We start from the raw sequence: 72089 nt of genomic DNA, 5'->3' as shown, positions 1-72089 counted from the left end.
GAACCAAATTAGAAAATAGCCCACATTGCCAAGACAATCCTAAGCAAAAAGAACAAAGCTGGAGGCATCATGCTACCTGACTTCAAAATATACTACAAGGCTACAGTAACCAAAACAGCATGGTACTGGTACCAAAACAGAGATCTAGGCCAATGGAAAAGAACAGAGGCCTCAGAAATAACAGCACACATCTACAACCATCTGATCTTTGACAAACCTGACAAAAACAAGAAATGGGGAAAGGATTCCTTATTTAATAAATGGTGCTGGGAAAACTGGCTAGCCATATGCAGAAAGCTGAAACTGGATCCCTTCCTTACACCTTATACAAAAATTAGTTCAAGATGGATGAAAGACTTAAATGTTAGACCTAAGACCATAAAAACCCTAGAAGAAACCCTAGGCAATACCATTCAGGACATAAGCATGGGCAAGGACTTTTCATGTTTAAAACACCAAAAGCAATGGCAACAAAAGCCAAAAGAGACAAATGGGATCTAATTAAAGTAAAGAGCTTCTACACCGCAAAGGAAATGACCATCAGAGTGAAGAGGCAACCTACAGAATGGGAGAAAATTTTTGCAATGTACCCATCTGACAAAGGGCTAATATCCAGAATCTACAAAGAACTTAAACAAATTTACAAGAAAAAAACAAACAACCCCATCAAAAAGTGGGCAAAGGATACAAACAGACACTTCTCAAAAGAAGATATTTATGCAGCCAACAGATACATGAAAAAATGCTCATCATCACCAGTCATCAGAGAAATGCAAATCAAAACCACAATGAGATACCATCTCACACCAGTTAGAATGGGGATCATTAAAAAGTCAGGAGACAACAGATGCTGGAGAGGATGTGGAGAAATAGGAATGCTTTTACACTGTTGGGGAGTTTAAACTAGTTCAACCATTGTGGAAGGCAGTGTGGTGATTCCTCAAGGATCTAGAACTAGAAATACCGTTTGACCCAGCAATCCCATTACCGAGTATATACCCAAAGGATTATAAATCATGCTACTATAAAGACACATGCACACGTATGTTTATTGTGGCACTATTCACAATAGCAAAGACTTGGAACCAACCCAAATGTCTGTCAATGATAGACTGGATTAAGAAAATGTGGCACATATACACCATGGAATACTACGCAGCCATAAAAAAGGATGCATTCATGTCCTTTGCAAGGACATGGATGAAGCTGGAAACCACCATTCTGAGCAAACTGTCACAAGGACAGAATACCAAACACTGCATGTTCTCACTCATAGGTGGGAATTGAACAATGAGGACGCTTGAACACAGGGTGGGGAACATCACACCCTGGGACCTGTCGTGGGGTGGGAGACAGGGGGAGGGATGGCATTAGGAGTAATACCTAATGTAAGTGACGAGTTAATGGATGCAGCAAACCAACATGGCATATGTATACCTATGTAACAAAACTGCACGTTGTGAACATGTACCCTATAACTTAAAGTATAATAACAATAAAAAAATCAATACAAGTTTAAAAAAAAAAAGACAATGAAAAGATGGTGTCCAGTTTCCAGATACATTCAATCCAGTGGCTGGGATAGTCACACATACAAGTCATTCTAATGCAAGTCTGTCTGAAGGGGGTATGAATAGAACATTTATTGAGCACTTTGTGCTAGGCTGTGTACTGCCTGTGCATTTAAACATATTGATGTATTAAACATAGTAAATATATTTAACATATTAAACATAATATATAATTTCAATCCTATAGAAATTTCAAGGAATAGATGCAAGTATCCCCCTTTCACAGGTTGGGAAACTGAATCTTAAAATTCAGTAACTTTCCTCAGGCCACAAAGTTCTGGATATTAAAGAAGATAGATTCAGATTCCTCTGACTCTTCTCTTAGACTTGTTTCCTTTTCTGCTCCATCCAGTTTCTTCCTTTCCTTCCTTTCCTTCCCTTCCTTCTCATTCCTCTTCCCTTCCCCTTCCCCTTCCCTTCCCCTTCCCCTTCCCTTCCCCTTCCCCTCCCTTCCCCTTCCCCTCCCTTCCCTTCCCTTCCCCTTCCCCTCCCTTCCCCTTCCCCTTCCCCTCCCTTCCCCTTCCCCTCCCTTCCCCTTCCCCTCCCTTCCCCTTCCCTTCCTTTCCCCTTACCCTCCCTTACCCTCCCCTTCCCCTCCCTTCCCCTTCCTGTCCCTTCCCCTTCCCTTCCCCTTCCCCTCCCTTCCCCTTCCCCTCCCTTCCCTTCCCTTCCCCTTCCCCTCCCTTCCCCTTCCCCTTCCCCTCCCTTCCCTTCCCCTTCCCCTCCCTTCCCCTTCCCCTTCCCCTCCCTTCCCCTTCCCCTTCCCCTCCCTTCCCCTTCTCCTTCCCCTCCCTTCCCCTTCCCTTCCCTTCCCTTCCCTTCCCCTTCCCCTCCCTTCCCCTTCCCTCCCTTCCCCTTCCCCTTCCCCTCCCTTCCCCTTCCCCTTCCCCTCCCTTCCCCTTCCCCTTCCCCTCCCTTCCCCTTCTCCTTCCCCTCCCTTCCCCTTCCCTTCCCTTCCCTTCCCTTCCCCTTCCCCTCCCTTCCCCTTCCCCTCCCTTCCCCTTCCCTTCCCCTCCCTTCCCCTTCCCTTCCCCTCCCTTCCCCTTCCCCTCCCTTCCCTTCCCCTTCCCCTCCCTTCCCTTCCCCTTCCCCTCCCTTCCCCTTCCCCTCCCTTCCCCTTCCCCTTCCCCTCCCTTCCCCTTCCCCTTCCCCTCCCTTCCCCTTCCCCTTCCCCTCCCTTCCCCTTCCCCTTCCCCTCCCTTCCCCTTCCCTTCCCTTCCCTTCCCTTCCCCTTCCCCTCCCTTCCCCTTCCCCTCCCTTCCCCTTCGCCTTCCCCTCCCTTCCCCTTCCCTTCCCCTCCCTTCCCCTTCCCCTCCCTTTCCCTTCCCTTCCCTTCCCTTCCCCTTCCCCTCCCTTCCCCTTCCCCTCCCTTCCCCTTCCCCTCCCTTCCCCTTCCCATCTCCTCCCTTCCCCTTCCCCTCCCTTCCCCTTCCCCTCCCTTCCCCTTCCCCTTCCGTTCCCTTCCCTTCTCTTCCCTTCCCTTCCCTTCCCTTCCCTTTCCTTCCCTTCCCTTCCCTTCCCTTCCCTTCCCTTTCTTTTTCATAGTCTCCCTCTGTTGCCCAGGCTGGAGTGCAGTGTTGTGATCTCGGCTCACTGCAACCATTGACTCCCGGGTTCAAGAGATTCTCATGACTCGGCTTCCCAAGTAACTGAGATTACAGGCATGCTACACTTCACCTGGCTAATTATTATTATTATCATTTTTAGACAAAGTCTCACTCTGTCGCCGGCTGGAGTGCAGTGGCGTGATCTCGACTCACTGCAACCTCTGTCTCCTGGGTTTAAGCGATTCTCCCGCCTCAGCCTCCCGGGTAGCTGGGATTACAGGCATAAGCCACCACATATTTTTAGTAGAGACGAGATTTCACCACGTTGGCCAGGCTGGTCTCGAACTCCTGACCCCAAGTGATCGCCAACCTGGGCCTCCCAAAGTGCTGGGATTACAGGCATGAGCCACTGCAGCCTGGTCCCCAGTTGATTTCTGAAAGTCGATTTTATTTGTTTCATGCTCAACAAGAGTCAAAGCATTTATTTCTAAGACCCTCATAAGCTGGGCACTGCCTAGCAGAGTAAAGGAGATTGGAGGGTGGAGCAAGAATAGATTAAGAGGAGAAGATCTACTTGGAGGTTGGAAACCTTTTCGTTATCCCAGAGAATGAATATGTAGAATGGAGCTCGCTTCTGAATTTAGCATTTTGACCTTTTAAACTCTCATGCCCATGTATTACCAAAGCAACTAATAGTCTTTGAGGTAGCCCTGTTTTAAAATATTTCTCCATGACCGTGAAGTTGGTTCTAGTCAAAGGACTGAAGCACAGATCAGAAGAGCTACAAATAATCACCAGTATGTGCAAAATATCTTTATCTTTTCTGAATTTCCTTAACCTAGGCCCATATTTCATAGGTCTTCCTAACTTTATACATATTACGGTATTAAGACTATTGAACTGGTTTAACAAGGCGGTGTCTCCTTGAAGCGCTTCTATTTTGGAAAGATGCATTTGAGAAACATTTAACAAGATTAGATTTATTGTTTACATGTCTAGGAGGAGCAAGTGTCACTGAGGAGACAATGCTAGTCCACAGTGAATGCATTTTCACCATTCTTCACCTCAAAAGAAAATTGCACAACTACAGAGGTTTCATAAAACTCTGCGCATTCACGTGGCTTTTGGTCTGTATTTGCACATGGTTTGTTTCTTAATCTTAACCTATCCCTGAAGAAGCCCATTATGAAATGTTCCTCCCCACATCCCCAAAGGTTCCACATTTAAGTAAAAATCATTGTTTGAACAGATGTTGGAAATTGTTTGAACAGATGCCTAAATGCTACCTAATAATTGGAAGAGCATATTATGAGTATGCTATAAAGGTGGAATCCCTAAAACAAAGTTTTTTCAGAAAATCTTATTGTTCTAGCTTAATAGTAGCCCATCTGAGAACCTTTCTGTTCTTAATAGGATGAATGGTTTGTGGCACGGTGCCTGATATACAGACACTAGGTTCAGTAAAATGTCGAGGACTTTGGAATTAACCTTAAATGCCATTTGCAGTTGTTTGAGATCATTTCTATTCTTCTTCTTTTTCTTATTTTGTTTATCTTTTTTCCCTTAATTCACCCATTAATTTTTATCACTGAGATGGAATATTCTATGCTTCTGCTTTTATCTTGCCTTCAATACTTTGAAGGAGAGGTAAGATAATTAGTTGAATAAACAGACAGTACATGGCAGAGTAAATCTCCCTTGATAATTCAGTCTGATTTTTCCTCCTTTAATGCACTCCATACTTGAGGAAATTAACCAGTTCTTTATGTATTCTAGGTTTCTGTGAATTTCAAGATGGATATTAAGTATTTGAACAGAAAGGCAAATTGGATTGAAAATCATTGCCCAGGTTTGTGTTAGTGTTTAGGGGACACCATGGAGCAATCTGTGAATTTGCCTGTTCCTAAGGTTTGTCCCTCATAGACACCTGTATTTGTAGACTATGGGAAGTAGGCTCTATTTAGTTAAGGGGTATATTTCTGTGAACTGGCTTGCCTGCTGACTGGAGATGCTGTGCCCAATGTTACTGCAGGCAAAGAATGGCGCTCTGGCTGCTCCCACTCTCAGTGGATGCTGTGCTTGGTGCAGATCCTTGTTTGTTGCAGGGATCAGGAGTGGGTGCTGATGCAGTATTTGCCCCAGCTATAGATTTGTTCATCCAACAAATATGTTGGATGCCCACTATGTGCTGAACATTGCAGTATGCTCCAGGGATTCATCAGTGAAGGGACAGCAGCGGTCCTTTCTAAAGTGTTGCTCTATGCTTTCTGAGTGAGGCAGTGGCACCTTTTCAAATTCAGTGTCTTGGGGTTTTCCATTTCTGGGCACCAAAATGTCTGCCGTCAGTGAGAATCTATGACTCCATTGGCCTACTTATGTTTTGCCATTTCTTTCTGTAATTTGAGTCAGAATTTGCAGGTAGAAGAATTTGTTCATTTATTCACTAAACAATTATATATTTAGTACTGCCACAGGCCAGACTCTATGCCAAGCATTGAGTAAACAGCAGTGATCAAAAAGAGAAGTTCCTTACTTTCACAGAGTGTATTTGGATGGGAAGACCAACATTACAAAACAAAGAAACAAACACATTTATGATTAAAAATTGTGATAAGAATTATGAGCTTAAAAAACAGGGTGCTTTGCTGGGAGGGGTGGCTCATGCTTGTAATCCCAACACTTTAAGAGGCTGAGGCAGGAGGATTGCTTGAGCACAGGAGTTTTAGACACCCCAGGCAACATAGTGAGATCCCATCTCCAAAAAGAAAAAAAAAAATAGCTAAGTGTGCTATAGGTATGTACCTGTAGTGAGACAGCAAGTGAGACTACAGGTACATACCTGATAGGGAGGCTGAGGCAGGAGAGTCACTTCAGCCCAGGAGTTTGGGGCTGCAGTGAGCTATGGTCATGCTCTTGGACTCCAACCTGGGTGACAGAGTGAGACTCTGCCTCTAAAAACAAGCAATCAAACAGGGTGCTTTGAGAGTGAATAATACAAGGAACCTCCTTATGATTGGATGATCTTTTTTAGAAGGTGATATGAGATTTTGTCATGGTGGTTTACACAATTCCAAAGTTATGGGAGGTGGTCACTGGAGTTGGGCAACCTGGCAATGTGGTGACATTGAAACCTGAAGGGAAGAAAGAGCCAGCCATGTGACAATCCAGAGGGAAAAGTCTCTATGTAGAGAGAACATGTATGATGGCCCCAAAATGAGTATCAAAACTAGGTGTATTGGCAACCTCAAAAAAGGCCAGTGAGAATAGGGTAGCAGACAGCAAGAAGCCAATAAGAGAAGAGAATGGAAAGGTAGGCAAAGACCACCATTATGGGCCCTGTAAGTCATGGTAAAGTTTTTGAGTTTGCTGCAAATCTAATGAGACACAATGGAGAGTCTTAAATAAGAGAGTGACATGGTCTTAGATTTTCAAAAGCTCTCTCAGTTGTAGAGGGAGTGATAGGTTGAAAGAGACAGAATTGAGACAAATTAGAGGTTTATAGCCCTAATCTTGACAAAAGATGATAAGGATTGAATTTAGGAGATGGGTTAAAGGAATCTAATTGGGAGACTTTACTGATGGGTTGCATATAGTAGGTGAAAAAGATTAAGATCTCATAATATGACTTCATTATTGAAATTTTAAATTTAAAATCTTAATAAACCAAATCTTTGATAACTAGCATTTTAAATAATTTTAAGGTTGAACAATGACAAAATTACTTCCAAATACAAGTCTCAAATTACACTAAGCATGACATACTCTGGTACTCAGTAAATGAGCAAATATAGATTTAACAAATAACTTGGTAAAGTAGATAGCATTTTGCCTATTCTAACAACTTATGAAAGTAAATTAACAATATATTATTTTTATAATTTTTCCTGATTTCTCAAATATTAGTGAAATAATAAATATTATGACTGAAAAGGTTTACCTGAAGTGCCTTGGCAGACCAGTTACTGGCAAACCCAGAACATTTTTATTGCTATTGGACAAGAGGGACTCTTTCTGCTGGACTGGGTAGTTGGTGAGATGGGAGCCTGAGCTGCCGCTGCTCCCTTTGTCACTACATGGGGAAAGACAAATAGACAGTTCTTCATGACATTTTTGAAGCCATGGGTACAGTTCCACGAGCTCTTCAACTTTCCGATGATGTGATGTGATAAATTTACTTTTTGAATTTTAAACTAGTGTGATAGTATTTCTGTCGTTTTTTTACAGAATGTATTCTGAGCAAGCAAGGATCTTAGTCTTAAACTAGAGGCTATAACTTAAGGAGAAGGGAAAGAATTAAGCCAACAATAAGAAAGATATATGTGTATGTAGAAGAATCAGGACACTTGACATCTAATTATGACTCTTCTACTCAGGTTTTCTGACTTTAGTTTTCTTATTTGGAAAACTAGTATTCATTCTAGCCCTGAAATTCTATATTTCTAAGGACCTATTCTATGTCTATATTTTAGTATCTTACTTAAATCGTACATCTTTTTTTTTTTTTTTTTTTTTTTTGTCTCTTTGGAAATTTCCAGATAGAGCTGTAAGGAAATAAAGACGTGTTTCTTAGGAGGCTAAATTGAATAAGAAAACCAAGGAGTATTCAGCTTAATGACTAAAGTTGTCAGATCAAGATATGACCATAAAAGTAGATTGATTTACTGTAGAAAAATTAATGAGTCATACATGTATGTAAATTTATTTATGGAGATATTATGTTGACATTTAGCTTTAATTTTTTTTGTAAGATGAAGACCTAGCTATAGATAATGTAGAGAATGCTAATCTCTTAGCAACATACAAAACAAATTGTGCTGACCAGGTGTTTTGAGGTCCATAAAAGGTATCATAAAAATATAAAAATGGGCTCTCGTAGTATTGGCTTGTATCTCTTTGGAGAAACCATGCATTATTCATCTGTTCTCTGGCTTGGTTAAAACTGTTCCCTTTATTTTCCCCATCACTGAGTGCATACAAAATGATAACAGAGACTTGGTACGGTGGCCCAAACCTGTAATCCCAGCACTTTGGGAGGCCAAGGCAGGAGGATTGTTTGAGGCCAGGATCTCAAGACAAACAAAGCAAGACCCTCTCTCTACCATAAATTATATATATATATATATATATATATATATATATATATATATATATAAAATTAGCCAGGCATGGTGCATCTGTAGTCCTAGCTACTAAGGAGGCTGAGGTGGGAGGATTATCTGAGCCCAGGAGTTCAAGGCTGCAGTGAGCTATGATCACACCACTACACTCCAGCCTGGGGGACAGAGTGAGACTCTGTCTCTAAAATAAATAGGTAGATAGACAGATAGATAGATAGATAGATATTAAACAAAAATTAAAAAAAAAAAGAAAGGCCAGGCGCGGTGGCTCACGCCTATAATCCCAGCACTTCGGGAGGCCGAGGTGGGTGGATCATGAGGTCAGGTGATCGAGACCATCCTGGCTAACACGATGAAACCCCGTCTCTACTAAAAATACAAAAATTAGCCAGGCGTGGTGGCGGGTGCCTATAGTCCCAGCTACTTGGGGGGTTGAGGCAGGAGAATGGTGTGAACCCGGGAGGCAGAGCTTGCAGTGAGCCAAGATAGCTCGTGCCACTGCACTCCAGCCTGGGTGACAGAGTGAGACTCTGTCTCAAAAAAAAAAAAAAAAAAAGAAAGAAAACAGTTGTATGCTTCCCTTTGGAAGAGAAAACTGATGTTGGTCCAAGAATACTGGAAGCCACAGACATTCTGAGACTGTGGGAATGAATGTTTGTACAGCCTTGTAATTTACACGAGGAGCATGTGTGCTTTGACATACTGGCTGAGAAACTCTGGCTTAAAAAAGTAAAAGTGACATAGATGTTCCCATTAATTTTTTTTTTTTCTCCAAATGAATGCTCAAAAACTCCTTTCCTGGCCAGGCGCGGTGGCTTATGTTTGTAATCCCAACACTTTGGGAGGTCGAGGCGGGCGGATCACGAGGTCAGGAGTTTGAGACCAGCCTGGCCAACATAGTGAAACCCCGTCACTACTAAAAATACAAAAATTAGCTGGACGTGGGGGTGGATGCCTATAATCCTGGCTACTTGGAAGGCTGAGGCAGGAGAATCGTTTGAACCCAGGAGGCGGAGTTTGCAATGAGCCGAGATTGTGCCACTGCATTCCAGCCTAGGCAACAGAGTGAGACTCCATCTCAAAAAACAAACAAAGAAAAAAACAAACAAAATCTCCCTTCCTTAAATTGTGGCCTTGGATTTACATCAGTTGGCAGTGTCATTTAGTCCCTAAAACTTACTATAACAAGGGTGCTAGCCCTTTTATAAGCTTGAAAAGAAAGACTATCGATCTACATAAACTTTATACAATAAGCAGACTACTTTATAATTCCTATTTAATAAAAAGGGAGGTTTTCCTTTGTATCTGCAACAACCACATTTACAGAATGCCTGAGATGAGGGATCACTCTCTATTAAGCATTTGTTGAATTTGAGACGAGCCTTCTTAAAATACACATAGAGCACTTTGGTAGCTGTGCAGGTGGGTCCTTTTGCTGATCAGCAAAATCTGCCCTACTGCCTTCTCTTGGTCTGTGAGAAGTTAAACACTTTGCTTCCATAGTGTCTATGAGTTTAGAGCTAGCATTTGTTTTCTTGTTCTGAGTCTATTCTTTATAAATTTAGTGTTTACAATAGTTAAAGTTGGTCAAATACATAGGGAAAACCTAAAGAACTTAGGTGGAAAAATGTTAAAGCATTAGCTTGACCTGGAAAGAATATGCTTCTCATTCATATGCTTTTACTTCATTTTCCTCAGGTAAGTTATCTCTCAAAGCAGGTTACTCTCACGGCTCCAACCGAGAGTGAATTTTGAAAAAAGTCCTACTCCCTGTTGAGGTTTCTTCTGCATTGACTGCTGATTTCGGCTTTATTATTATTATTATTATTTATTTTTTTTTTTTTACAGAGGCATTCCATTTCTCCTTGCTGCTGCCTTCCCATATTTTAAAATTACTCCTGTCTTAAGTCAATTTATGTTTTCCATGTGGCTTTGGAGGGGTGAGCAGTGTGCCTGGCTGTTTTTGATTTATACACACTCACTCTTTCCATAGTCTTGCCTGAAAATGGCCTCGTCAATGCAGGATAGCAGAGGCTACTTCCTGAACATAAAGATATATGCTTCCCCCTGGGAAATATACTGATTTAAATTTCCACCTGCTCTTCTCGGATTTATAGTATTTACTGAGGAGGTTATGCGTCTGTCCTGCTCACTCTTTACTCTTCCACTTGGCTTACTTTTATTTGACTTCAAGCAATAAAAGTTGACTAAAAAGATAGAAATGATTCATTTCTAGGTGACGTGAGGAAATGTGAGAGTGCAATTTCCTTCTATTTCACCAAAGGTAAAGGCTTAAAAGTAATTTTTTTCCATTTGATCATTCAATCCTGGAGTGTGCTTCAAGAAACATCAGCTGGTCAGCATTTGCTTTTATTTTATTTTATTTTTTATTTTCCTACAACATCATCTCTGCACAATTATTTTTTTTAAAAACAATCCACAAATTTTCACCTACTGTTCTTGCAAAAACCAGTAGCATTGGGTAATGCATTTAATGGATAGGAACATTAATATTTTTAAGAAGTAGAATGTGGATGCTTTGGATTATAATTTCAGTTTGTTATGTAAGCAAACTACTTGTGACCTTGGTCTGTTCACCATCTCCGTGATTGACATGATTGACTTGGTTGGGCAGGTAGGGAGCCCTTCTCCACCTAAAAGGTTGCCTCCATCCTGAAGCTACTTGCTCAGCACAACAGGATGTCCTTTTAAGATATGGGAAAGGTATATGTATACATATATTTCATTTTTCAAATTAAAATTCTTTTCCATTTATTGCTGTCTAACCTGTCATTTCTTCCTCAGCTTATGCAATGGAGGTGTCTAACCTGGAGCGTATAGACCTCTAGGTTGCTCAATGGATTTTAGAGCATCCATAGTCCTTTCATGCATTATGCAAAATTTTGGGAGGATGTGCAAATGTCTATTATTCTGAAGAAAGATATCCATGGATTAAACTCACTGTTAAGGACTCATATTCAATTCTATAGCTAAAATAATCCTCATGTTTCATGGAGTTACATCCAGTATAAGACACAGTTAAACTGTGAAGTGTTAATTCCCTATGACATAATTTACGTTTGCTTATTTATTTGCATATCTGGACCCTGCAGAACTTTCTTACGATCCACCTTCTGAAAAGCATTTGAGGCTCTGAAGGATTTAATCAGCATATACAACTATCATTGTACAACCATGGTGAATCCTTGTGTACAAATAAATGATCTGGACACTGGGAGCTGGGATTCCTGGCCACCCACCCATCCAAGCTGATCTTAACAAATATATTACTGAATTTTTAAAAATCAAATCATGAAGATATTAAATCTGAGTTCTAAGTTTGTTTTTTATTTTCAAAATAATTTTTTAATTTAAAAAAATTCCTGATATTATAGAAATAACCTGAAGTATATTGGTATCCCCTCTTACATCTATATGAAAAACAAAATTGTTTAAAACCCAAGTTGAAATAAATCCAAAATTTGAAACAGTGAGCATCTTACACAATGAAATGTACATCTCAGCATTAACAACTGAGTAGCTAAATAGATGCTTTAATTTTTTAAAACCTACAAAAGTAGAATCGGAAAATGTATAGATTATTTAAAATCTAGAATTTCTATTTGTTTAAAAGATAACGGTAATAATGACATTCACCACTGAAGAGCTTGACTGAGTGTCAGCGAATCTGGTGCTGCTATCTGACCATCAATAAGAAATCTGTCCCACTAGCAAGTACTGCCAGTCTCAGGGATTACAGGCATGTGCCACCATGACTGGCTAATTTTTGTATTTTTAGTAGAAACGGGGTTTTGTCATGTTGGCCAGGCTGGTCTCAAATTCCTGACCTCAAGTGATCTGCCCGCCTCAGCCTCCCAAAGTGCTGGGAGTACAGGAGTCTGCTATTGCAATAAAGCTACTGATGTACCTTTATACTTTGTCAGTAAGCCTAGCTTTGGAATGACATTTGTAGATCTAGTTAGAATGGTAATTCTCTGGGGACAATTCCTTTCTAATATATTGATATTCACAGTGGTCTCTATGTGCATCTTCTTTCCTTATTCTGCTTTCATTCCAAAGATAACTCTAATCTGGCCTCCCTTACATAACAGCCAGATGTCATCGATGTTGAGTAGGGCTGTGATGAGTTGGATTTCAATTACTGGCCAAACGTTCAGCAAGTTGTGGAAGCTGAAAACTGCAGCACAGATGACAGGAAAAAGGGGGAGTCCCTGGAAAAGCCACGAATGGAAGGCCAGATGGAATAATGAAGATGCCGGAGAGAGGGATTACTTAGGGAAAGTAGTTTGGGCATTATTATAGTTTCCATATCCTATGTTTGTGTATGTATAAAACTTATAATCTTATGACTATGTAGTCATCCAAGATGACATCAAAACTCTTGGGCTCAGCTATTGTGAGACATAAGGGATGAAATCGCTGAAAATGATGCCCTCTGATAATGCCACATATATTTCCCAGCAATTCTTATTCAGTATATGTAAGTACTAGTGCTTCCATTTGCTGAAGTGAAGACAAAATGACTCAAAATGAATAAAATGAATCATACAACAGGGAGAATTTTATCTGCTCCTGAGAGTAACTAAGACAAAACAGAGTGAAACTGTAATTGCATCTTTCCTGTGTCTTGTCTGTGAGATCTAAGACATTATTAACAGCATTTTTAAGTGGTAGACTTAAAAATTACTATTAATGAAGCCCCTCAGATCTGATTATCACCAAGACTTTCTTCACTCTACAATTTTTTTGTTGATGTTGTTTTTGAGTTGGAGTCTTGCTCTGTCACCCAGGCTGGAGTGCAATGCCATGCAATGGCTCACTGCAACCTCCACCCCTGGGTTCAAGCGGTTCTCCTGCCTCAACCTCCTGAGTAGCTGGGACTACAGGCATGTGCCACCAGGCCTGGTTAATTTTTGTATTTTTAGTAGAAATGGGGTTTTGCCATGTTGGCCAGGCTGGTCTCAAATTCCTGACCTCAGGTGATCTTCCTGTCTCAGCCTCCCAAAGTGCTGGGAGTACAGGTGTGAGCCAGGCCTACAAATATTTCTTTTAGCCTCCCAATGCCCTATTACACTGTTACCATGTTGTGGAGGGGGTGGGGGGCTCTCCAGGGTACTTAACAGAATTCTGTCAATGTTCAGTAATACTTAGCTTTTGGGCCAAACTCAAATTCAGTATCTCCACCAGCCTTCAGTCAGTGTTCCTCTTTCCTAAAGGATCTGAACAACCGAAATGACTGCATTTCTTCTGAAATGTTCTCCAAATATCCTGAGAATTGCAGCTGCTGCATTTGTATCCCATAGAGCAACACAATTCTGCAACTGCAAAATCTCATTAGAGGACTAACAAATTCTGCCCACAGATAGGCTGATAGAGGACCTGTGAACCCTTGAGAACAATGGATGGGAGCAGAAGGCTGGAGACCCTCAGAGTACAGGCAGGACTGGCGGCAGGCCACCAAGGATTCTGTCTAGAGTTTAATTGGAATATAATGTTCTGACACCAACTGCAGCAGATAGAGGAGGGAATCTGAGGGACTGATGAAACGTTCAGGAGGAGGGTGGAGAAGGGATGGCGAGGAGCCTCAGTTTCAGTTACTTAGAACAAGAAATTAATTTTTTATTTTTTTTTTGAGATGGAGTCTTGCTGTGTGGCCCGGGCTGGACTATAGTGGTCCAATCTTGACTTACTGAAACCTCCGCCTCCCAGCTCAAGCAATCCTCCCACCTCAGCCTCCCGAGTAGTTGGGACTACAGGCCTGTGTCACCACACCTGGCTAATTTTTGTGGTTTTAGCAGAGACGGGGTTTTACCATATTGGCCAGGCTGGTCTCAAATGCCTGACCTCAAGTGATTCATCTGCTTTGGCCTCCCAAAATGCTGGGATTACAGGTGTGAGCCACTGCATCCTGCCCAAGAAATTAGTTTTTGCCTGACTGTTTCTTGTGTTCCATATATAGTATCTGAACTTTTGGGCCTCATTTTGTAAGGTGTTTTTCAAAGGTTCATGTTTTCCATTGCAGCCCAGTTCCCTGAGGCATTATGAAGCAGTCAGATCCCTGCTCAGCCACTGAAAAGCTATGAAACTTCAAGGCAGATTCTTCAAATCGCAATGTATATATCCTTATCCATGCTAGGTGCACTTTCTACTTGCCTCAAGGGATTAGGGAAGTTCTTCTCTTCTATATTCACATAATGGTTGGACTCTTGGATGGCTGAGGAAGGGGTTGGAAGGATTGGAATCTTCTGTTTATATCCAGGGAAAGGGAATTTAACTTCAGCCTGCAGCCTTATGGCACATTAAGGGCCCTCCCATATCATGTAGAGGTGGGGTGGGAAGGGGGTAGTCTGAGAATCACCTTGGTGCCTTTCTTTAAGCTATCCCTTTCCCATCAGTGTCTTTTCCTCCCAACCTTTAAGGGAGCCCTAAGCCTTAAACCCATCACCAGAAACCACAAATTAAAATGTACAATAGAGGCATCTCTGGCTCCAACCCCCCACCCCCCCGTGAAGGACAGCATCCTGAGCAAGGCAGGGAAGATGCTTTCCAGACCAGGGGCCACACTTGGTCAGTGGCTGCTTTGGTTCCAGCTGATGGGTCTGCACTGGAGCCCTCCAGGGGGCACCTCAGATACTATCAGGACCCCGGTGTGGACTGGGCCTCCTGCATAGATGCGAGGCTAGGCACTTGGCTTTCTTCCTGGTTCTATGAGCCACTATTTTACTGTATGCTTAAAAGTTCCTCTCGGCTGGGCGTTGTGGCTGTAATCCTAGCACTTTGGGAAGTCAAGGTGGGACGATTGCCTGAGTTTCAGATCAGCCTGGGCAACATGTAGAGACACTGTCTCTACCTTAAAAAAGAAAAAAAATTAGCCAGTTATGGTGGCACACACCTCTAGTACCAGCTACTTGGGAGGCTGAGAGGCAGGAGGATCACTTGAGCCTGAGAGGTGGAGGCTCCAGTGAGCTGTGATCCCACCACTGCATTCCAGACTGGGAGATGGAGCAAGACCCTGTTTCAACAACAACAAAAAAGTTCCTATCACTAAAATTACTAAAATATTTAACTAAAAAAGCTGGATTTTTGCAGAAAGTTTGATTTACTCCTTGGTCTATGCATCTAATTCTAGATATCAATATTTGTATACTCTCTGTAAATATTCTGCTTTGAAGAATTTTCAAATATATATGGGTTTATTTTTTAAAACATGGCAAATATAGATTTTACATTTAGGAATATCTTTTATGTTTAAAGGAAGGACTTGAGCAGTGCTTTGTTGCCTTTTTCTTCCTGGTAGCTCTATGCACCATTTCTACTGAGATTTTAATAGAGAATCCATACCTTGCAAACTGAACCTGCGATTTTTGAATGAGTAAACTACAATTAAGGAGGTCATTTTCTTCTCATGTAAAGAAGGAAGAAACCACAAGAAAGACAGATATACCTTTTATTTAAAGAAAGGTGTGAAAAGCAAATTTATTAACAAATTGAACACTGCTTGCATCTAGAAGATAGGGTTTGGAATTGTGTTGCTTTCTCAAGCTGATTAGATCAAAGTATATTAGAAAACAACAACAAAATAAGGGGCCAGGTGCAGTGACTGAACAAAGGGCCTGTAATCCCAGCACTTTGGGAGGCCGAGGAGGGTGGATCATGAGGTCAGGAGTTCAAGATCAGCCTGGCCAAGATGGTGAAACCCCGGCTCTACTAAAAATACAAAAAATTAGCTGGGTGTGGTGGTGGGTGCATGTAATCCCAGCTACTCGGGAGGCTGAGGCAGAGAGTTGCTTGAGTCCGGGAGGCAGAGGGTGCAGTGAGCCGAGATTGCGCCACTGCACTCCAGCCTGGGCAACAGAGCGAAACTCTGTCTCAAAAAAAAAAAAAAAAAGGCAAAACAAAACAAAAAACACATTTTCCAACAATTGTGAACCATGTCGACTACATACAGCTTTGGATCTCTGTGAATCTAGGCAAGGAACAGACCGTTAAAATGTAAATGAAGCCCAGAACAGTGGCTCATGCATGTAATCCCAACACTTTGGGAGGCCAAGGGGGATCGTGAATCCCTTGAGCCCAGGAATTCAACACCAGCCTGGATAATATGTTGAAACCCTGTCTCTACAAAAAATACAAAACTTAGCCTTGTGTGGGGGTGTGCACTTGTAGTCCCAGCTACTTTGGAGGCTGAGAGCTGGGAGGATCACTTGAGCCTGGGAAGTCGAGGCTGCAGTGAGCTGTGATCACACCGCTGCACTGTGGCCTAGGTGACAGAGTGAGACCCTGTCTAGAAAAAAATTTAAAAGAGAAAAAGTAAAGGAGTCATTCAGTATTTGGACCTGTAGAGAAGCATGGAAAAGCAAGAATAAAATACTTTTACTATTTTTAACATGATCAAACAAGAATAAGAAAAATACCATAGAGTTAATTAAAAGTAACCTGTAAGGCCCAGTGAAGAATGAGACAGACATGTGGAAACAAGATCTAATACCACTGAAAACAAGGAAATGCTTTGTTTCAGGGCTGGTTTACTGTGTTTCCATGGATTTGCAACTCATGAAGATATAGTGTGGCTTACTTTTGTGTAGTCTAGATAATATAACATAATTTCTTTTATTTTCTTCAATAACTTCCTTTTAACATTTATAATTTTCTTCATTTGAGAACCTCACTTGGGTTATAAAATTGGAATGTAACTGTTGATTTTAGTTCGATGCCTCTGTGAAATACATTCTGCTATCCACACAATATTTCTAATTTCCTGTTCCTTCAGCTTTACATATGCGTAAAACACACCGTAGTGGAACTGTCTGTTGAATGCCAGCACATTCATTTGTACCTGAGGAAACAAAAAAATAACACAGATCATCAACTTATTTGGAACATTATGGAATAATATTAAGCTACCGACTGGCTTGTACTTGTGCAGTGCTTATTTGTGTTTAAACAGGCAATCTCTAAATTGGGCCAAACAGAGGAGTATGGTGACAACTCAGAAAGTTCTAAAGGGCGAGTGTCACTCTGCAGATAAATGTAGACAATGGAAGTTATTAAAGTAAGTTTGTAGAATCACAAGAAAAGCTCCAAATTGAAATAGGAACACTTTCACACTGTTAGTGAGAGTGTAAATTAGTTCAACCATTGTGGAAGACAGTGTGGCAATTCTTCAAGGATCTAGAACCAGAAATAACATTTGACCCAGTGATCCCATTACTGGGTATATACCCAAAGGATTATAAATCATTCTACTGTAAAGACACCTGCACACATATGTTTATTGCAGCACTGTTCCCAATAGCAAAGACTTGGAACCAACCCAAATGCCCATCAGTGATAGACTGGATAAAGAAAATGTGGCACATATATACCATGGAATACTATGCAGCCATAAAAAAGGATGAGTTTATGTCCTTTGCAGGGACATGGATAAAGCTGGAGACCATCATTCTCAGCAAACTGATACAGGAACAGAAAAACCAAACACCACATGTTCTCACTCATAAGGGGGAGTTGAACAATGAGAACATATGAGCACAGGGAGGGGAACATCACACACTGGGGCCTGTTGGTGGGGGGCATAGGGGAGGGATAGCATTAGGAGAAATACCTAAAGTAGATGATGGGTCGAGGGGTGCAGCAAACCACCATGGCACATGTATACCTACATAACAAAACCTGCACATTCTGCACATGTATCTCAGAACTTAAAGTATAATACAATTTTTTTTTAAAAAAAGAAACATTATCTCATATGATTAACCAAAATTTTACACTAAAATTTGTAGCATTTGTAACAATGTTCTTAAGCAAATTCCATGAGGAATGGAATGTACTTCCATTACCTCTCGCAGTTTTTAAGTAAACTCTTTTAGAAGGGTAAAAAAAAAAAACAAAAAAAAGAAAAGCTCCGAACTTTAGCAGCACTGCTAGCACAAAGATTCCTAGGTCTGTGTGTAACTTTGTAGTAATAATACACCACTGACTATCAAGCTATGAATGTTCCTAATCAATTGGCATGATCAGCTGTAAAAAGAAAACCCAAAGTAAGAAAATATATAAAATCCACAGTAAGAGAAAAATAAGCTAATAGTATTTCCACTTATATCATACCTCACGCTCGTAAAACACGTCCTCCAATGTCTTTCCCCCACTGCCACCTACAGCTTCAAATAAAGGTTTGTATACCTTAAAAACAAAGACATTAATTTTAAAGACATTTTCATTTCTTATAAACGTATATAAATATATTTTTCCTAGCATTATAGAAATTGTGTACCTATTTTAAAAAAAAAATACCAGGAGGACTGAATTTTTTTTATAGGATTTTGGCCTCCCGAAGAAACAATAAAAAAATCCAAATAACAAGAGTGTGGATGAAATTCTAGCCTATTGGCTTGTTCAGGGCTACAAGGCAATTCAACTCTCAGTATACAGTGTTTGAGCTCATTTTCTCACTCAGGGTCTTAGGGCTAGCTAGGTACATTATAGAAGCTCAGTGAATGTTCATGATTTGATCAGTATGGGTTCATAGGTTCTTTGAGATGAAAATTGATAAAATTCATATGTAATTTCCAGTGTGGAAGGGGTGGAATTTGGGAGAAATTCAAATTTTAATATTGTGCTAAAGAGTCTCAGGCAATTACATATGAGATGTCACAAGGTTTACGCATTTGCTGACTTTCATCTTTCCTGGAGTGCTTCAGAAATCCACAGGAAAAGATGAGTGTCATTCTAGCCCTGGAAAAGTTACCTGGAGGTTATGTAACTGTGTGCAAGTCAGAGGGAATGGAAGCTGAGCCGAGGTGTACAACCTTAAGCTGAGGAGCTTCAGGTGCTCTAAGAGCAACTGGATGCTGGAGTGGGGGAAGGACACAAGCAGCTATGTTTCCTCTCCTGATTTCTGGCCACTCAGCAAGGTGAGTGGAAAAACTAATACATCCATATTCTTCCTTGCAGTCCGCCTAGACGTTCTGTGCCTAACCTTGTTTCCCTAGTGGGTACCTGAAAGGGCTGCTGGGTCAGACTGTTTTACATAACGTTGATATGAGCTCACATTTCCAGAACACTGAACCAGTCTCCTGGGGGAACTTGCTTTATCAAACACTTCAAAAGGAGTGCTCAGATGACCATTCCTTGGGGATTTAAACAAGTACTTGCTTGGCAGGAACTTTAAAAATTAGCAGCTTGGGCTAGAAACTTAACGTGTTTCTTAGGGAGAGATTGCTTCAGCAAGAAACACTGCTTGCTACCTTACAAATATTATTACTTCTTTTGAGTATAAGTGGAAATTTGATGTGTGAGCTTCTAAAGCACATGGAAATGAATGAACACAAGGGACTTAGGGAAGCCAGTGTCATCACATACTCCGTAATGATCCGCTACGTTCTTCATCTGATCAAAGTCTTCTGCTTGAGCCAACAGCCGCAACCCCTCAGGATAGAGTTTGCCGAAGGTTGGATAGAGGGTCTCTCGGTCTTCTTTGCTCAGTTCAGTACCAAAGGAGTTAAGAGTGATGATAAAAGCACGTCTGTCGGCCTCAAACTGAATTTGCAAGACAAAACCAGTAAAATCTAATAAACTGCTAAATGCTATAAACAGACTCTTAAGTACATACATTCATTTCTGAAATGATTCGCTTTCCTTTCTGGATCTATGTCTAATTATACTCCAGACCTGTGATATTAGTGTTCCCTTAGTCTTTTCTTGTAATGGAGTAACTCTGCTTGCCAGAGAAGGATCACACAGCAGCAACGATGACCTATGACTCCTGAAACCCCAGTAAGCTTTATTTCCCGGGCACCCTGCGATGAATTCCTCATGTGTCTCTGTCACATTAGGCCACTAGCGTTACAAGTGTCTCTTCTATAAAGAGGAGAATAATACCTATTTCTTAGGGTTCATTCAGGGGCAGAACCAGGTAACATAAGTGGAAGTGCTTAGCGTGATGTTTGGAACAAAAAGTGCATGCCATACATGTTAACATCCCTTCCTAGTTCTCAGTGTCACCATAACTTTTTACGTAGTGAAATGTTGTGCTACCTACCATTTGTTTACACTTTCATGGCTTTGGTTTTCTTTGTTAGTGTCCTAGGTGAGGTATCAATAAATCTAAGACTGTAGCTAAGAACTATGTGAGTTGGGGCAAGTCATCTTTCTCGCAAGAAGTTTTCTTCTTTGTAAGATGCTGGAGTGTGGCTACATGATCTTCAAGGTAGGTCAACACATACTCACGGCCTGTCTTCTCTGTGCTGAACACCACTAGGCACCTGGGCTCACATCCCTTCATCATTCCTGTTTCATCTGACCACTGAAGTCTTTCTTGAAATTTCGTTTCTATTCCTTTGAACTCCATGTTTCTACCGTCTCTTGGTTCTCCTCCTACCGACTCTGGCCATTCCATCTCAGTCTCTCCTTTAGGGGCTCATCTGCCTATTGCGGGGGCTTGTCATGGTTTCCTTGGGCTACACAGCTCTTCTCTAGGTACTCCAAATGCCCAGTACTTACCACTTCATTTTGAAATCTGTGCCTGCATTTCTCCCCACTACACTGTAAAATCTTTGAAGAACCATGTCTTTCTTGTTCATTGTTCTTTTTTTTTTTTTCCTTTGGGGATTGGGTCTCACTCTGTTATCCAGGCTGGAGTGCAGTGGTGGGGTCAGGACTCACTGCAGCCTCAACCTCCCACCTCAGCTTCCCAAGTGGCAGGGACTACAGGCATGTGACACCATGCCCGGGTAATTTTTCTTGTAGAGATGGGATTTCGCCATAATGCCCAGGCTGGTCTTGAACTCCTAGGCTCAAGAAAGCCTCTGTCCTGGGCCTTCTAAGGATTAGGATTACAGGCATGAGCCACCACGCCCAGCCTTTTGTTCATTTTTGAATAGCCAGTGCCTGACACATAAGAAAGTCTTAAGTACTTACTGAATCCAACAGAGTGGTGTGTGATCCTACTACTTTGAAATTCTCCAACATTCTCCATAATGTTGCTATTCAAAGCAATATTTTATGGCTCAGTAGCCTTGACATCACCTGGAAACTCATTAGAAGTGCAGAGTCTCAGGCCACAGTCCAGCCCTACTCAACCAGAATCTGCATTTTCATAGGATTCCCAGGCTATCTGTATGCATTTGAAAGCTGAAAAGAATTGCTGTATACTGTCTTCTAATCAGCTTTTGACTGGTTAACCAATAACAAAACCCAACTTGCAACAGATTTCACTGGAAATCTTATGTAAGAACAGGTGTTTTCTATCAGGAGAGTGAGAGTTAGTTCCACCTGATCCTTTTGATTGCTCTCATGGAGATTATGATTGCTCTCATGGAGATTATGGGTGAGCTGAAAAGTAGGGAGTGGCTTTATTTGGAAGCAAGGGCAGCTGTCTCTGGCTACTGAATATAACCAGTCCTGTCAGTAATTTTAGACCTTCTAGGGATAAGAGAAGAAATGCAAGAAGATTTCACGGCAATAAGAAAACTTAAAACAAAAATTAGGGCAGCTAGAGCAACAATGGAGGTAATTGTCACAGATGTTCTTTAATGTGCTCTCTGATTCTAAAATGTTATGATCTTAGGAAGAGAATTAGGGCAACGTAGGCAGCATTGCAGACATGTAAACAGCACAGTCCAGGCCAGAAGAGGGAGCTGCAGGAGATAAAGCAGGATGATTTGGAGGAATTGTCATGGCTCAATCATTGGGAAAGCAATTGGAGAAGTGGGAAGGACAGCTGGCTAGGGAGAGAATATGAATATAAGAAGAAAGGGCTTTGGCTGATACAGTAGGTTATGTGAGCCCTCCATCTTCTCGCTACCTCCTTGTCCTTGTTACCACTTCTTCCCTTAACCTACTGTGCATGTGCTGTGTTCCATAACTCTGCATGCTGAAATCCTCCCTGCGTTCGCACCCCATCAAATGTCATCTTTTTCATAACAAGCCCTTCCCTTTCTTCTCTAATTGGATATGATTCCCTTTGAACCCTGATTACATTCCATTTTCCTTTTATCATAACTGACTATATATCTACCTTACTCTTCTAGTCTAGAGGCTCTTTTGGGTAAGTGTGTGTATTATCCTATGAGTGAAAACACCCATCGTTTTAGAATTGGAAAAGGACTGTTCTTTGACCATCCCTAAGCAGAGTTTGACATGCATTTGATTAGAGGAGACTGAATGGGCTGGTGTTAGTGTGACTCAGTTCCTGTTTCTTGCAGAGAGTTGGCATGCTGTGTAGTATGGTGTATGTTGGCAGTCCCGTGCCTTTCCTTTTACTCTTCCCTATAAAAACTTACTCATGTTAAAACTAGACCTTATTTTTTTGTTATTTCAAGAGATAGCAATGTACTGTTTACTTGCTCAAAATCACTATCAATTGCACATTGTAAACTCAGACCGATGGGGTCACACATTCTCTCCAGTTCCTCATGGGAAGAAGGGTGCACCTGGCGGTAGGCAGTGGGCGGAGGTGTCAGTGGCAATGGAAAAGAGTGAAGTGAACTGGAATGGAGCCCAGCCTTATCAGCACATGCACTGACCAGTAGAGATCAAACAAACATATTTTTTGCTTGTTTTTCACTGCCCTATTAACCATAAGATTGAACAGTAGGAGTAAAAGGCAAATATTATACTACAGTGCGTTTGTCTTGAACATAAGTTAATTTATTTCTTTTTTCATATGAAGTTATAATCTTGTAATTAGGTCAAATTTTCACATGTAAGCTGAGGTTAATGGTCTCTTCTACCATATTAAGTCTTTTGAAGTCTCTGGCCAAATGAGAGTAATTGAGAATATACATGGAACTTATAAACAGTAAGTGCTTTATAGTTACAAAAATAAAAGGGAGGTAATTACATGATCGAAAGTATTTATGTAAAGCTGACAAACACCCTTTGATCATATAATTATAAATGTTATAACTTCATGCCCTGTGTAGCTGATATTTCTATATAAATAAAAATTGTTCAATGCATTTTTATTTTTATTTTTTAGAGAGAGGATCTCACTCTGTCACCCAGCCTGGAGTGAGGTGGCTTATAGCTCACTGTAACCTGGAACTTCTGGGCTGAGGCGATCTTCCCACCTCAGCCTCCTGAGTAGCCAGGACTATAGGTGTGTTCCACCATGCCCGGTTAATTTCTGTATTTTTTGTAGAGGCAGGATTTTGCTATGTTTCCCAGGCTGGTCTCAAACTCCTGGCTTCAAGCGATTCTTCTGCATAGGTCTCCCAAAGTGCTGGGATTACAGGCATAAACTACCATGCCTAGCTGGATTTTTTTTTAATGCTGTTTGAAACAAACAAACAAACCAACACTAATCTAATCTGATACCATGAAGATTGAAAAAGTATAATGAAAACACTGGGCATATCGTAGTTTGATCACATCATTCCAGTGATAAGCATTTTCCTGATACTATCCTTTTTACATTATCGAGGATTACAAAGCCACAATTCTCACCTGTTTCTTACCTATTCAAAGACATAATTCTTACCTTACCTATTTACCAATTTTTATAGTACACAGTATGATCTTGCTTATGAATTAGCACTTACATTTATATAAAAGAATTGTGAATGGTGAATTTAATGCAGAGGCACTATGGCAGAGTGGATAAGCACATAAGTACCGGAGCCAACTGCCTGCATTCCAATCCTGACTTACTACCTGTGAGACATCAGGTAAGTTATTAGCCTTCTCTGTGCCTCAGTTGCTCCTCCTGAAAAATAGATACTAGACCACCTATTCTGTGTGGTTTTGAAGTCTAAGTGAATTCATGTATATAAAGCACTCAAGATACCATCTAGCACGTAGTAAGTGTTAGCTATTAATAGTGCTATTGTACACCTTTGATAAGGTTATGAGTCTTGATATGACTTTTATTTCACATATTTCATGGGTATAAAGTACACAAACCATTTCCAAACCACAAGAATTATGCTGAGTAGAAATTCTACTTTTGAGCCATAGATAATATGGATTCTTATAGTGTGGCTAGTAGTTGAATTTATGAAAAGAAAGGAGAGGGCTTCATAGGGTCACTAGTTAATCATGTTGCATGATTAGCATGACTGAGAGAGACTATTTTTCATTCTGCCATTTACTATGCCTCAAAATGTTATTTATTTATTTGATATCCACTTTCTGTATAATATAGATAAGGACAAAAATATTTTTGGAGGTCTTTAATGATAAGATTTTCACTTCACAACTATTTAGGCTTTATTTTAAGAATTTCAGGCTTGGACAACATAGAGAGACCTCGTCTTTCCTTTTCTTTTCCTTCCTTCCTTCTTTCCTTCCTTCCTTCCTTCCTTCCTTCCTTCCTTCCTTCCTTCCTTTCTTCCTTCCCTCCTTCTTTCTTTCTTTCTTTCTTTTTCTTTCTTTCTTTCTTATGGAGTCTCACTCTGTTGCCCAGCTGGAGAGCAGTGGCACGATCTCGGCTCACTGCAACCTCCGCCTCCCAGGTTCAACCTTCACGCCTCCTGTGCCTCAGCCTCGCAAGAAGCTGGGATTACAGACGTGCGCCACCACATCCAGCTAATTTTTTTTTTTTTTTTTTTGTATTGTTAGTAGAGACAGGGTTTCACCATGTTGGCCAGGCTGGTCTCGAACTCCCAACCTCAGGTGCTCACCCACCTTGGCTTCCCAAAGTGCTGGGATTATAGGTGTGAGCCACCACGCCCAGCCAAGACCTGGTCTTTTCAAACTTTTCAAAAAAATAAAAAACTTAGCTGGGCATGGTGGCATGTGCATGTGGTTCCAGCTCCTCAGGAGGCTGAGGTGGGAGGATCATTTGAGCCCAAGAGGTTGAGGCTGCAGTGAGCCATGATCATGCCACTGCACTCCTCCAGTTTGGGCAACAGAGTGAGACCCTGTCTCAAAAATCAAAACAAACAAACAAAATCTCCATAAGGAATAGCAAAATATCTTCAACTATAAAACTTTTTTGTTTCTTTTTTCTATATCACAAGTCATCAAGCAAGTAAAATTTTAATGATTAGATATTTTGAGGGGAGCTAGTTTTATCATATGCGGTTTCAGAGCATTAGGTTGAAATATTTGCAAATGAAGTTAATTTTTTTCTTTTTACCTAAAGGGTAATGCTTATTAGGCTTTTCTTGAAATCAGAATTCCACCCACCAGTGAAGTCACTGTACCAGATAATGTAATGATGAAAAATATTCTTTAGATAAAATTTAATTTCACAGGGCAAAGTAAGGGCTTCTAAAAGCCCAAAGTGATATTTTTTCTTTTTAAGTGAATTAGGAAATTATTTACTAGCAAGAGGAATGGATGTAAAATACTCGGTGCAAATTATGTGCAGGATGCCCCACAAATCCTTCTGATCTCTGCACTGAATCTCCCATGCATTTGCAGGTCAACATTCTTATGCAAGAGGACTCCTAAGCATAGATGAAATCTGTGGTCCTTAAGAGGAATTAAGTTATAACATCAACTAGAGAGGTAGATACCAATGGTTGTGTTTGACACATAATTAAATGAGCTTACCAACTGTGAATCACGTAACCAACGAGTCTTCCTGCCAAAAGCTGGAACGCTCATGGGTTGCTTGGGGCAGCCTTTATTTTAGGATTTGTAAGGTACAATGTCCCTGTGGATGAAGCTATAGTGGACTTTTGATGCCAAGTTGTGGTTCTCAGCTGCCCAATGTTCCCTCACCAGAGGGAATTTGGGTGATAATGGAGTGTCTATAGTCCATCCATTGCTCATAGTGTCAGAGGTATTTGAACCAGAGCAACTCCATCTTGAATAGGGGCTGGGTAAAATAAGGCTGAGACCTACTGGGCTGCATTCCTAGATGGTTAGGCATTCTAAGTCACAGGATGAGATAGGAGGTCAGCACAAGATACAGGTCTTAAACACTTTGCTGATAAAACAGGTTGTGGTAAAGAAGCTGGCTAAACCCCACCAAAACCAAGATGGCACTGAGAGTTACCATGGTCGTCCTCACTGCTACACTCCCACCAGCACCATGACAGTTTACAAATGCCATGGTAATGTCAGGAAGTTACCCTATGTGGTCTAAAAAGGGGAGACATGAATAATCCACCCCTTGTTCAGCATATAATCAAGAAATAACCATAAAAATAGGTAACCAGCAGCCCTTGGGGCTGTTCTGCCTATGGAGTAGCCATGCTTTTACTCCTTTACTTTCTTAATAAACTTGCTTTCACGTTACTGTATGGACCCAAATTCTTTCTTCCTGAGATCCAAGAACCCTCTCTTGGGGTCTGGATTGGGACCCTTTTCCAGTAACAACAGTATACTAATTTTTTTATTGTTTACAATCTATTTTTTACATACTACATTAAAATGAATCATAACCAAATCTGTGTAAACATTATTATTTTCTAATTCCAAGCTAACTTTTCCATGTAGAAAATTTCCATATTCCAACTTAAGAGCTGGAAAATACAACTCTTAACCAAATATATCAAATCATATGTATAATAAAATGTACTGCTCGTCTTACTTCTAGATTTAAAAAAAAGTCAAAGATAAGGAAATATAAGTAAGGTTAAAACAATAAAAATATATAAGCACCTTATTTGGCATAACAAAATTCAAGGACTCTTTCTTACCTCAAGAATGGGACACATAACTTCTGCTGTGACATCACCATGATTCTTACAGAATTTATAGAATGCCTCAAGGTAAGACTTAAAAAGAAAAAAGATCATAAAGTGATATAATGAATGTATATTCCTTTTGAAGATGTCTAGATCAGCTTTTCATGGTTTATTAAATGCTTTAATGGAAACTGAATTACATCTCCCATAGGGAGATATTTTATAATAAATTTGGTAGAAGTTTTCACATTGCAGCATGTTGCACAGTCTAAAAAAGAACTCCAGAAAAGGACAAAACTGCATTTATCATAACTTATAATTACTTAACAAGCACTTTTTTTGCATGGTTTTGGATTATTTCATATGGTTAATTCTTGCTATTTTAACAAGAGTGCCAAGTTCTTTTCTGAGATCAGTGAATAATTTTAGATTCAGCCCTATGCTGACATTTAGTCTCTTGTAGAGGCACATTTGGGATGGCTTTGAGCATGGAGCTATATGGGAAATGCTGTAGGGTCAGACTGTCTGAGTTTGGATCCCAGCTCTAATACGTTTTAGCTAACTGACTTCTTCCAAAGAAACCTTGGCTCTCCAAGCCTCAGTTTTCTCCTCTGAGGAATGGAGATAGCATAAACATCATATTTTTGCCAAGTGGATTAGTGAGTTAAGGCCTATAAATTACTTAGAATGGTGCCTTCTGTTAGTTATATCTCAAGGATGCCTCCTCTAGGCCCATAAGTCACTTTACCAAAAGGAACACTGCCTGCAATACAACGCTTTTGAAAGGACCACATGTTTGAACACAGCATGCCATATATATGGCATGGCCGTATTATTCAGTTACTGTGTGTGAGTGTCCAAAGAGGCTATGGTTATTTGACTAAAAATGGACAGATTTTGCTCAGCCTAAAGTATATACAGCTACTCAAATGGTGGCAGCACAGTCCGGACAGACAGTCAGATTATGCAAAGTGGTACCTATGATGCAGTGTACACAAATTGTCCATTCTGGTATGCTGCACACTGTAGATTAAAATTGTGTGATTAGCTATGAGATTCAGGGATACTAACAGGATTGAGGACAGAGATGAACATTACATAACAGAAGGTTTATGTATGCTGGTTGCTTTAAATTGATTGATACTGTTCACCCCACTTATTCACCTTTTATGTTCATCCAAACACCTTTTATGTTCCAGGTACCACGCAAGGAGCTAGGAATATGGAAGAATAGGGCATGTTATTTCCTTTCAAATATCTTGCTGGCTAGGGGAAGCTGACATGCATGCATTTAACTAGAGGACAGGCCAGAACTATAAAAGCTATATTCCAAATATGCACAGTTTCATAACTGCAGAAGTTGGTTAATGAGTAAAGTAAGTTTTAATAGAGAACTCTAGTCACAATATATTGTGTAATCAAGAAAAACACAATATTTGGGAAAACCATTACCTTGTATAGTTTATTGCGTAGCAATTCAATATTCAGTTCATTTAGAGCATTTTCAGACATGCAGTCTTGAAAGAATGGAGCTGAAAGCAGAAATTGCCATGCCAAAAAATGAATCTTAAACAAGATTATAAACTGTAGAAAATGTATCCTGAACACACCACCCTCTGCTCACTCCTGACAAGAACACTGCAGAGTTGCAATCCATACACTCCACTAAATAGGGCTAATAGTAATGAGGATGAAAGCAGTTATTACTTTTTGAGCATTTATCATGTGTAAGCCCTAAACTAGGGGTCCCTAACCCCCAGGCCACAGACCAACACCAGTCCGTGGCCTGTTAGGAACTGAGCCACACAGCTGAGGCGAACAGTGGGCCAGAGAGTGGCTTCAACTGTAATTACAACCGCTCCCCACTGCTTGCATTAACACCTGAGCTCCCCCTCCTGTCAGATCAACAGCAGCATTAGATTCTCATAGGAGAGCAAACCCTATTGTGAACTGTGCATCTGAGGGATCTAGGTTGCATGCTACTTATGAGAGTCTAATGCCTGATGATCTGTCACTGTCTCCCATCACCCACAGATTGGACTGTCTAGTTGCAGGAAAAGAAGCTCAGGGCTCCCACTGGTTTTACATTATGGTGAGTTGTATCATTATTTCATCATATATTACAGTGTAATAATTATAGAAATAATGTGCTCAATAAATGTAATGTGTTTGAATCATCCTGAAACCATCCCCTCTCTCCCATCGTGGAAAAGTTGTCTTCCATGAAACCAGTCCCTGTTGCCCTAAAGGTTGGGGACTGCTGCCCGAAACCTCACTCACTACACTGCACACTGAATATACTTTCATTTAATCTTCACAACACCTTGGAGCTATTCACTTAAGGCTTTTTTTTGAAGTCCCCCCTCCTTCACTATCTAATAATAATATTTATTATTTGCAACTTTAGTATGCGCCAAGCATTGAGTTGTACTTAAAAGTGTGTTTTATTTTTAAAACTCTGTTATAAAAAGATACGATTATTTCCAAAATGAGGAAACTGGGGTGAATTGAATTGCTCCTAGTCACCTTGCTGGGACTGGGCAGAGCCTGGTTTCATGCTCATGGTTGTCTGATTGCAGTCTCAACCTCTCTCGACCAGCCTGCTATCTCAGTATCGGGTGCTTAATGATGACACAAATATTTTTTTTTTCCTTTTTAAAATATCTATCTTAAACAGCAAGTATTTTGACAAATGATCAATAGTGAATTGCTACTATCCAGATTTCCTGAAAATATTAGATAATGATGCTTATACAATTATCTCTTTAGCATTTTGAATACTACAACTCTTGTTAGTGCCAAATTATAATGAAATTAACAATCATTTCATCATTGCTTCTGATAACTTGACAGATACTCTTGAGCCATCTCAGAAAAATGACATTTTTAAACTTTCCGAAAGAAAATCCTTCCTATATGCAACCTTATCTAGACAGAAATTTAAATGGAAGGACAAGAAACTAATTCTATAAAACCAAGCTAGAAAATTACATTTTTCTTGAAGAATGACAAGTTCTATTATTTATTTGCTATGACCTGGTATAAAGTGAAAGGTTTGAAGGTTGAGAGATGAGCTCCAGTTCCTTCTCTACTACAAATGGTTCACATGTGATCTGAGCAGGTTTCTTCATTTGTCCTGATTTGAAAAATGAGGGAGCTGAACTAGATAATTCCTTAATGTCTCTGCCACTTCCAGGAATCTGCATGGTATGCTACTGTATTCATGGAAAAAAAATTGTGAAATCAAAGTACATTTTCTTTTGGACCACAGGGAAGAAAAAATAGTACATTTTCTAATGACTGTGATAACATTTACAAGCAGCTACAAAATTACCTAAGTGTTCCTACCTAATGGCGTTTCGATCAGAATGGCATTAAAAAGATCTGAAGGTGTCTCTGCAATGTTGACAGCTTCCATTTCTGTGAAACGGCCCAAGGGGTGGCACTTCCCCAGAATTTCTTTCACAGATTTTTTCTGCAATGCACCATTCATCAGCAGAATCACATTGTCTATCATGTAACTGCACCTGGTTTAGAAGACAACTCAATCATTAGAGGACAGCTGCAAAAGGATAAGAAGCATCCCACAAGTAAAAAACACACACTGTTTAGGTACATTAGGTATTTTCATTCAGAAAATACATGAGTCTCTTTTTATTTTAAACACTAGGGTTTAGGAGATGTGGAGAAAAATATATGACCTCTGAGACTGTCATAAATTGAAAAAGCATATTCAATATTCTTTTTTTTTTTTTTTTTGAGACAGAGTCTCTCTCTGTCACCATGACTGGAGTGCAGTGGCCCAATCTTGGCTTACTGCAACCTCCGCCTCCCGGGTTCAAGTGATTTTCTCCTGCCTCAGCTTCCCGAGTAGCTGGGATTACAAGCTCTCACCACCATACCCAGCTAATTTTTTACTTTTTGTAGATACAGGGTTTCACCATGTTGGCCAGGCTGATCTCGAACTCCTGACATCAAGTGATCTGCCCGCCTTAGCCTCCCAAAATTCTGGAATTATAGGCATGAGCCACTGTGCCTGCACCTGGCCATGAAAAAGCATATTCAATATTCTAACAACTAACTAAATAAAACCTTGGCTGGTGGGAATATGCGGAAGAAGCCCCTCCACAGTCATTCTCAAATGTGATGGAGGGGGGGTGAGGGTGTGAACTTGTTTGGTTTATCAGAATGGACAAAGGGCTTGAAAAGTTGAAAAACACAGACCTGGAGCATCTTACTCTATTTTAAAAACTGACTACTATATTTGAAACTGCAATGAAGCCTATCACTGAGGATTCAAAATTTAATTCTAAAAAATACTGTGTAATTCTGTCCTCACATGAGATCACATTGTGAATTTTCTAGGCCACCTTCCTCACATCCCCGAGTTTATTAATTCATATTAATTCATATTTTAATCATTTTTATGTGATTTCTTTATTTGATATAAGCTCTACTCGGGATACCCTGGGTGCATGTCCTGGTTCACTCATGTAGTCAGCACCTAGGATATTCCAAGCAATGAGGTTGAGAACTAAATGAGACCTAGGGCCTTCCTTTACAGAGAATACAGCTTAAGTGAGGAAATGGACAAAGAATCATTTACAACAAATCACAATAGGGCATACATGCTATGCAAAATAAATTATAGGGTGGTGTGGAGAATCACAGCTGGACACTAAACCAGTCCTGGAATTAGACTTGCTAGAGAAATAACAGTCAAGTAGAAACTTGAAGAATTAGTAGGAGCTGGCCGGCCAAAAGGGGCTGGGAACTGGGGAAAAGCACGTTTCAAGGCAGAAGGGAGAACATTTGAAAAGCCCCAGAGATGGGAACACAACGATACTCAGGGTGTTTCCCTTGCCTGGGCTGAGCACTGGAGCTGGGGCTGGGGCTGAGCATGCTGGGTCCCAAAAGACAAGATGAGGAACTTGAATGTTAAGGGCAACGGAGGATACTGACTGCCCTTACACTGAAGGGAATATTATGACCTATGTAAATATTAAAACAGGAGAAAAGGTAAACAAACACCTATACAGTGAGGCGCTTTACAAAAAGTTATCTTTTCAAACCATAGCTGCAACACTGTGAGGTATGTCGTATTATTATCTCCATTTTAAAGACAAGAAACCAGAGGCCCAGAGAGGTGAAAATATAACCCATGGTGACACACACAGCTGACAAGTAGGAGAGCTGAGACTCAGACTCAGGCAGTCTGCTTCTGAAATCTTCCTCTGAACCCTCACATTATATGCTTTTAGTTGTTGGGGTGATGTGTAGATTTCTGGGCTTGACAGTTAGGCTATAGAGCCATTTATTGAGATGAGAGCATTAGGGGAAGAGGAGGTTGCAGTGGGTGCAGATGTTTTAGATGGAATGAGTTTAAGGTAACCAGGAGGTAACCAAGAGGAGATGTCAAGTAAGCCTAAGAAGTGTGTGTCCTGAAGACAGCTGCTGATTTGAGACATTTGGGCAAGTGGGTCAGGAGGGGTTAGTTTAAAGGTGGAAGCCGAAGTCTTGGGAGCAAGTAGGATCACATCGTAGAATGCATGTAGAGAGTTCTTTCTTGGGAACTTTGGGGAACCCCAGCTTTTAAGGACCTTGAAGGAAATTCAGAGGGATGACTAGATGGGGGAAGGAGAATCAGGGGAGAGAATTTTAGGAAGTTCTAGAGAGTTCTAAGAAGTGATTGGAGAGTCAAAGTCCACATGTAAGTTGAGACCTGGAAGTAGGCATCTGTAGGGTACAGCAACTAAGGGGTCATCAGAGAATGCAGTGAAAACACTGTCAGTGGAGTGTGTCTGTGCAAGGGAAAGGGAGAAGAGGATGGCGGAAGACTGGCCATTGTGTGTCTGAAATTAACGGGACATGGAGGCTTAAAGAATGGAGTTCATGCTGCAAGCTGACCTTGCAGGAAGAGAAAACCAGATATATGGAGATACAGGGGCCAAGGAAGCTTTCTATTTTTAGTTTTAATATGTGTCCTTTAAGGGTGGGAGGAAGAGAATAAAGATATTTAAGTGCTGAGGGGGAGGAGGCAGTTGACAAGGCGAGGTCGCAGATCAAGAGGAAGGGACAATGCAAACCTAGTCCTCGAGGTTTCACAGTGATGGGAAGCTTAGCCACCGTTGTGAGATACACTTGAAAAATGATACCTTTTTACTGGATGAAAATTTACCTGAACACTTAGAAACATTGTCACCAGAGTCTGGCTGCATGGGGGACAGACTTCCTGGGCAAGGAATTCATTTCTGGCTGGAAAAGGGGGTCTCCTCATTGTGGAGCTTCTACAGCTTACCCCCAAAAATTCTAACTAAAGAAGATTTTGAAGCAGGCAATTATCCCTTTATAAAAAGCACATGACTATAAAGTTTCTTCACCTCCTGAAGAGCAGTACCAAATTTAGACATTATGGAATTTTAGAATCCTTTTTATGTCTTCAAAATGATATTAAAATGGAAGTGCTTATTTAACTGTCCCTTTATGGCTCAAAACAATTACCTCAGAGGGCAATTGCTAGTACTTAATAATCCTTAGCAGACTCCAGACAATTAGTTGTTCCCCACAACCCCCCTGCAATGTAAAAGCATCTGAGCTGCGAACATTCCCAATTAGCAGAGGACTATTAGAGCAACGTTGACGGCGACCAGTGCCAATGGTGTGAGCAGGATGCAGCCTGCATATAACACCCAGACCTGCCTCTACAGTGTGTGCATGTGTGTGTATTCAGGATTTTCATTTTTACTTTTTTACTAATAGACAGGCTAAGCTCTATATTGCAATGAGCAAGGGCTTTATAGATGGGGTTCAATTTTATTTCAACTCTTACTGAGTGGCCTTGTTTCTAAAATGGAACAGGAACACCAGTTCTTGCAGTGTTACTCAGAAACACTGAGAACCCAGGGCTTGGTCCACAATGAGGGCCAGGGGTGTCTCTTTCCTGTCCCCTCTCTCATCTCCATCACACATAGGTACCAGGTATATAATTATCATTCGCTGTTGGGGTGACAGAGACGTAATGTAACCAGAAGACAGTTTACTTTCTCCAGACTATAATCTTTGTAGATCTCCAGGGGGTCACGCATGCAGTGGTTGGGAAGCAAATAATTGCTGACATTGCCTGAGTAATTTTTGAACAAAAAGACATCAGGGTGTTTACCTAGTTCAAACCCCTGTTTTAGATAATTATCCTCATAAGTAGTGACAGAGCCACCCATTCAGTTAGGTTAATTTTTCTCCTACTCATGGTCTAGACAAATGTCCTTTGACACCTGTAAAAATCATAGTCACCTAAAACTGTGATGAGCAAATTACTCAATTTCAAAAATTTTAGGATATTAAAAAATTTTTAAATGCTGATTCTTTTTGAGGTTTTTACTATGTGGCAGTAATTATATGCACAGTCTCACTCAAGCTTCACAACTCAATGCTGTAAGAACCATTATTAAGGAAAACTGAGGCTTAGCAGTACTAAATACCTTACCCAAGATCACAGTGCTGGCACGCAGCAGAGTTGGGTCCCTAAAATCAAAGTGCTGGCTCCCTAGTAGGTTCAGATAAAAGAGCTCAAGCCAGATGATATTTTAACATTTCCATTTGATCTTAGAGCTATTCTTTCTCCTCCTGCTCCCTAGCTTATTTAAGGATCTCAAAGATAACTATAATATATTTTCTGTATGATAACTACCACATTCTGCTGCTATAACAGTTGCTAAGAGGTCAAATAATATAAAGCCATAATTTGATAAGTTAGAGGAATTACTCTTCTCTGAATAAAAATTTTAGTACTTCAGTGTCATTAGCAACAGCTGAGAAATGACTGTCATTCACTAAGCACTCTGGCATGAGACAGAAAAAGAGAAACACCTTCTAAGAAAAACACAGTTCAGTGAAGAAGCTCTCCAGGGTATTACCTCTTCATTGTCACACCCACCCTTTCCCACCCACCACCCCCAATGCCTAGAAAATGCGAATCAGTTCTCCCACTCCCCCCAATGCCTAGAAAATGCGAATCAGTTCTCCCACTCTATAATTTTGCCATTTTCTGAATAATATATAACTGGCAGCAGATAATAAGTGACATTTTGAGACTGGCTATTTTAACTCTGCTCAGTGTTCTTGAGATACATGTAATACATTCAAGCTGTTGCATGTAAACAGTTTGTTCCTTTTTATCGGTGAGTAGTATTCCATGGTATTGATATACCACAGTGTATTTAACCATTCACCTATTGATGGACATTTGTGGTTTTTTTCTAGTTTTTGGCTATTACAAATAACAACTGCTAAGAACATCTGTGTGCTGATTTTTATATTAAAATAAGTTTTATTATTCTTGGATAAATGCCCTGAGGTGCAGTTGCTGAGTGGCATAGTAAGAGTATGTTTAGTTTTTTAAGAAACTGCAAGACTATTTTTCAGAGTAGCTGTCCTAATTTTAGTGCAGTGTTAAAAACTTTACTTCTTTTTAAGTGTCTTTTCCTTTCCTGTTTATAACTTATATTTCCTCTATATACATCAAGAACCACATCAGACAGTGTAATGATTTTTGCTTCAACTGTCAAATACAATTTAGAAAACTCAAGAGGGGAAACAGTATATTGTATTTACCCATATTTTTCTCCACTCTGTTGTTCTTTCTTTTTTCCTGTTGTTTCAAGATTACTCTTTTTATCATTTCCTTTGTGTTTCAAAAGCTTTGTTTAGCCATTCTTTTAGAGTAGGTCTGCTGGTGACAAAATCTCCTAGCTTTCCTTCATCTTAGAATGTCTTGATTTCCCCTTCATTCCTGAAGGATTTTCACTGAATACAAAATGCTATTTTTTTTTCTTGTCTTTAGTGCTTGAAAAATACTACACCGCTTGCTTCTGGCTCCATGAGGTGCCTAATGAGAAATCTGCTATGGTTCAAATTGCTTCTCTCTTATTGGTAAGGTGTCATTTCCCATAGCTTTCAAGATTTGTTTTGTCTTTTTTTCTTTCAGAAGTTTGATTATGACATGTCTTGGCCTGGATTTCATTGGATTTTTCCTGTTTGGGGTTTCACTTAGCTTTTTGAATCAGTCAGTGTGTGTCTTCTGCCAAATGGGGGGAATTTTCAGCCATTATTTCTTTGAATGCTTTTTCAATCTTTCTTTTTTTCTCCTCTCCTTCTGGGATTTATTACTACTCTGCATGTGGCCTCTACTGACACCAAGGCTAAAAAGAGGGCTCATTACTGCTGGGAGGTGGTCAAAGGCCCAGCTTCCCGCTCAGCCCTCTCTGACCCCACTTACAGATGGATAAGGGTAGACATCTGGGTCCCCACTGAGCCTTTGCTGACAGGGGTGGGGTTGCAGTTTTTCCCATGGCACTTGGTTAGAGTAGAGCCATTATTATCTGAAGATTTCCTGCTTGTGGCCAGGCGCGGTGAATCATGCATGTAATCCCAGCACTTTGGGAGGCTGAGGTGGGCGGATCACAAGGTCAGGAGTTCAAGACCAGCCTGGCCAATATGGTTAAACCTTGCCTCTACTAAAAATACAAAAATTAGCAGGGCGTGGTGGTGGGCGCCTGTAGTCCTGGCTACTCAGGAGGCTGAGGCAGGAGAATAGCTTGAACCCGGGAGGCGGAGGTTGCAGTGAGCCAAGATGGTGCCACTGCACTCCAGCCTGGTGACAGAGCGAGACTCCATCTCAAAAAAAAAAAAAAAAGACTTTCTGCTTGTGAAGCTGCCCCTTTCCTGGTCCTTTGGCTAAAGAGAACAGGTTTTCCTTGGGGGCGTTTTTGTATGTGCCCGTTGGCTTTCTGGGCTGTAAGATTCTCTAGCATCCGGTTAGGAGTGTATGAGGCAACCCGAAGGAAAACCCAAGAAACTCAAAACCAGGTCATTCCCTGGGTCTCAAGTTTCTTAGCCAATCAGTCTTCTTCTCTCTACCTTTTAGTCGTTAGTGTCCTCCAAGACGCCAATACTTCAACCACAATAAGATAGCATCTTACCCCATTTAGAATGGACAGTATTAAAAAGATAAATGATAAAATATGCTGGAGAGGATGTAGAGAAAAGGAGATTCTTATACACCATTGGTAGAAATTTCAATTAGTACAAGTACTGTGGAAAACAGTATGAAGATATCTCAAAAAACTAAAAACAGAAACACCATACAATCCAGCAATCCCACTACTGGGTATCTATACTAAAGAAAATAAATCAGTATGTCAAAGGGATACCTGCACTCACATGTTTATTGCAGCACTATTCACGATAACAAAGATATGGAATTAACCTAAGCATCCATCAACAGATGAATGGGTAAAGAAAGTATGGTACAGATACACAATAGAATACTATTCTGCCATAAAAAGAATAATATGTCATTTGCAGCAACATGGATGGAATTGCAGGTCATTATGTTAAGTAAAATAAACCAGGCACAGAAAGCCAAATATCATATGCACTCACTCATATGTGGGAACTAAAAAAAGTTGATCTCATAAAGGTAATGAGTAGAATGACAGATAATAGAGGCTAGGAATGGTGGGTGGTAGGGAGGGGGAGATGAGGAGAAGTAGATTAAAAGGTATAAATATACAGTTAGATAAAAGGTATAAGTTCTATAGTTAGACAGAAGAGCAGAGTGACTATAGTTAACAACAATGTATGACATATTACAAAATAGACTGATGGTTCCCAACACAGAATGACAAATACTCAAAGTCATAGACTCCTCAAATACCCTGACCCGATCATTACACATTCTATAACTGTAAAAAAAAATTGCATGGACACCATAAGTATGGAAAATGTTATGTATCAATTAAAAAAACAACACACTAACATTTCAAATGGTCCTGTGGTTTGTTTAGTGCCCTAAAGCTTTTTATACCTCAGGGCTATACATCACAGTATGGTGTAAAAGGATGGTGGAAAAAGAACAGTTGTGATAAGGAGGTGATAAGGGGAACCCAGCACAGTGTTCTGACTTCAAGTACTCTTAGGTAGTTTTAGTATGTATACATATAGGCACTCAGGATCTGGAAAGTGGTCATCTTATAATCACTCCTGTCTCCATAACCCTTGGAAAGCATCCTGTAGACCTAGGGGGACATGTATAACAGTGGAAAGGTTGCTGTCCTATAGAACGTTCAAAATTATTCACTAAGATAGGTTTTAATTTCTTTCTTTTTTAAATTTCAATTTTTGCATATGTTTTTAAATGGACATAAGGCTGGGTGCAGTGGCTCCCACTTGTAATCTCAGCACTTTGGGAGTCCGAGGTGGGCAAATCACCTGAGGTCAGGAGTTCGAGACCAGCCTGGCCAACATGGTAAAACCCCATCGCTATTAAAAATACAAAAATTAGCTGGGCATGATGACAGGTGCCTGTAATCCCAGGTACTCGGGAGGCTGAGGCAGGAGAATCACTTGAACCCGGGAGGCAGAGGTTGCAGTGAGCTGAAATCGCATCACTGCACTCCAGCCTGGGCAACAAAGTGAAACTCCATCTCAGAAATAAATAAATAAAAATGGCTGGATGCCGTGGCTTACACCTGTAATCCCAGCATTTTGGGAGGCTGAGGTGGGCAGATCACGAGGTCAAGAGATCGAGACCATCCTGGCCAACATGGTGAAACCCTGTCTCTACTAAAAAATACAAAAATTAGCTGAGCGTGTTGGTGTGTGCCTGTAGTCTCAGCTACTGCGGAGGGTGAGGCAGGAGGATCGCTTGAAATCAGGAGGCAGAGGTTGCAGTAAACTGAGATTGCGCCACTAAACTCCAGCCTGGAGACAGAGTGAGACTGTGTTCCCCCCACCCCCCACACAAAATAAATAAATAAATAAATAAATATAAAATTGACATATTAGAAAAATACATATAATATATAATTAAATATGTTATCATATTATGTTGGTCTTGTGTTTTAATGATTGAGGTATATGATTAAAGGATGGTGATCACTGATCTAAGGGGACAGAAGGGACATTGGACACTATATGACAAAGAACCGCTGGCCACACTGTTATTTGTCTCTAAGATAAAATCCAAAGGGTCTCTGAGGTAGAGAAGGGAAGAGTTAAGATTTCTGATGTGCTTATGAGTACTGAGTCAGAGTGAGCAGAGATGGAGATAAACCCAGACCTTGAGAACAGAATCGAAAGGGGAAGAACTGGGGTGGGGGGTCGTTATGGCCAGCAGACATGCTCCGAGGCTTCCCCATAGAGCACATGGGGAAGAGGACAGAGGCAGGCAGCTGGGCATATTATTCTTCCTCTCAAGTAGCAGCAAGAAGGACGGCTTCACTCTGGGGACGGAGTGCTTTTCAGGCTGCGCCTGCCAGGATCTGCAATGGTATTTGATGAGTGTAAACACCCCTCCAGGACACCTTCCTCCTCATTCCTGGAACTTGAATTCTGTGATAATTTGTCTTATGGTTGCCCTATCTCCCAGGCCTGTCGTTTTCTTTTTCTATTTAGCTCATTCGTTGTTTTGTTTTTCCTGTCTGTCTCTTAAGGATTGCACACCCTGAGATTAGAAAAACTCTGTTTTGTAAAATTATTTTTAACATAATTTAATTTTTAGAATAATTTTAGATTCACAGAAAAAATTGAGATGATGGTACAGAGAGTTTCCATTTACCACATACCCAGTTTCTTCTTATTAACATCTTAAAATAGTATGGCACATTTGTTATAATTAATGAATCGATATTAACATATTGTTATTAATTAAAGTCCATACTGTATTATTTCCTTGGTTCTTAAGGGATAGGAAGGAGAATATTGCAAGGAAGAAGGAGAAAGAGTGAATATGGTAAGAAAGAGCACTAAGAGTTGTCACAAAATGAATGGGGCAAGGCAACAACGGTAAATGCCATGGTGAATTAGGAAACAGCTGAAAAAATATCCACGGGACTTAGCTATTAGAATGGCTTTTGGTGACCTGATGGGGAAGGAAATAAGACCGAAGTGGGATGAGGAAATAAGTGAGAAAATAGAGAAGTATAGATTATTATTTTCTTTTTTCTTTTCTTTTTTTTTTTTTTTTCTCTTTTTGAGACAGGGTCTCTCTTTGTGACCCAGGCTGGAGTGCTGTGGTACAATCACAGATCACTGCAGCCTCGACCTCCTGGGCTCAAGCAATCCTCCCACCTCAGCCTCCAGAGTAACTGCGGCTACAGACATGCACCATCATGCCTGGTCAATTTTTTTCCCTTTTTTTTTTTTTTCTGAGACAGAGTCTCACTCTGTCGCCCAGGCTGGAGTGCAGTGGCGTGATCTCGGCTCACTGCAACCTCCGCCTCCTGGGTTCAAGCAATTCTCCTGCCTCAGCCTCCTGAGTAGCTGGGATTATAGGCACACACCACCACGCCCAGCAAATTTTTGTATTTTTGTAGAGACGGGGTTTCACCATGTTGGCCAGACTGGTCTCGAATTCCTGACCTCAGGTGATCTGCAGGCCTCGGACTCCCAAAGTGCAGGGATTACAGGCATGAGACACTGTGCCTGGCCAATTTTTTCCTTTTTTTATAGAGACAGGGTCTCCCTGTGTTGCCTAGGCTGGTCTCAAACTCCTGGGCTCAGGCAATCCTCCCAACTCAGCCTCCCAAAGTGCTGGGATTACAGGCATGAGCCACCATGCCTGGCCAGATGATTGTTTTCAACAAACTTGGCATCACAGGGTGAGAAGACGTAGACAATGACTGTCTTCACAGGGTCTCTGTGCACACTAAATCAAATTACACGTAGGAAAGCAGTGTGTAAATCATAAAGAAGTTGTCACAGTAGAAGGAACCCAAGCTTTGAAATAGATAAACCTGATTTAAGCCCAGTTCTGCAACTTCAAAACCCTAAGAGTTCCATTTCTTCAGTTTTGAAATGAAAATATTCATTCAAATTTGAATGGTTGGCATCAGGCTTAGTAACACATATGAAAGCTCTTGTAGAGTGCCTTGGATAAAGGAGGACATACACTGTTAGAAGAAGATATTTTCCTGTAAACTGGACTTTGCTGGAAATTATAAGCCACATCATCTTTAATGTAAAACATTTGAAAAGTTTAGTTGAGGTAAGCCTGAGCTTTCTTCATCTCCGTAGTTTTGGATTTAGTTTTAGCCAAGAGAGTTCTTTCTAAATTTACCTATTGCTCTTAGATAATAAGAGATTATCATGTCAGTTGTGGTGTGAAGACAAGAAGCTGAGTGATACAGTCATTTGGAAGGCTGGGACACCAAAAAAGAAGACCGTAAATCGTATTACTCAATAGTGTTGAGATACTAGCCCTCAAGTCTGATTTACACCTATTTCATAAAACCTATTACCATCTTGTTTTGTATCTTGTAACCCCAGAGCTGTCTTTGTGTGGTCATTATTTTATATGATGTTTCGTTTAAGTTATCTGAACTTCAAAAAGTTCAATATTACCTCTTTGGAAATGTAATCAGTAATCTCAAATCATTGCTTGCCAACTGTTTGTCAAAACTGATAACAGCTTTCCTATAAAGACACCTGAGCCCCTTTGCTAGATGGAGGCACCTCAACTCAGTCTGAACTTTGTCCTTTGGGTCTGAGAGAACATTTAACTTGGTGATGACAACAGCTTCACTGTCTACACACATTGTGACTAGTATTTGGCTTGATCACAGGAGCCACATCCCTTTTATTGTTTGTTTGTTTATTTATTTGTTTTGAGACAGAGTTTCACTCTTGTTGCCCAGGCCGGAGTGCAATGGTGTGATCTTGGCTCACTGCAACCTCCACCTCCCAGGTTCAAGTGATTCTCCTGCCTCAGCCTCCCGAGTAGCTGGGATTACAGGCACCCACCACCATGCCCGGCTAATTTTTTGTATTTTTCTTAGAGATGAGGGTTTCACCATGTTGGCCAGGCTGGTCTCCGACCGCCTCAGCCTCCCAAAGAGCTGGGATTACAGGCATGAGCCACTGCCTGGCTTTATTTTATTTTTTTAGAGACAGGGTCTTTCTCTGTCATCCAAACCCAACTGGCGCCATCATAGCTCACCACAGCCTCTAATTGCTCGGCTCAAGTGATCTTTCCACCATGGCCTTCCAAAGTGCTGAGATTACAAACATGAGCCACTGTGCCTGGCCCAGAAAGCCACATCCTTGTATCAGGCCTTGATTGCTACAGGTTTCCTTTCCACCTAGGAGGCCAGATCCATATCCTTCATCTGCAACATGTAATCAAATTCTTAATGACAACCATTTTGTTTTAGGTGACTAGAACTATGTGAGATGTTGGCTAGGTAACAATTATACATAGAGAATGTACAAGGATAGGGACATAAAATGCATGTTCAGGCTGGAAGCTGTGGCTCATTCCTGTAATCTTAGCACTTTGGGAAGCCGAGGTAGGAAGCTCGTGAGCTCAGGAGTTTGAGATCAGCCTGGGCAACATGGCAAAGCCGCCTCTCTACAAAAAAGACAGAAATTAGCTGGGTGTGGTGGTGCGTGCCTGTAGTACCAGCTACTCAGGAGGTTGAGGTTGCAGTGAGCCAAGATCACACCACTGCACTGCAGCCTGGGTGACAGAGTGAGACCCTGTCTCAATTAAAAAAAAAAAAGCATTTCAGGGGTCATTGTTCATGGAAAGGATTGGTGTGTGTGTGTGAAAGGCACCTTTCATTTACTAGTTTCATTGAGGAATTAAATAATTTATAAAAGTACACCAAATATATTTCACAATTTTTCAATGTATGAATTTTCAAATGAAAATTTTCCTTGATTACATTGGTAAACATTTTTTGTTATACTGTGGATTTATTCAATCCAGCACTAACCACATATGCTCGCATGGGGCAACCCTGTCATATTGCGTGATTTCCTAGTCAGCTGAATTTAGAATATCCCCATAAACATTCTTCTCTCTCTTAAAATTTCACATTTTTGGTAACATTTCTTCCTTCTCTGAAGCTTCCCTTTTTTAAATAGAGGAAGTGAAAATTAAAATAATTTGAAAAAGCAAACAATTTTGCTGTCACACTTGTTTTTCCTTGTAGCAAAATAAAATACTGAAAAGTTACTTAGAAGTCAGCATTGCCATAATAGCATATTTTAGAACAAGAATGCTGATCACTTTGCATTTCCCAAGCCCTTGGTTGCCCTGGAATTTTCAGAAACCTCTTCAGTATTTAAGATTCTCTACAATCTTGGTCTAACCCAACTGTTTAGATTAAAAATTCTTCAAACTTAACGTGTCCTTTTCTACATTAATGTCTTGGTTCCTACTCTTCTCCAGATGTATAAAGTTTCCCTCCCTTACCAATCCTTTAAGGCCATATTAAAGTATCATATTTTTCATGAAGCTTTTAAAATGTCTCCAGCTAGAGGTGATATCTTTTTTCTTTCTAGATTTCTGTATTTATATTTATCCTGGGGTGAAATTAATTTTCTATATACATTGGCAGTAGCAGTGATAAACATAAGGTCTAGTTAGCTCATTCATTCACAAATATTTAATACATATTTAGTGTGACATAAGGCTTGGATTCCAGTGCTAATTCTGCCACTGTAGAGCTGTGTGCTCTTGAGTAAGTCATTTTACATGTTCATTTCAAACATAGTTATTTACAGATAATAAATAACTATAGGGGAGTGGGAGAGGGAGAGCATCAGGAAGAATAGCTAATGGATGCTGGGCTTAATACCTAGGTGATGGGATGATCTGTGCAGCAAACCACCAAGGCACACGTTTACTTAAGTAACAAACCTGCACATCCTGCACATGTACACCTGAACTTTATACTATATACAAAAGGATATATATATATATATATAGGCTGAGCACGGTGGCTCACGCCTATAATCCCAGCACTTTGGGAGGCTGAGGCAGGTGGATCACTTGAGGTCAGGAGTTCGAGACCAGCCTTGCCAACATGGCAAAACCCAGTCTCTAAAAAAATACAAAAATTAGCTGGTCATGATGGTGCATGCCTATAATCCCAGCTACTGAGGAGGCTGAGGCAGGAGAATCACTAAAACTCAGGAGGTAGAGGTTGCAGTGAGCCGAGATCACACAGCTGCACTCTAGCCTGGGTGACAGAGTGAGACTCTGTCTCAGAAAAACAAATAAGTTAATTAATTAAATTAAGTAAATAATACATAAATTAAAAATATATTAAATAAAATATATTTGTATATATGCAAAAATTATAATAGATTACATTTTAAAAGGACAAATTGTGGACAATACATATATGATCTCACTGTTCTAAAACAAACAATAAGCCCAACTATGCATATTTATATTTTTGTTTAAATTTAAACACATGCATATATAAGAAAACATTTTTCACAAGGAAAAAGTTTAGAAAGATACGCATGAAAGTTTTGAGTGGTTACCTCTGGGCTCTGTGACATGAATTCTTAAGTATAGTCTTTACTCAATCCATTTTCTTATTTCTAAAAAGCCAACAATACTAGTACCACTCCATAGGGTTGCTGTGAAAGTTGATTAAATTTAATACAGGAAAGTGATTATAAAGGTACTAACTTGTGTAGTGAGCGCAAAATACATTTTAGTAAAAAACCTCTCGCTTTTTAAACACACGTGCTTATTTTCAATCAAAAAATAAATAAGATAAAATAAAACTAGGACAATGGGTAAGTGTGGATTTCAGTCTCCATCCTGAAAATGAAGGTTATGGGACAGCCTCAAATCTCTTAACTAAACAGTTGGGGAAGGAGTAGTATTTTGGAAAACAGATTATTGGGATCAATATCGCCTCCTGGTGGTTGATTGATGCCTTGCCAGACAGTTGCCTAAGCACAAAGCAAAGACCATGCCCACCTTGGTCCTGATTCGTATCCCACTCAAAACTGTTGTAGCAATGTCATCCTAAGCTCTTTCACATCCATTACCTTAACATCCTCAACCTCAGACACTAATTTTGCTGCATGTGGCATCAGTAACCCAACAACAGTAGTGGTGGGGCCTGTGTTTTCTGTTCTCTCTGCTGTTTGCCTCTCTCCAGCCACGTCCACCTACAAACACTTAGCCTTTCAAGCCTTAGCTTGAGCATCACCTCCTTCATGCCACCTTTTCTCACTCACACAGGTGAACATTATACTCAAATACACAAATAAAATTAGCTACGTTTTTTGAGCATGTGTATGGATGTGTGGGTATATTTATATGTTGTATAAGTATACATTTTTTCAGTCAGCCAGTTTCAGGGGAGTGTGATCTATGTAGTCACACAGGACTCCATGCTTGGTTTAATTCTCTGCTGCTGTTCTCTGGAAATCACTGAACATATTTTAAACAAGGAGCTCTATTTTGCCCCGGGCCTCACAAAATATGTAGCTGGTTCTGTTTTTAAATTAAACTCACAACTCCATATTGTATATAATTATGATCCCTGTACTACAGATGAGGAAACCAAGGCTTTGAGTGACTAAGGGACTTTTTTTGGGGTCCTACAGTTGGTATATTGTAGACCCAGTTTAGAGTCTATCTACTGGTTGTAAGAATTTCTCACCTGTATCAGGGTCACCTGGAGGGTTTTTAGAAGAGCAAATTCATTGACTGCATTCCAGAAGCTAGTAAATCATAATTTTTAAAAGCATGATCTTAGAATCTGCATCTTAAGTAACTCTTCCATTGGTTAATGAACAAAGTCTATATTCAATTCGTTTCTAATCTTAGAGTCTCGCATAAGCCTTTACTCATAGTAGTCACTTACTGTTATGCTGATTAAATGAATATCATTCAGTTACAGAGAGACCAAGTATAGCTTTGGCAGAATAGCGCCAGTGTTTTTCAATTCACAAAATGCTTGAGAGTTTTAAGCACTGAAGGTCTTATCAGCAACTACAGTAGGGACGTGTTTGCCCTGCACTTGCTCCCCTTTGACTATTCCCATTGAATCTCTGAGTGCAAAGCCTTTAAGACGGTGCAATCTATAAGACCACAGAAGAACTTTTCTGACCAGAGACTCAGGATCACAAGGGCATGGTGGTGTCGAAAAGCCAATTTCATATTATTGGAAATTTGATTGTTGAAGTTAGAATTCAACAAATTAAATATTACACAAAGTTTGGGGAAAGAAAGACACAAAACTCAACACATCTATGTTCATGACCAGATGGAAGGCTATTTACTCATTTAAAGATGTGGGGAAAATGCTGATAATATACAGAGAAAAACCAAGATTCAAAGTTAAAGTGATGATAATGTTAGTTCTTTAAAAATGTATAGAAAAAGAGTATAGGCATGTGTCAGTTGATGGTGAGATTTAGGGTGATTTATTTACTTCTATAATTTCCTCTAATTTACCATGGTCTTCCTAGTCTCTTTGATAAGAACTAAAAATAAAATCCGCTTACCTTACTTGCAAATCCTTTCTTTCCTTAACTTAGAATTCCCAGGAATTACTGTCTGCTTTCCCTCATGCCTCATAAATCAAGATACTAAATCCTGTTAAATCTATCTCTCAAATGAATCTAATCATATTCCCTGCCTTCCTGTCTCTACCATTCAAAGTTCCAGTCTAAGCTTTTAAAATAGCTTCCTCTATTGTTTCTTTGCTTTAAGTTCCATCCCCTCCATGTATCTTTTATAATACTAACAAAATCATCTTCCTAAGATATACATCAGATCAGCCCCCTCACTTTGCAAAGCAGGAGTTAAAAAGTAAAAACATACAAATAAGCAAAAAAGAAAAAAATGATCACTTTTGGAATGCTATTTGGAGTGACTTGATATCACATCTTAGGCTTTTTACTTAGCAGCTACAAGGACTTGGACACTTTATTTTTAAGTATGCCCCAGGAAAGCAGCATAATAATAGCAATCGCCAGTTATTGAACAAGTACTACGTGCACAATAATCCTAAGAACAGGTACTCTCCCATTGGCTAGATGAGAAACTAATGCTTAGATGTCAAACCGCCTTTGGCCACACAGTCAGAGGTAGCGGAAGTGTTCAACCACTCTATCACATGGCCACCCAGGGAGAAAATACTTCTGCCCTTACAGGGTGGTGACCATTAAGTGAGGGGGTATCGTCTGCAGCAGACAAGAAGCATGGAATTGATAGTATTTTCTGAAAACCTTCCTGTAGTGACTTTTACTTAGAGACTTAGTGACAAAGCCCTTCACCTGGTCAACCTCTTTACTCTCTTGCCCAAGTCTCTGTTCTCCCTACTCATGTCTAGGTTCCAGCAATATCTGAGATGCCGTGTCATCTCCGAACACAAAATCCTTTCATGCCTCACTTATTCTTTCAATCTATGCCAATTTTAAACAATGGCCAAAATTCTACTTTCTCTACAGAATCATTTAAAGTCAAAATTCGTTGTTTCAGTCCTCTAGGTTCCTCTCATTGAATGTTCAAGCTTCTATTATAGCTGTGGCTTAATTCTGTCTTACTTTTACACCATTTGTGGACTTGCTTGCTGCATCAGAATGTAAACCCTTAGTGAGCTAGAGTTATATTGTTCATTTTTTGACTATGTGGTGATAGGGTGATCAACTCATCTGGTTTTCCAAGGACTTTCCTGGTATCAACACTACAAGTTCTGAGTCCTGGGAAACACTTTGGGTAAACTAAGGTGTTCAGTACCCTAATGTACAGCACACCACAAAGGCTGTAGATGGTTTATTATGTGTCATTGTGATATTTTAAAACTTTAATTAGCCTTTAGGAATGAATCTTTAAAGATTTTTTCAGTGTGTGGTCCTTAACCTCAGATTCTCAGTAATCTGAGAATTAGGACTTTAACCTAGGATTACTCATTACTGTTTAAGTACTGAAGATGACATTTCCTTGGTCATTCTCTATTCAGAAATTTTACAGCTTCCGGGGTGGGATACTTTGAATGCTTGAGAGATTATTTTTAAAAAGATGCCTGGTTTCAGAAGAGATGAGAAGTTGAAATACTGATGGAAAATGTTCGATAGGAAGGAGGAAAAATAAAACAACCAAGGCTTATATTAAATGGTCGCTTCGTTAAAATGTTATTGCATTCATTCCTTTGTTTCACACAACTGTGTATAATTATAGTATACAAACCCTCCAGCAGATCTTCCTGCTATTAAGTATTTAAAAATATCCATTCCAGATTTTCAAAATAAGTTTCACATGTACAGTAATTATATCTCATAAAATGTGCAATTCTTAAGATTGTATTTATTATACCAACTTAAATTTAGACGGTCTCTATTAAAATTGATTTAATCATTTGTATAATGTTGTCTTGGGCATTTCCTAATAGGACAGGAAGTTACTTCATTTGATGGAATTTCATCGGTGCTAGAGAGACCCTTGACTTTGCAAGATATACTGGAAGAGAGATAAGAGAAAGGGTTTCAGAACTGTGGGATACCTTTCCACCATTTGTATATTCTTTTTTCTTTCCTCCTTCTCCTTCTCCTTCTTTCTCCTTCCCCTCTCCTTCTCCTCCTTTCTCCTTCTCCTTCTCCTTCTTCTTCTCCTCCTCCTCCTCCTTCTTTTGAAATGGTGGAGTCTTGCTCTGTCACCCAGGCTGGAGTGCAGGGGCATGATCTCAGCTCACTGCAACCTCCACCTCCCAGGTTCAAGCAATTCTCATGCCTCAGCCTCCTAAGTAGCTAGGACTACAGGTGTGAGCCCCCACACCTCACTAATTTTTGTACTTTTAGCAGAGACAGAGTTTCACCATGTTGGCTAGGCTGTTTTCAAACTCCTGACCTCAAGTGATCTGCCCACCTCAGCCTCCCAAAGTACTGGGATTACAGGAATGAGCCACTGTGCCTGGCCATATACCATTTCTTATTGTAATAAATCTCTAAGGTCCACAGAGGCAGCTGAATGCTGCCAGGGTTGCCAGTCACAAGACATCACATGACATGATGGGACAGATCATGGATGGACATTCAGAAGACCTAGGCTTTGGTGCTGTCTAGTCTCTGACAGGGAGATAATGCTATCTGTATAGGTAACTGTCAACAGAAACTCATGAAACTATTTGTGAAAGTCACCTCCAAGTAATCAAGCTGAGGCCCCCTGATTAAACATTTTAAATCAGAGGTGCACCTCAGTATAACCTGGGTGCCTTCAAAAATACAAATGGGCTCCATTCCAAGGCCAACTAGATCAGAATCTACTGAAGTAGGGGTCAAGAATATGAGTGGTTTTTGAAGACCCACAGATATTTCTGATTTGCTTGCCTTATTATAAACTAGGAGGACAGTGGTGAGATCATTAGCTTGCTAGACTGATAGACCTGGAATGGAATCCCTTTCATGTCTCTTACCTTTGTAACTTTGGAAAATGCATTAATTCATTGACACTGCATTTCCGTAATTTTAAAAATGGAGATATAAACACCTGTTTTGCAGGGTTCTTGTGTAGAGGTGAAGATAAAACACCTAAGTCAGAGTAAATATGTTTAGGGGTCTGATAAGTAGCTTAAATACAAGAGTGTTGGAGACTGTGGCTAATGGAAGAATGCAGCCTTGACAAAATGTTTTTTTTTAAAATTTATTTATTTAAAGAGACAGGGTCTTGCTGTGTTGCCCAGGCTGGTGAATCAAACTCCTGCACTTAAGTGATCCTCCTGCCTCAGCCTCCTGAGAAACTGGGACTACAGGTGCAAGCCACCACACCTGACTTCAAAGTGTTTTTTGTATGTTTGCTTTTGGTTTTTTTTGAGACAGGGTCTCACTCTGTCACTCAAGCTGAGGTACAGTGGTATGACCATGGCTCTGCAGCCTCAATCTCCTAGACTCAAGCAATCCTCCTGCCTCAGACTCCACAGTAACTACAGGTATGCACCACCACACTGGGCTAATTTTTAAATTTTTTCTCTTGTACAGAAAGGGTCTCACTATGTTTGCCAGGCTTTTCAAACTCCTGGCCTCAAGTGATCCTTCTGCCTTGGCCTCCCAAAGTGCTGGGATTACAGACATGAGCTACTATGCCTGGTTTAAAGTGTATTTTTTAAAAGTTATTTTTAAAACACTGAGCTGGCCTCACAAAATGTATCTGCAGGCATGACATCCAGTTTTACCCCTAACATAATGGTCAATATAAAACCAATTCTCACGTGCTATATAAAATATAAACTGCTGAGTTATCTGGATATATTTTTCTAGCTCTGTGTAAAGTACTGCTGAATGCAGGATTCTATATTGATTCAACAAATATTCAATGCCCATTAGGTAATAGCGAGTCCAGACAGAGATACTAAAAGCACTAATTCAAAGCATGTATAGCCAATAGGAAGAGTAGATAAATTAAAATATATCCTTTAGTAACAATACTGATACTACCAAAACCACTTTTCCAATTCTAATTTTGCGTTAATGTTCTACCCAGGGCTTTGTGATTACCTGTATTTTTGTACATAATTTTTAAAAATACTGCTTATAACTAGAAATATTTAAAATTTTAAGTAATTATTTTTGTTTTAGAAACAGTATATTTTAACATAGTAGTTTGTTGTGAAATAAGGATGCTTGCTTAATTAATGAATGCTAAGTTTCCTTCCATGTCAAAGATTCTATGATTAGGGCCAGACGCGGTGGCTCACGCCTGTAATCCCAGCACTTTGGGAGACCAAGGTGGGTAGATCACCTGAGGTCAGGAGTTCGAGACCAGTCTGGCTAACATGGCGAAACCCCATCTCTACTAAAAATACAAAAATTAGCTGGGTGCGGTGGTGTGCACCTGTAGTCCCAGCTACTTGGGAGGCTGAAGCAGGAGAATTACTTGAACCTGGGAGGCGGAGCTTGCAGTGAGCCAAGATTGCGCCACTGCACTACAGCCTGGGTGAGAGCGAGACTGTCTCAAAAAAAAAAAAAAAAAAAAAAAAAAAAAAAAGATCCTATGATTAGGAAACAAGAAACCTGTGAGATCATCAGTGAGAGGAACCTTTGACCAAAGGACTCACAGCTGTTTTTAGAACTAGAGCATTTCTCAGTGTATTCTGGGCACATTGCCTTTATATGAGATGTTTCCCAATCCCAAAGTACAAATCCTGGCAGCTTTCTGACTCAGATAAAATTGGGCTGCCCTCTGTCACTGTCATGGTCAGATTTTCTGAACTCAACTAAAATCTGAGAAAATAATTTTATGAAGCCTACTGCTAACAATTATCTCAAATCGTGACTCCACCACTCGTTAGATCTGTGATCAGGGCAAATTATTGCACTTAAGTCTAGGTTCCTCGTCCTTAGAATGGTGATGGTAAGAGCTGAGTAAGACTTGTCAGGAGGGTTAAATGAGATAATGCTTGTAAAACACTTGGCTTTCCAACCTAATAAAGTCCCCGGCATATAGTAATATTCTGTAAATGTTGTCTAGTATGTTGATTATTATTTTTCCTTCCACACAACTAGGACCATTTTGTCCTTCGGCTCAGGAATCTTTACTGTTTCCATAATTATCCATGCCAGGTATTTTTGCAGGAGGCACCACTGCTTGCAGAGCCTCTCTCACGGCAGCTATTGAAGATTAGATATGAATTTGGATCTCACTCAGCCCAAAGCCTAAGCACTTTCTCCTTCCTTCCAACCATCACCAGGAGGAGGAATATGTTCTGTGAGCAATCCTGGCACCTTCTTTCGTCTCTTTTACATTTTGGGTTTCTCCTTAAGGTTTTTACTTTTTAGGGAGGGCTTGCAGATACCAACAAAATACACCACATATACACACAACCTTGAAAAATACTCTGCGGATGGGTGTGGTGGCTCATGCCTGTAATCCCAACACTTTGAAAGGCTGAGACGGGTGGATCACTTGAGGTCAGGAGTTCAAGACCAGCCTGACCAACATGGGGAAACCCCATCTCTACTAAAAAAAAAAAATACAAAAGTTAGCTGGGCATGGTGGCGTGCACCTGTAATTCCAACTACTCCTGAGGCTGAGGCACGAGAATCACTTGGACCTGGGAGGCGGAGGTTGCAGTGAACCAAGATCACGCCACTGCATTCCAGTCTGGGCAACAAGGGTGAAACTCCGTCAAAAAAAAAAAAAAAAAGAAATTAGGAAGGAAGGAAGGAAAGAAAGAAAGAAAGAAAGAGAGAGAGAAAGAAAGAGAGAAAGAAAGAAAGAAAGAAAGAAGAAAGAAAGAAAGAAAGAAAGAAAGAGAAAGAAAGAAAGAAAGAAAGAAAGAAAGAAAGAAATAAAGAAAGAGAAAGAAAGAAAGAAAGAGAAAGAAAGAAAGAAAGAAAAACACTCTGATGTGATAAGGCTCAACTTCCTTAGCCTGGCATCAAAGACTTTCCATAATCTGACTGGAGTTTGTGTCTCCAGCCTGGTTTTCCCACTTCCATCTTCCTATTTGGCACACCCACTTCAGCCAAAACTGAACTGTTCCTCACGCATGGAACAACCTTCTCATCTACATGTTTCAGCCCCGGATGCTAAGGCTTCTCCCGTATTGCCAAATTCTACCCTATTTCCAGGCTCAGCGACATCAGCCCTTCTGGGAAGGTGTTCCAGAATCCCTGAACTGAGTCCTCTGTAAGTCCATATCTAATCTCTACCCCTGACTAGCTGTATATTTGTGAATTCTTAGAAAACATCAGCATCTGTGTCTTGCCTGTAAGTAATATGGAAGGAATTATCCTAACCCATAGCGCTGATAGGAGGACTGAGTACGGCAAACAAGAAACATCGGCACTAACGTCATGCTTCAGGTATATCCACAATTCCTTCCTTCCTTGACCTATGGTCTTTTCTTCTACTTGCTTACTTACAGAAATGGAGTAGAAAGGGAGAGCTATTAGGGAAAAACAATTTGAGCTAGATCTGTAGTCTAATTCTTTACACGAAAATAAATTCTAAAATTTTTAAATGTGAAAATAAATTCTAAATAAATAAATTCTAAAATTTTTAAATGTAAAAAATGAAACATCTTTAACAACAAACAAACAAACAAATAAACAAATAAATAAATAAACAAATAAATAAATAGAAGAAAAGACAAGTGGGTTTATTTATGAATTTGGAGTTAAGGCCTTTCTAAACAGGATACAGTAAAATACCCAGAAGGCAATGAATGAAAGCATTGATGAGTATAACTAGTTAAAAGCGTTCAATGTTTCCACAGCAAAAACCCACAAACATTATAAAAATTAAATTATATAACGCCAAGAAAATAGTTTTGCAACATATATTATGAAGGGCTAAAACTTTCTTAATTTACAAAGAGCTGTTATACGTCATCAAAAACTGCTGAAAACTCTAATAAAAATAGGCAATTAGGTCCTGTATCAAATCCACATAAATAATAAATACGAAATGATCAATTTCACTCATGAAGAAATATAAATTGAAGCAAAGAGATACTATTTTTTTAACCTATTGGACTGGCAAAAGTTAAAAAGAAAATATCCAATGTTGGTAATGGTAAAAGGACACAGGGCTTTCCACAGGTTGTTGTAGGGGGTTAAAATTGGTGCTACCTTTGTTGAGAACTTAGAAATATTTACTAAAATATAAAGATGCACATTCTTTTGACTCACCACTTCCACTGCTAAAAACTGAGCTTAGAAATAAGTTCAAGGCCTGCACAGAAATAAGCTAATTGGTCTATGGCCATACCACCCTGAAGGTGCCTGATCTCGTCTAATCTCGGAAGAAATAAGCTAATTGCAAATTTTTTTGTAAGCGGAAAAAATAAAAATAATTTAGCTACTTGTCAATAAATGATTGGTAAATGGAGTCATGAAACATATAGCCAATTCTAAGCAGTTATTTAAAAAGTATGATGTTTTCCAGGCATGATGGCACACGTCTATAATCCCAGCACTTTGGGAGGCCAAGGTGAGAGGATGGCTTGAACCCAGGAGTTCAAGACCAGCCAGGGCAATAAGTGAGACTCTGTCTGTACAAACAGAAATAAATAATAAAATAAAAAGAATGACAGTCACAAGCATATTTCTAAGAAATATTAGGTGGGAAAAAAGTACAGAAGGAATATGATTCCATTTGTATAAATTTGAAATGTGTGGGTGGGAGAGTGTGTAGCAATAGACACACGTACATGTAAGTATTTTTCTGGAATAACATAAGAAACTGAGAAGTGGTTACTTTTGGGAGAGAAACTGAGTGGGGAAGAAGGGGACATGTAGACACAGAGTGATATTTTTATTTTATGCTTTTCTGAACTCTTGAAAGACTGTAATCCTGTCCCTTAATTACTTTTCTTTTTTTCTTAAAGATATTATTCATTAAGTAAAATCGATCCTCAGATTGTATGATGCGATGTGAAATTCCAAACAGAAGAGCCTTCCTTTACTTCTGCTCTTGCCCACTGTCAATAACAGGAAATTTGCATTGGTTTTCCTTTGTGCCAAAGGCCTAGGAATGCAGGTCTGTTTTCATGGAATATTTTCTGTTTGCCATATTTAGATGCCAAGGAATATCTGCTATAGTGTGAGAAATCTTGCTGACTGACATATTATTTTCCCCTGAAATTAAAGGCATGTGTAGAAGTTAAGGTCCACTTAACTTTGTTCAGCTCAGCAAGTATATTTGGATATTCTTAGTTCCATTCTCTTGTTCACTGGACTCAAGGGCAGAGATACTGCCTTTTGTAAAGTGGAAGAATGTATGATGAAGGCCGGGCATGGTGGCTCACACCTGTAATCCCAGCACTTTGGGAGGCTGAGGCGGGAGGATCACCTGAGGTTGGAAGCTCGAGACCAGCCCAGACAACATGGTGAAACCCCCATCTCTACTAAAAATACAAAAATTAGCCAAGCATGGCAGCACATGCCTGCAATCCCAGCTACTTAGGAGACTGAGGCAGGAAAATCTCTTGAACCCCAGAGGCGAAGGTTGCATTGAGCCGAGATCATGCCATTGTACTCCAGCCTGAGCGACAGAGTGAGACTCAGTCTCAGAAAAACAAAAACAAAAACAAAAAAAAAATGGATGATATGGAAGGACAAAGAAAGAATAGACGGATAGAGGGAGTATCATCTTCCTGGTCAGATAAGCAGATTCTTTTCATTCCCTGCTCCTTGAGGCAGCGCCATCATTTTATCGTTCAACCAGACAGAGGCTGAAACTGCTCTGCTCTTTCAGAAGGAGTCTCTGCCCTCTATTTTTCCAGGCTTTCTCTTATGATATTTTCTTGGAATCTGCCTCTAAAAATCTTAGGTTGTCTCCCAAAGCCATGCTTTCATACAGCCAACGTCGTTTCCTGTATTCATATAACATGTCTCTAATTTCCTATTTCTAGTACTGAGCACAGTGTTTGACATGAAGTCCTGTTCTTTTGTTCCCCTTTGACTAATCTTTGGCTTATACTATGCAGCGTTTTTTTCACTGATATTTTCTTTCCACAAATATATTGATGCCTGAGTGCCAGGCACCAGACCTGGGCTTGGACCTAGTCTTCAGAACTTTGTGCTTTACATCTAAATTTTATCTACATAACGCACAGCTCATCTATTTGTGGGTCTTTGTTCCCAGTTTTTTAGCTAGAAGAACTGGAAAGGCATAAGCTTATTTCAAATGGTCCATTTGAGCACTAAGTAAAATTTATTAATTGGTGTCATAAAAGTGCAGTTCACTATTGTGTGGGAGTTCAATTTTTTAAAATTTATTTTATTTTATTTTATTTTTTAGAAGGAGTCTCATTCTGTCACCCTCACTGGAGTGCAGTGGCACAATCTCACCTCACTGCAACCTCTGCCTCCTGGCTTTAAGCGATTCTTCTGCCTCAACCTCCTGAGTAGCTGGGACTACAGGGGAGTGCCACCATGCCTGGCTAATTTTTGTATTTTTAGTAGAGATGTGGTTTCGCCATATTGGTCAGGCTGGTCTCGAACTCCTGACCTCGTGATCCACCCACCTCGGCCTCCCAAAGTGCTGGGATCACAGGCGTGAGCCACAGCTCCCCGCCCCAAATATTTTTTAGAATGAGGAGCTCATGTGTTGCACAATTGGAACCACAGATGATGGATAAAAATAAAACATATATAACTTTCACAACTGCTACTTATACTGTTACAAAGGGAATTAGGAGTGGTATATGTGACCTTATGAATACTTTGAGATATTGTCAACCCCACCCTCAAAAGTGACCCAAGAATGTCACATAACATTTACCTTCAGTACTAACACCTTAAACACTGGCAACACTTTTTTTTTTTAAATGAAAACTGAAAAGACTCCTTTAGATGGAGGCTACCACCACTGATATAATCATGTTTATAAATCAATGAAATCCATTTTCTAATGCAAAAATATGGCTCTATGAGCTGATCAGTTGCTAAAGTGTGAATGAATTTAAACTTACAAACAATGGAAAAGGTCTTAAGTCTCACTCTGGCTTGATACCCACCCTGTAACTGTTAGGGGTCATCCGCACGAGTACATTGGGGCTTATTAGGGCTTTCTGTCATCACTTACGTCATATAGGTGAGAAATGTGCTGAGGGGCTCCAGGGAATGATTCCGGAAATACTCAAATTCTCCACATAGTCTTTTCCTCATCTCGGTGTCAATTTTGGAAACAGTAAGAGGATTTGTTTGATTAGCCAAAAAGTTACCATAATCAGTAGTCTGGAGATGAATTTTCAGGTCTGAAATTAAATGAAACCCCAATTCAGGTTAAATTTTGAGCATACGCAAATAGCTTTTTCAACATTAGTTGAATTCATGCTAATTTTGTGGTACATACATATGTATTATCTTATTAGATTTTAATATAAGGTCTAAATATGATTTAGACTTGATCTCTAAATCAACAAAAAAATGTAATGTGAATATGGATAATCCAGCACACCACAACATGTGTTTTTCTTTTGTTTTGAGAGGGAGTGTCCCTCTGTAGCCCAGGCAGGAGTGCAGTGGTGCGATCTCAGCTCACTGCAACCTCTGCCTCTTGGGTTCACGCAATTTTCCTGCCTCAGCCTCCCAAGTAGCTGGGACCACAGGCGCGTGCCACTATACCTGGCTAATTTTTGTATTTTTTTAAGTAGAGACAGGGTTTCACCATGTTGGCCAGGCTGGTCTCGAACTCCTAACCTCAAGTGATCTGTCCAACTCGGCCTCCCAAAGTGCTGGGATTACAGGCAGGAGCCACTGTGCCTGGCCCTCACAAAATATTTCAATTACCTAAGAAATCTGGTATTATTTAGCAGGTCTGAAAAAAAAAAAAAAAGAAAACCTAACAAACACCTAATCCACGGATGGCAAACAGGTTTTAGTCATTTGGAGATAGCTACCCGGGAAACTGTTGAGGATACGAATGCTCCATCCCAACTTGATGGAAAAGATAAATGTATTAGTAGTAGCTACCATGGGTGTGGGGGCAGGTGGCATGGGCAGCCATCGCTGCTCTGTTTCAGTATCCTTTTATTACAGACGAAGAAACTGAAGCTCAGTGGGACTAAGTGGTGGAGTTATCTAATGAGATTGAAGTAGGAGATTAGTCCCCTTATTCTTATAACCCAGCCTCGTTTCCACCAGACCGTGCCATACATCCTTTAAATGTTGTCCATTTTGGTTGCCAGGTAATTGAACTGAATTTCAGCTTTGTTGATTGTCACTTCCTCCTGAACAAACCACGTGTTTTCTAGCATCCATACTTCAGTAAATGCTGACCCAACCCCACTCTAGAATTTCTTCCCGCACCCCTTTTCAGATTGGCTTATTATAATCTACCCTTCAATGTTACCCTACTGGTAACATTAAAATACTAGTTACCAGTGATTGGGTGCTTATTAGGTACCAGGTATTGTACTGAACTTGTATTATCTCATTTAATACTCATGGCAATTTTATGAGGTAAAAATGATTTCTATGCCTTTGTACAGATAAGAACACTGAAGCTCAGAGAGGTTAGTAACTTGTTCAAGATCACATAGATTAAAAAATTTAAAAATCTCATGTAGATAAACTGTGATTCCAAGCCAGGTATTCCTGACTTCAAAGTCACTTAAAACTTTATTTTATTGCCAACTAATTCAATTAGATTATCACTTGTTCTGTAAAGATTTAATTATCTCAGGCAGAATTATTCACTCTCATGCATCTGAATTCGAAAGAACTTTGATAAAACCTCTAGCATAACACCTATTATAGGATATTATATAGTCTTAAGCATGTTAACCCAGAAGGCAGTTACACTATCTTAGTTATATCTTTTATCTGTGACTCCTTGTGCAGAACCCAACATGTAAGGGTTGTTGCATATCTGAGTATCTAAAATGTCCTTGGCAACATCCAGCACACATATGGAGCTTATTGGATCTTTCATTCAAACATTTATTAAGCATCTATTATGTGCTGCCAACTACAGGAGACCCAAAGATAGACCAGACATATTCCTCATTCCCAAGGAAACCCACTGTTTGGTAAAGGAGGCAGCCACAAATGATTCAAACAATGTGTTAATTTAGTGATAAAGATAAGGTCCTTGATTTATGGGAACATAGAAAATGAGACCCAGATCCATAAGGATAGGAGCAAGAAGCCTAAGAAAGTGTCTTGAAGGAGATGAGCCTTAGAATACTATGTAAGAGTGGAGGAAGAGGAGAGAAAGAGTAAGAACAGAGGCAGGCATTCGATGACTTAGTACAGGTATGGTGCGTGCAAGGAGCTCAAAGCAGTTCAGTGTTGCTGAAGTATTAACTGGGAGAGAAATAAATTAAAAATAGAACTCCTATATGATCTAGCAATCTCACTACTGGGTATATATCCAAAGGAAATGAAATCAGTATGTTGAAGAGGTATCTGTACTCCTACATTCATTATAACATTGCTCACGATAGCTAAGACATAGAATCAAGCTAAGTGCCCATCAATGGATGAATGGACAAAGGAAAGGTGGCATAAATATACCATAGGATATTGCTCAGCCTTCAAAAAGAAAGAAATCTTTCATTTTGATAACTCAGAAGTAGAGAGTAAAGTAGTGGTCATCAAAGGGCAAGGAGTGGGCCAGGAGTGGTGGCTCATGCCTATAATCCCAGCACTTTGGGAGGCAGAGGTGGGAAGATCCCTGGAGCCCAGGGGCTCGAGGCTTCAGTGGGCTATGATCTCGCCACTGTACTCTAGCCTAGGTGACAAAGCAAGACCCTGTCTCTACATTTAAAAAAAAAAAAAAGAAAGAAAGAAAAAGAAAAAAATGACTTAGTGGGGGACAAGTGAGAGGGTGAGGGGTTGGAAAGATGTCAAAGGATACAAAACTCAGTTAGATTCAGTTAGATAGGAGGAATAACTTCAAGAGACCTATGGTACAAAATGGTGACTATAGTAAATAACAATATATTGTATTTTTAAAATCATGTAAAGAGTAGATTTTGTGTTCTCCCCACAAAAAATAAGTATGTGAATTCACATATATGTTAATTCACTTGATTGATAACATGTAGGTCATATTGGGTAGGCTTCCAAATTAACCTGCCTGGCGGAGGTCTTATGATGCCTGTCCTGTCCTGTCCTGTCCTGTCCTGTCCTATCCCAGAGTAAAGAATCTTACCGTGAGTCCCTCAAATTGTTGATGTACTGATTAATACATAACCTACTGGCACTGAAAAGGACACTGATTTGTTTCCGAATCATCAAGTTTTGGTGACTGGTTTCTGCATCATGAAGTGTACTGATTGTCTTGCACGTAGACATTTTAGCCTGTATATCATCTGTAGCCAGTGATTGTAACCTCTGTATTGTGACCTCCAATGAAAAGAACAACTCTAGTATGAAGAAGAGTCCTCCTCTGTTCTTCTAAACTTTCCCTTAAACGCCTTCCAACTCGCAGCAGACTCTGGGACACGCCCAACTTTGTTGCTGTGTCTTCCTTGATCGGTCCTCACATTTGGCTTCCAATAAACCTTTACTGAACTATTTCTGCCTCAACAAACTTAATTTCGGTTGATACCACAATTAATACATATATTAAAACACCATAGGCTGGGCGTGGTGGCTCACACCTGTAATCCCAGCACTTTGGGAGGCTGAGGCGGGTGGATCACTTGAGGTTAGGAGTTCGAGACCAGCCTGGCCAACATGGCGAAACCCCGTCTCTACTAAAAATACAAAAATTAGCTGGGTGTGGTGGTGTGCGCCTGTAATCCCAGCTACTCAGGAGGCTGAGGCATGAGAACTGCTTGAAGCTGGGAGGCAGATGTTGCAGCGAGCTGAGATTGGGCCACATACTCCAGCCTGGGCAAAGGAGTGACAGACTGTCTCAAAAAATAAAATATAAAATAAAATAAAACATCATGTTGCATATGATAAATATATGCAATTTTTATGTGTCAATTTTAAAGGAGTGGTAGAGAAGGGGAGGTGAGAATTGAAGCCAAAGAAATAAGCGGGACTGTCCTAGGGAGGGTTTGATATGCCAGGTTTATCCTGAGATAACAGGAAGCCACTGCGAGCTATGAATGGATTGCTCTGGTAGCTGGGGGAGGGTGCATCTGCAATTAGGGGCAATGTGGTTCTTGCAGTCTTCCTCAGTGTCTGGAGTAGATTTTGCGTCGGAAATGCTGTTCATCTGACGGCAGAATTTATTTGCTCAATTACCTATTTAATTAACTTAAAACAATTCTACTTTGTTGCCATGCCTTATTTAGCTTTTATTTTGGCATTTCAGATTTTTATGCAACTTGACAGTTTGAATTCTCAGCACCAAGGAATATTTGCCAACAGAAGTGACACAAATGGTATTTCTTTCAAAACCATGATATTTTGCTCATGTGACATATGTTTCTTTCAAGCTAAATAACTTTCAAACCTTTCAGCTGCCAGGGACATCCTGAAATTAAATGTCTCAGTGTTTCATACCCTGTAGGAATCTTATAATATTGTAATCAGTGAAAAGTGGAATAGAAAGAACCTCTCTTCCCCAGCACTAAAATGATCCAAGGGATGCTTGCTTTCAGATTCCAAGAGAATCTGAGGGTCTGAAATGCACTCTGGGATGATGATAGACTGTCAATAATAACAACAGTACTCATAGTTTTATAGTTTTCAAAATGAGTTCACTTAATTTTTTTTCCTACATTTCCCTAAATGCTTATCTAAATAGGTGTGTGAGTAATAAGACTTTATGGTAAAATAAGTTTGGAAGGCACAAGCTTCTTTACTGTAGGAATTGAAAGCCTTTACTACATGAAAGTGATTTCTTTGAAAAGAGTAAGGGACAGAACCTCCCAAGCCACTAAAAAACAATGGGCCGCCCACAGAGGACACTTGGGAAAATTACACTGCTTTTTGTCTAGAAAGGTAGAGTGGCAAATGGTGTTTTTTCCTTTTTATTAAAATAAGGAAAATAGAATATATTCCAAACTGTAGGATCACTGCCAACTAAATCAATTTAATACAGCAATAGAATTAAAAAAATAGATTACACCATTTTAACAAATAGAGTCTATCACATAGTGTGAATGTGTGCCTGCATGTATGCACTCAGAGTCATAATATAAACATGCGTTTTCTGTGGGTTGTGGTCACTGTGTGAAGGGAATTATCTGAGATCACTTGGCTATAGGGAAGTTAGACTTCATGGTTATCGTCTACTAATTTGTTGGCAGGCTATTTTTAGAAAATTCCTTTTTGGCTAGGTGTGGTGGCTGATGCTTATAACCCCAGCTACTCTGGAGGCTGAGGTGGGAGGGTTGCTGAGCCCAGGAGTTTGAGACCAGTCTGCGTTAACATAGGGAGACCCTGTCTCTACTAAAAATAAAGAGAAATGACTGTCTACTGTTCTATCCAAGCAGCCCCTGCCTTTCCCCACACTCTGCTGCTGCTGAATTTAGGGAAATTATCTGACTTTTCTGAACTCAGTTTCCTCATCTACAAAATGGATATAGTCTATGCTTTCAGGTTGTTTTGGGGATTAAACAAGGTTGTCTGGTACAGCGGCTCACGCCTGTAATCCCAGGAGTTTGGGAGGCCGAGGTGGGAGGTTTGCTTGAGGCCAGGAGTTTCAGACTAGACTGGGCAACATGGCAAAACCCCATCTCTACAAAAGAAAAAAAAAAGTTAGCTGGGCGTGGTGGCACATGCCTGTGGTCCCCATACTCAGGAAGCTGAGATGGGAGAATTGCTTGAGCCTGGGAGGTGGAGGCTGGAGTGAGCCGTGTTCAAGCTACTGCACTCTGGCTCAGGCAATAGAATGAGATCCTGTCTCAAAAAAGAAAAGAAACAAACAAACAAAAAAAGATGATTCAGGTAGGTAAAGAGCCAGCATAGAGAATCCACCACAAAATATTATTTTTTCAGTTGTACCCACCTATCTCCAAAATAAATTGCTAAGGAATTCAGCTTTTATCCTCTAAACCAGAATTTTTCCAACTAACATATTGGAATCAACCATCAAATCTGGTAATTACTCAGACTTTTAATAAATACACCAGAAGATGTACAACCAGACACTTCTTTCTCCATTTTTGCTAATATATTGCTATTCTTAGGGTGTTGAAACTTCAGAGTCCTCTTTGGTGCTTTATTACTCCAAATGCCCTGCATTTCTTCCCTGATTTCTGCTCCTCACTCCCGTTTTGAATGACATCTGGCACTTTGATTACTGCAGCAATCTTTGAATCGATTTTCCCAGGCTCATTTCTCCTCATGTGCTCCCCGCCTCAAGTTTAATCTTTCCTAAGAATTGTTTTGGTACTGTAATGATCCTAAAAATAGCTTGGAGCCACTGAAAAGTTTTAGGCAGATTAAAAACAACTTTTATAAAATTTGTAGAGCGTTTTACCATTGCCAGAATGGTTTTAGTATACATAATCTCTTAACTTTAACAATAATCCTATTTCACAGATGAAGAAACTGAGGCTCAGAGCAGTAACTTGTTCCTGTTTTCCACGCTGGCAAGTAGTTAACTGAGAATCATACCTGACTCTTGTCCTCATTCAGTGTTAGCGTCAGGATCTTGAAACTTCAAATCAAACCTTCAAGGTTTTTCAGAGTTTTCCCAGCCTGAATTCCAGCCTTCTCTCCAAGTATTCTAGTATTGCAGCCTAACTGGTTTACTCCCCATCCACAGGCTTTTATTTTTTCCCTTTTTAAATTCATTTGTTTTATCTGCTTGCTAGAATGTCCTGACATCTCAATTCTTCTCCTGAAACCCCATTTCATGGCCTTTTATCAACCTATTATTCAAGATTTGGTTCACCTTCAAGTATATCTGCTATCAATAGGTTTAAACCATTTTTGGATTCTGAATTTTTATCTCATTTTACTTATTTGTGACATCCTATCAACTACACAGTTGTCTAGGTAGGCAATGGTGCCCATTTTTTTTTTTTTTTTAGACAGATTCTTGCTCTGTCACCCAGGCTAAAGTACAGTGGCATAATCAGAGCTCACTGCAACCTTGAACTCCTGGCCTCTAGCAATCCTCTTGCCTTGGCCTCCCAAAGTGCTAGGATTACAAACATGAGCCACTGCATCCAGCCTGTTCTTTTTTGTACTCTCCACAGCTCCAAATGCATTTTTTGCCACATAAATGAGCCTCAAATATTAATTTGTGATTAAAACTTAAGATCCATGTACGAATGGCCCCACACAACTTCATTATACAGTCCAGTAAATCTTACTAGGGTTGAAAATCTTCATTTTAATTTTTACTTACCAAAATAAATATTTTCAAAACTCGTGCTCCCTGAAGAACAGAATAAACTAAATGGATTCGTATCCAAATGCCACTATCCAAAACCATAAAATTGAAAGAACTATTTCAGGAATTCCAAAGTCTAGCAGAAGAGGGAAAACAAATTCTTGTTGTATGTAAACTACAGTGCAGGGGTGTATTGTTAAGATTTACAATTTACAAAACATCTTCAGATATTTTGGATCCTCCCCCTGAACTGGGAGTTAGGCCAGGGAGATACCATCTAAAGATGAGATAAGAAAGCACTTATCAGTGCTCACGCTTGTAATCCCAGCATTTTGGGAGGCTGAAGCAGGAGCATTGTTTGAGGCCAGGAGTTCAAGACCAGCCTGGGCAACAAAGTGAGACCTTGTCTTTGCAAATGACAAAAAAGTTAGCCAGGCTTGGTGACATGCACCTGTGGTCCCAGGCACTTGAAAGGCTAAGGTGGGAGGATCACTTGAGCCTAGGAGATTGAGGCTGTATTGAGCCGTGATCACGCTACCCACTACTGCATTCCCTGGCTTGGGCAACAGAATGAGACCCTGTCTCAAAATAAAAAAAAAATTAAAAAAAAAAGCACCATGTTAAAGATTAAGCAGCTTGCTTAGAATCCCAGAACCATAAAGCAGAAGATCCAGGACTTGAACCCAACATGCAGATATTTCCAGCGTGTATTTTTAGATTCTTACTACATGCAAAATACACTCTTAAGCTTAGGGAGGTAGGAGAGAGAAAAGTTTAAGGTATACTTTCTGCTTTTAAGAAGTTTACAGGCAGCCGGGCACAGTTGCTCACGTCTATAATCCCAGCACTTTGGGAGGCCGAGGCAGGCGGATCACGAGATCAGGAGATCGAGACTATCCAAGCTAACACAGTGAAACCCCATCTCTACTAAAAATACAAAAAATTAGCCGGGCGTGGTGGTGGGCACCTGTAGTCCCAGCTACTCGGGAGGCTGAGGCAGGAGAATGGCATGAACCTGGGAGGCAGAGCTTGTAGTGAGCCGAGATCGCGCCACTGCCCTCCAGCCTGGGCGGCAGAGACTCCATCTCAAAAAAAAAAAAGAAAAAAGAAGTTTACAGGCTGGGCACTGGCTGGCTTACGCCTGTAATCTCAGTACTTTGGGAGGCTGAGGTGGGCAGATCACTTGAGCTCAGGAGTTTAAGACCAGCCTGGGCAACATGAAGAAACCCTGTCTCTACAAAAATACAAAAATTAGCCAGGAACAGTGGCCTATGTCTGTAGTCCCAGCTACTCAGGAGGCTGAGGTGGGAGGGTCGCTTAAGTCCAGGAGAGGTAGAGGTTGCAGTAACTGAGATCATGCCACTGCACTCCAGCCTGGGTGTCAGAGCCAGACCCTGTCTTAAAAAAAATAAAAAAGCTTGTAATAAAGCAGATAGAGCTATATATTTATTTATCAGTTAAGCCTGTAACTGCAGCAGCCTCTGGAGCTAGATAGACAAAAGAGGCAAATGTTCTGCCTCAGGATGACACATCTATGCAAATGTCACAAATGTTATACAGGATTAGGTTCATTACAAGGTACCATGGAGCATAAAGTTGAAGCTTGTCAATTCCATCCCATGATAGATTCTGTAGGAAGGGGCTTACAGAGGAAGTGACTTAAATGAAGACTTTAAAGGGAGATGGTCGCTTTCCAGGAACATGGGATAAGGGATGGAATTTGTGATTGAAGGTGCAGCTCTAGAAAAGGCAAAACATTCTGAGGGAGGGCTTACAAGGTAGATCAGCCTTTTGAGCATAGTGTCATTTATCTTGCCTGATGGAAGCTCTTGATATGTGTGTGTGTGTGTGTGTGTGTGTGTGTGTGTGTGTATGTGTTTTAAACAGGAAAGAGAGAATTGGATATGTCTTTTTAATATAAGGCAGAAAAAGTGCTATAATTAGAGGTACAAATAATGTCTAAGGAAGCAAAGAGAAAGCTCTTTGAAATCAGTCATCCTCCCATATGTTATTTTGAAATTAAAAATAAGTAATAGGTGTATATATGGGTAAACAGTGACTGGTCCCTATGCTTGTCACTCACCTACCCACCACCCCCTGCTACTCATTCCTAGCTTCATGTAACCTCTATTTTTAGTTTCTTTTTAATCCTTTCACAGTTTCTTTGTAGCTAGGCAATCATATAGGAAGTATATTTTTAAAATTTATCCCCCTTTTTACTAAAGAGTGCCATGCCACACCTGGTTCTTCCCCTTGCTTTTCTGACTTAATGTATCTTGGTAATCTTTCCATATTTCTCCTTTTAGAGTGCTTCCTCATGCGTTTTTCCTTTTAAATGCAGAATATTCCATTATGTGAATGTTCCATAACTGATTTAACTTATTCCTGGCTGGTTGTGGTGGCTCAGGCCTATAATCCCAGCATGTTGGAAGGCCAAGGTGGGAGCACTGCTTGAGCCCAGGAGTTTGAGAGTAGCCTGGGCAACATAAGACCCTGTCTCTATTAAAAAATAAATTTTAAAAAATGAAAACTTATTTCCTGCAGAGGGACACTTGATTTGTTTCCATCTTTTGCTATTCCAAACTATGCCACATAAAAGGCCAGCCGCGGTGGGTCACGCCTGTAATCCCAGCACTTTGGGAGGATGTGGTGGGTGGATCACTTGAGGTTAGGAGTTTGAGACCCGCCATGGCCAACATGGTGAGACCCCATCTCTACTAAAAATACAAAAAATTAGCCAGGCATGGTGGTGCACGCCTGTAGTCTCAGCTACTCGGGAGGCAGAGGCACAAGAATCACTTGAACCCAGGAGGCAGAGGTTTCAGTGAGTCAAGATTGCGCCATTACACGCCAGCCAGGGTGACAGAGTGAGACTCCGTCTCAAAAACAACAACAAAAAACTATGCCACGTAAAGAGCCTTGTACAGCTGTCATCTCACATGTGTGTAAGTTTGTCTATGAGACTTGGGATTCCTGGACAAAGTGTATAAGCATTTGGAATTTCGATAGGTACTACCCGATTGCCATCCTTAAGGGGTTCTCATTTTTCTAATATTTTTATTCTCCAGGTAGGATCCTTTTAAGGGCAGGGACTCTATCTTGTTCATCTTTACTTTCTTGGCCCTAGCTAGAAAGTACTTACTGGATGGTGTTGAATTAATTCCTACCTGAAGACACAGTTGGAGAAGCTCTGAAGCTCAAGCTCCTTGACAGGGGGGCACCATTGTTAGTGAGATATAATCAGCTTCCCTAATTCCCTTCTAAACAAACTGTGGCAAGGACAAAGTAAAGACTTAATCCAGGCTGGCAGCTCACGTCTGCAATCCCAGCACTTTAGGAGGCCAAGGCGGGCAAATCACCTGGGGTCAAGAGTTTGAGACCAGCCTGGCCAACATGGTGAAATCCCATCTCTACTAAAAAAAAAAAAAGAAATACAAAACTAGCCAGGCATGGTGGCACATGCCTGTAATTCTAGCTACTTGAGAGGCTGAGGCAGACGAATCACTTGAACTTGGGAGGCAGAGGTTGCAGTGAGCCAAGATCGTGCCACTGGACACCAGCCTGGGTGACAGGAGCTAAACTCTGTCTCAAAAAAAAAAAAAAAGACTTAATCCAGAATGACCTCTCACATCTTGAGAGCCAGTGGACACTGTTATCATATGTTTTAGAAAAGACTATTTACTACTAAACTTTAAGTATTGATTTACTATTTTGTCTTTTTTGAGGAGGGAAGAATATTTCCAAAAGTCTTATTTGTAATTTTTAAAAATTCTGATGCAAACAGTAGTGTTATTTTTTAAAATATGCTCTTTTAAAGTTATTGTTTTGGTTCAAAGTCACTTTTAGAAACCCTAAAGTTTCTTTATAGATACAACTTTAAAGAAATACCAGTGACAAAGGCAGTGGGAACTAATTTCCTTCTTCTGTACCTAGGAAAGACTGAGTCACCGTGGATCCAGAGATCTGAATCAAGTCACAATTAGTCAGGGGCAGGCCTCAGAATACATGAGTATTTCTTACCGCACTCAACCCAATTATGCACACAATTAAGCACAATTATGAATACTAACACTTTTCAAAGCTTTGCTGGATGATCTTTATTTTCTCTCTTCTAAATTTACCCAAAACCTTATTATGTTCCTTGCAAGTTGTTCTAAAACAATTTGTTGCTATCAGAACACTTTCCTTTTAAAGACCAGATGACTTAAAAAGACTAAAAGCAAATTTAATCTTGGCCAAGTTAGTTTTTCTTTTACAGAAAGTGCCTGCTTCAACATATGGTATTGGAATGGCACAGTGTAACCTGTTATTTATCCATAGTTTGTATGGTGTATATTTTGTGCAAAAGTAAACTAAAATCCTTAAGCCTTTAGGATTCTATTCCAACAAGTGCCCTTGATTTCTTCTCAGCTCTGAATCTAGCTCGGGGCAGACTGAGTCTCCCTAAATACATTCACAGATGCAACAGTTGAACTGCTGTTCACACACTATTTATTTCTCAACATCCTATAAAATAATCAGGTAGAGCAGTCATTATTTTCTGTTTCAAAATGGAATGGATATCAACTCCACACAGACCTAATCATATATTTTCAATTTATACTCAGGAGGCAATGGCATATTTTTGTGGAAAAGGAGACACAGATAGCTCTATCCATCCTCCATTACTGACAGCCTGTTAGGCGGTCACAGCCATTCTAAGCCCCAGTGTCCTCAACTAACAGAGGACATGAAATTCTTGTTTAGATTTGTTTTCTCAGCAGTCATGATAACCAAAACATGGTTTGATGATTCATGCTTGATATTTCTGGGAGTCTCTGAATAGTAGATTGGCACACAGATTCAAATGTAGTTGAGACTTGGGAAGAGAGAGAGGTAGAAATCATGAGACACAATGACAATAAAGCAGTAGAGCACAGGTGGGGTGGCTTCAGGTGGTCTCTCATCCCCTGATGTTGTATGGAAAATTCTGCATATGCCTTCTTATGTGTGTTTTTCTGAACACAAGCTTTATTCTTGAGGTCTTTGAGAGGGTTTGAAACCTTTTCCTCTCTCCCAAACTGAAAATGAAGATACCAGATTCAGCTAACTGTCTACGTAGAGGATAGATCTGTTAATCTCATTTCTTCCTCCTTCTATCTATCCCCTTCCCTCAACAAGTCTTTTGATTAAAAGGGAGCTTGGCAGAAAATATAGGGTGTAATTTTTAAATTTCTGATTTTTTTCTTTTTACTTTCTAGAATTCTTTTTTTTTTTTTTTTTTTTTTCTGAGACAGGGTCTCACTCTGTTGCCCAGGCTGGAGCACAGTGGTGCAGTTACAGCTCACTGCAGCCTCAACCTTTTGGGCTCAAGCCATCCTCCTGCCACAGCCTCCCAAGTAGCTGGGACTACAGGCATGCGCCACCATGCCCAGCCAATTTTTAAAATTTTTAGTAGAGACGAGATCTTGCTATGTTGCTCAGGCTGGTCTTGAACTCCTGGCCTCAAGCAGTCCTCCCACCTAGGCCTTTCAAAATGCTAGGATTACAGGCATGAGCCACTACACCCAACCTATTTTCTAGAGTTCTTTTTTTTTTTTTTTTTGAGACAGAATTTCAGTGTGTCACCCAGGCTGGAGTGCAGTGGCATGATCTCAGCTCACTGCAAGCTCTGCCTCCCAGGTTCAAGAAATTCTCCTGCCTCAACCTCCCGAGTAGCTGGGATTACAGGTGTCTGCCACCACATCCAACTAATTTTTTCTATTTCTAGTAGACACGGGGTTTTATAGGCATGAGCCACCTCTCCAGGCCTAGAATTCTTTATATGGCTTTAGATATGGCTTCCCTTGATTTATCTCTGAATTCTTTTTTTCTTTCCTTCTTTTTTTTTTTTTTTGGTATCACAAAGATATATTATGTATTCCTTGCATTTAAATTTGCATTCCTTAGCTCATTTAAGAGCTTGGCTGAAAACTAAATAGAATTCATTAAAATGGCTCCTCTCAGAAACACTTAGTTAGCCGTGTGTTCTTTATTTTATGTAGATTTTCTATACATGACTAACATTCTCCAGTCACCAAACTCCTATTTTATTATGCTGAAGTGACTTAGGATTTGGGATTTTACTGTAATTATTCGTAGCCAACAGAATTAGTTATCTGAAAGGTTCTTGCTGTTTCCAATGCTAATGGAAACGTAGGGTTTGTCCTAACTTGGGTGGTTCTGTCTGAAGTCTGGCTTTAACTGGTCAGAACTATAAACAAGCGGCCTCAGGACCCTTCAGCCCTACTTGAGGAAACTGCAAAGTCACCTTTAGAAGGTTCATTGGTTCGTTTTTGCCTTTTAATACCCTTCCTAGAAGGCTTTATTCTTAGTGCTTTCTTGCCTTTTCTAGAATAATCTGGAAGCTTTAAACCACCTTATTATTGACCTATATGGGTTTTATAAGTTTGTTTCAAAATGAGTGACTGTAGCTGTTTTTAATAATAAAAATACTGTTACAGATGTGGAATCTTTGGTAAGGTTTTGAAAAAAAAATGTGGTTTAGAGACAATTTCCAGTTGTTGAGTATTTATTTATTATAACTGAGAACACTGAGCCTCAGAAGCTTGGAGCCACAGGTCACCTACCTAGGCATGACAGAAGTCAAATCCAGGAATTTTGAATCCAGGGCTGGCCCCACCAGTAACGTCTCTTGATTTTTTTTTTTTTTTTAACTTCAGTTAAAGGTAAACTTCAAACTCTCAAATCAATAGATACTGAGAAATGTGATAGAATAAAATTCTATAGAACAAGGTTTTAAATACATATGTTTTTTCTTTGCCATAGATCCCTTGGCAGTTTGGTGAAGCCCTTCTCCAAATGTTTATAAATATGTAGAATGAAAATACACAGGATTATAAAGGAAACCAAATATTTTTAGATACAGTTATCAAAATGTCTTTAAAATGTATAAGAATCTGGCTGGCATGATGGCTCATGCCTGTAATTCCAGCACTTTGGGAGGCCAAGGCAGTCGGATCACCTGAGGTCAGGAGTTCGAGACTAGCCTGGCCAACATGGTGAAAACTCATCTCTCCAAAAAGTATAAAAATTAGCCGGGCCAGGTGGTGGGCACCTGTAATCCCAGTTACTCAGGAGGCTGAGGCAGGAGAATTGCTTGAACCCGGGAGGCGGAGGTTGCAGTGAGCCAAGATCACACCACTATACTTCAGCCTATGCAACAAGAGTGAAACTCCGTCTCAAAAAATAAATAAATAATAAAGGATGAGTGTAATAGCTAACTTCAAAATAGAGAAAACATACGTGACATTTCAGGGTATCTGCAAGAACTTTAACGGGATATGAAAACATTGAATTTTTGTTGGTGACAGTGTCACAGATACTACTTATCTTAACTACTGTGATTTGTTGCCTACGTTCATAATGAAAGATGTTATATTTCACTTACAGATTAAAAATAGAGATGTAATTTTTTTTCCTCATTCAAATTTATGGACCCCAGAAATCTGGACTGTAGGAATAAGGATCTGCTCAGAACTCTCAAACCATAAGATTATGGGCTTTTTTTTCTCCATGCTTCTGGAGAGTGACATCATTTCATTTTTTTTGTTTGTTTTTAAAGGGTCAGAAGAGCTACACTTACCTTCTAGGGTCTCACACTGGACCAGGTTGATATAGTCTTGCTGGGTCAGGAGGCTGGCCTTGCATCCTCGAACCAGGCCCTCCAGGTAGCCATGGTCCACGTTGAAGTATAGCTCCGCACCTTCAAGCATGGGGGAAGAGATCGAAGCCAAGGTAGGATGAAACAGCTCTGTAGTCCTGGGCGGCCCCTGAAGATTTGCACTAGCCTGGGAAAAGTGCGAATAATTATCAGGCAGCACAAGCAATCTATCAGGTGACAGTCTGGGTTTTTGTGACTAGTTTCCTCCGGTTTCAGTGGCTTTCAACACAGCACACTCAGCCCTGTTTTTACAGCAACAATGAATCAGCCAGATGACCCAAGTAAACCCAGGCAACAAACCACGATTGGGAAAAAGAGATATGAGGATCAGGGGAGGATCCAGGCTCAATTCTTTCTCTCCCACAGATGGGACCCTTCCCAGCTTTGCTATTTGGGAGGCTTCAAACTCCTGAATGTTTTGTAAACATTCCTACCACCAGGTGAGCTTTCAACTGTAATTTACACTGATCCAAAATTATTTGAGGACTATCAATATGAACAAAGAGAGGGTTTTTAACAAAAATAATTTAATTTAGGCTGGCATGATGGCTCACCTGTAATCCCGGCACTTTGGGAGGCTTAGGGGGGCAGTTCACCTGAGGTGGAGACCAGCTTGGCCAGCATGGTGAAACACCGTCTCTACCAAAAATACAAAAATTAGCCAGGCTTTGTGGTGCATGCCTGTAATCCCAGCTACTCGGGAGGCTGAGGCACGACAATTGATAGAATGTGGGAGGCGGAGGTTGCAGTAAGCTGAGATCGTGCCACTGCACTCCAGCCTGGAGGACAGAGTGAGACTCTGTATCAAAATAATAACAATGATAATAATAATTATTATTATTATATAAGTAAATCAAATGTGACTAGGCAGTTTGAAGAGTCATGAGAACCTAATTCTGCCACACAGTTCATTTGTAAGACAAATGGTCAGAAATGTCCTAAAATTGCCAAAGGCTGGTGGTTTCTTCCTAGCCAGTCGAAGGGCATAGCCCAGGAAACAGTCCTGGAAACAGATACACAAGGCTGTGATTCTATAATA

The 72089-nt window shown here is 40.2% G+C and overlaps 1 protein-coding gene across 1 annotated transcript; it reads right to left on the bottom strand.

The window, feature by feature from the left end:
* Positions 1-15689: 15689 nt before the first annotated feature.
* Positions 15690-71216, bottom strand: ATP6V0D2 (ATPase H+ transporting V0 subunit d2). Its single transcript, XM_054499673.2, has 8 exons — positions 70973-71216; positions 56182-56353; positions 30186-30364; positions 28290-28369; positions 26850-26927; positions 19618-19794; positions 18364-18438; positions 15690-17092 (listed from the first exon to the last, which is right to left on the bottom strand). The coding sequence occupies exons 1-8, from the start codon at positions 71100-71102 to the stop codon at positions 16931-16933; spliced, it is 1053 nt and encodes a 350-aa protein (XP_054355648.2). The 5' UTR covers positions 71103-71216; the 3' UTR covers positions 15690-16930.
* Positions 71217-72089: the final 873 nt, after the last annotated feature.

The sequence above is a fragment of the Pongo pygmaeus genome, chromosome 7 (assembly GCF_028885625.2).
Source record: "Pongo pygmaeus isolate AG05252 chromosome 7, NHGRI_mPonPyg2-v2.0_pri, whole genome shotgun sequence".
NCBI classification, from domain to species: Eukaryota; Metazoa; Chordata; class Mammalia; order Primates; family Hominidae; genus Pongo; species Pongo pygmaeus.
This window is presented reverse-complemented; position numbering and strand designations above follow the sequence as displayed.

Coding starts and splice junctions, on each gene's coding strand:
- ATP6V0D2 (XM_054499673.2), bottom strand. CDS start 71,102: ATGCTTGAAGGTGCGGAGCTATACTTCAACGTGGACCATGGCTACCTG. Junction 56,354..70,972: donor CCAGTGTGAGACCCTAGAAG/GTAAGTGTAGCT, acceptor ATTTAATTTCAG/ACCTGAAAATTCATCTCCAG. Junction 17,093..18,363: donor ACGTGTTTTACGAGCGTGAG/GTATGATATAAG, acceptor TTGTTTCCTCAG/GTACAAATGAATGTGCTGGC.